The sequence below is a fragment of the Cylas formicarius genome, unplaced genomic scaffold, assembly GCF_029955315.1.
Source record: "Cylas formicarius isolate icCylForm1 unplaced genomic scaffold, icCylForm1.1 PGA_scaffold_3__17_contigs__length_32017465, whole genome shotgun sequence".
Lineage (NCBI taxonomy): Eukaryota > Metazoa > Arthropoda > Insecta > Coleoptera > Brentidae > Cylas > Cylas formicarius.
In genome coordinates this window covers 4,160,001-4,232,089 of record NW_026844326.1, presented here as the reverse complement: position 1 = coordinate 4,232,089, position 72,089 = coordinate 4,160,001, and the positions used below count along the sequence as shown (strand labels likewise).

The following is a 72,089-nucleotide window of genomic DNA, read 5'->3' as shown; positions in this document are numbered from 1 at the left end:
TGTAGGCGTCCGGGTGGGCACGGCGTATATGCTGCCGCAACCCAGCATATGTGGCGAAGGCCCGGCCACACTCCTCACATCCGCTAGAGCCCTCCTCAACACGGCCGCGACAGTATCTCCTCTGATGCTGGGCGAGGCTGGCCGCCGTCAGATAACCACGGCCGCACCCCTCGCAGGGGAAGCGACTCTGAGATGCCATGTGCCACGCACACGCACCACGCGCGCGCGAAAGACAAAGTAACACAAAAGTACGTGTCGGTCGACAGGGTCCCTTAGAATGTAGGGACCCAACTGGTTATGACTGGAAGCATCGACAAGACACTAAACACTAAACCGCGAACGGTAGGACAAAAGCGCTCTCTCAACGTCTGCGCCGCGACGGCCGCGTCGATGGTCGCACAAGCAAAAGGGGGGGCTCCCGTCAACTAGGGGGTGGTAGGGCTAGGCGCTTCTTCTAGCCAAGGTCATCACACAGAGCAAACCCGAATTGCCCGAAATGTCTCCCAGGACAGTCGCGAACACACACAATACAGAGGGACGACACACGCGACTGTTCCGGAACCGTTGGTTGGTACGGCACAGGGCAGGAGCCCGTAGAAAACCCCGATTATTTTATTCTAAAGTATCCGTAAGAGTAGGATTATTTTCTTCACTTACACAATGCAACAAAGAAATACCAGAATATAATTCGTCTATTTGATTACTACGTGATTGATTATTTTCCGCACTATTTATTCTTCTAGAACGCTTAGCCTATTTTTAAATTTCCTCATGAAATATCATAAAATCTTTTACAAATTCTTAACTAACAGGAGTCACAACTATAAGGAACAGTTTAGTAAACGCACTTACAATTATATGTTCCTAGTCTCGTTCCTGTATCAAATGGTCACGTCCAGTTGAGAAGCTGCACTTTCCCAAGAACGATGCCGTTTGTAGTGGACGCTGGCTCAGGCTAGTTCGTCCTACTGGCTATCGAAATGGCGTACCAATGATCGATGTTGCCAGGAGCCCCAAGTGCCCCGTGTAACGATGATGTTTTGAAATCTTTTTCTTAACTGTTGAAACAGAAGTGTGTCACGATCCCTTTTGCGATACACTGATGATCCAAACTGGCGTTTCAGTACACTAATCGCGAAGAAACTTTCGAGAAGTACAATGCACTGACAATCCAAAAACGGTAATCCAGCGCACTAATATCGAGTAAATTTTCGAAAACACACCGAAAAGGATCCTACCGACTGCGCCAATTTTATTTCTGTCCGTAAAACTTGTATTTTTAAAAACGATTTTTTATTCAATACGAGCGTTTACAGGCAGCGTTACGACAAGAAGCGACTTAAGAAACTGAATAAGCACATGCACAATACTTGTATTTATAGTATATAATAGCTGAATAAGCTTATCCTTATCGAATGCGTTCTTATTATTATATGGGTCATCATAAATAGATATATAACTCACCAATCGCAATAAAATCTGCTATGAGTCGAATCTCCTCTTTGTTTCGATAATAGCCGTGATAAACTACTAATTAATGCGAAATGAAAAACTGTCTCAAAATTGTTAATGTGATTAGAGAGATTATTGTTGTCGTCGTCGTCGTAATCATTGGTTATATCGGTGGGAAGCATCAATAAATTAACCGTTCTTAAATAAGAGAATTGACTTAAACACACCGGTACAATTTCCCGCTTTTCTAATGGGAAAACGTTTATGGAAATATTATTTATTTCTTCAAACTTTTTTATGTCTTTTAATTTGATGGGAAATTCAATGCCATCGTATTTTAAAACTTCACTGAGGATACGATTAGGTAATACGCGGATTTTGATTTGTACGACAAGGATGTAGCGCGGCAACGATAGACCAAAGAAAACAATATTCATCGTTATTTTGAATATTAAGAACAGCTTTTTTATTAATAATAAATTTTGGCATCGATACATAAGTTGAAAGACCGATATTTATCGGTGTATAATTATTAATGTTAACTTTTAATTGTAGAATCCGGTGAAGAGCCCAACCAGAATCCCTATCTTCAAAATCTTCTAATTTTGTTAATATATTATTTTTAATATAATTACTATAAAATTCTTTCTTTTGGTGGAAAAATGTTTTTCGTCGATTTCGCCCGTTTGCGGTTTTACAAAATCTGCAAGAAATATTACCTTAATTTTAATTAGGGACTCCCGAAGGGCTTTTTTTATTTGACAAGAGAATGATCTAAACGCCTTGCTAATAAATATTATAGGATCTTTAATATCTAAATTAACTATTGCTACCGTTTTAATACGATTTTTAAGGCAAGACTCGTTATCAACCCAAATTAATTTTGCATTATTTTTTTTAACTGTTTTATGATGTTTGAATTGTTCTTTGAAATTTTTTAAAAGACTTAAATTTGATTCTATTTTTGCAACCGCTTTTCTGTCTGTCGACGATGACGATGATACACTTTTTAAATATTTTTTCAAAATTAAAATGTTTCTGTTCAGAAATTTTATCCACTTGCAATATTCATGTTTTGTTTTAATTAACTCACCAACTTCTTTAATTTTCAGCAGCGTTTTTTCACTCAACTCACTGATTTCAGACATTTTTACGTATACGCAGCAGACTTTTTGGTCTATTCTAATAGACGCGTATGTGATAAATAATATCACTTTGTAGAATTTTACCGCTTTTATCGGATAGCGGGGTTACTGTCAAAACTATTATGTTTTGCCCAATTGATAAATATAACGTGATCGCTTTTAATATTATGAATACACTGTGTTATTATCGTGCTGACGAAGTGGAAATTCTAGGATAGATAATAATTAAAAAAATAAATGCATTTCATTCATTGGTGATGTTTATGGATGCGTTTGTCGGTGGTGTATTCCAGGATTTCAGCAGGTTGTAGAGCTGGATAACCTGCTGAAGTTGGTGTGCGGGGATGGGTTCGGGACTCGGGCTTGGGGCAGGCGGTGTGGAGGTGGCTCCGGCGTAGGACATCGGTCGGTTGGACTTCGGTGGCGTGGCAGCTGTTGCAGCCTTGGCGGGGGGTGGAATTTTGGGTGGCGGTCTTGACGGGCATATCCTCGCGTTCGCTGTGTGATCGCCTCGGCAGTTAGCGCAGCGGCCGGGGGTGTTTTTCGGTTTTTTACAGGTTTCTGTCCTGTGCCCTGCACCGCATTTTACACACTTCGGCGGCGCCGTGCATTTTCCCTGATTGTGCCCGAAGAGTTGGCAATTGTGGCATTGCGTCACCTCGTGTCGTTGCTTGAGTGCTTCGGGTTTGATTTTTAAACTGACGAAGTATTGTAGCTGGTAAATGTGTTTCTCCTCTCTCGGGAGAACCACCAGGACCATGCCCATTGGTACCCTTTTGTCGTGGGCCAACTTTGTCATTCTGCGTACCTTCGACGGGTGGTACCCCAGGGCCTTGAGTTCTTCGGCGACGGTCTCCGAGTCGAGGGATTCGGGGATGCCTTTCAGGACCACGTGGAGGTTTCTTTCTTCTTTTAGTTGAAAGGAGTGGTATGGTATGCGGTTTTCCTCCAGAAACCTCGTGGCGTTGCGGTAATCTGCGGTGCTGCCTGGCTGTATCCTTATGCCTTCCTCGGTGTTTCTGGCTGACGTGTAATGTATTTGTCTGGTTTTCAAGGCCGCCGAGACTTGGACCCAATTTGACTTGGACCTTATGATGATGGGGGGAACGCGGTCTTTGGTGTCCGGGGCTGGTGGCTGGTTTGGCGTCGGTTCGACTGGGCGAGTCGGGGGTTGTTCCTTGCTTGTCCCTGGCTGCGCCGGGGGGCTCGTAGTCTGACTGGGATTGGCGTGGAATGGCGGTTGTTTTTTGAACGGAGGGAATTCCACCGAATTCCTCCTTTTCTTTTGTGTGGCCGGTGCGGACGTGTCCATGGGCGTGTCGGGGGTTGGTGCGGGGGTGGTGTTTGGTTGTGGGGTTGGGGTGATGTCGGGTTTGCCTACCTTGGCGAGTACCTTGTCTAAGGTTTCCTGGAGCTTCCTGGTCATCTCCTCCTGGGTTTTCTGCGCCTCCCGCATTTCGCTGATGGTTCTCTGCAGATCGGAATTTTGTTGAATAACTTCGTTTATCCTCGAACGAAGGATCTTGTTTTCTGCAGCCAGTTTACTACTGTACTCTGCCAAATCATTGTAGGATGGTTTGGCGGGCTTTTTGTTTACGGGGCTGCGAGACCTTTTTCCGTCGTCCGAAGACGCCGGGCTATCCTCCGGGTCGGAAATCGGATCTTTACGATCCATCGTGCGGCCTGCCGGCCGGGGTTCTGCTCGGGCGGTCGTTTCTCGGAGCAGGTAGATTTCCACTGGGTTAATCCATTTAATGCACTCGTAATCACTAACTGTCGCGTACACGTCCTCTCTCTTCGGAGGTTCACTTTACTATACACGAGATACGTAGATATATCGAACTCTACGACAATGTACACAACGAAGATGGACACTCCGTCAACATTGATTTTTGAGTCAACCGATCCCGCCAGACTTTCCAAGAAAATGCTGGCGGTATTTTTAAAAAATTTATTCAGGTAAGTCTGTCACCTCCATTGCCTTGTTTTTCATAATTTACTAAAAATCTATCAAATTGTCATAGGTATGGGAGGAAAGAGGTGAAGATTGTGAACAAGAGAGTTCATTTGTATTTGAAATATTCACCGAAAAATCAAACGATTCAGGGAAAATTAAAAAATCTTCCCGTCCGATACCTGAGAGTGGCGGCCGATGACGAGGAAGAATTACAATTATTATTGAAGGGGATGCGTGAATTCTCGGACGTCAATTTTTATGCGGCTGCCATAGAACAGGACGCAGGCGGGGCAGCCGGGGTGTCGGGAGAAGACGCAGCGTAGGAGGGAGCGGACGACGCGGACGAGAAGAAGGACGGTCCAGTCCTGAATACGGTGTCGCTACTATCTGATGGCGGGGACAGTGATGGGGCGTCCCTTCGAGGCGGCGGGCTGACGAACTGGTCGTCGTTGATGGAACCCGATTCGAAGCGGATGGCCATCCTCCGGGTTCTGGTACCCCTACGGGGACGCGCCGGCGGCGAAGGCAGGCGCAATGGGCTAGCCTGTGAGGGCCGGTCAAAATGAGAGGGGAAGTGGGTTAGGTGGCCGGGAGCCTCCTTCTGCTCAGCCTCTAGCCGGGCGCGTAGAGAGCAGTATGCCTTTTGCTTGCGGAGGTTTTTGATGGCATCCACGGTACGGTGGAACTTCTCAGCCAGATGTTTGTTGACTGCGGTTCCACCGTACTCCAACTCTGCCAGGCATATAGCAGAGCGCTCCAACTCTGAGACAGGGTCTGCCTTCCGGCGATCGCCCAGCTCGACGCTTCTGTTGTAGGCGTCCGGGTGGGCACGGCGTATATGCTGCCGCAACCCAGCATATGTGGCGAAGGCCCGGCCACACTCCTCACATCCGCTAGAGCCCTCCTCAACACGGCCGCGACAGTATCTCCTCTGATGCTGGGCGAGGCTGGCCGCCGTCAGATAACCACGGCCGCACCCCTCGCAGGGGAAGCGACTCTGAGATGCCATGTGCCACGCACACGCACCACGCGCGCGCGAAAGACAAAGTAACACAAAAGTACGTGTCGGTCGACAGGGTCCCTTAGAATGTAGGGACCCAACTGGTTATGACTGGAAGCATCGACAAGACACTAAACACTAAACCGCGAACGGTAGGACAAAAGCGCTCTCTCAACGTCTGCGCCGCGACGGCCGCGTCGATGGTCGCACAAGCAAAAGGGGGGGCTCCCGTCAACTAGGGGGTGGTAGGGCTAGGCGCTTCTTCTAGCCAAGGTCATCACACAGAGCAAACCCGAATTGCCCGAAATGTCTCCCAGGACAGTCGCGAACACACACAATACAGAGGGACGACACACGCGACTGTTCCGGAACCGTTGGTTGGTACGGCACAGGGCAGGAGCCCGTAGAAAACCCCGATTATTTTATTCTAAAGTATCCGTAAGAGTAGGATTATTTTCTTCACTTACACAATGCAACAAAGAAATACCAGAATATAATTCGTCTATTTGATTACTACGTGATTGATTATTTTCCGCACTATTTATTCTTCTAGAACGCTTAGCCTATTTTTAAATTTCCTCATGAAATATCATAAAATCTTTTACAAATTCTTAACTAACAGGAGTCACAACTATAAGGAACAGTTTAGTAAACGCACTTACAATTATATGTTCCTAGTCTCGTTCCTGTATCAAATGGTCACGTCCAGTTGAGAAGCTGCACTTTCCCAAGAACGATGCCGTTTGTAGTGGACGCTGGCTCAGGCTAGTTCGTCCTACTGGCTATCGAAATGGCGTACCAATGATCGATGTTGCCAGGAGCCCCAAGTGCCCCGTGTAACGATGATGTTTTGAAATCTTTTTCTTAACTGTTGAAACAGAAGTGTGTCACGATCCCTTTTGCGATACACTGATGATCCAAACTGGCGTTTCAGTACACTAATCGCGAAGAAACTTTCGAGAAGTACAATGCACTGACAATCCAAAAACGGTAATCCAGCGCACTAATATCGAGTAAATTTTCGAAAACACACCGAAAAGGATCCTACCGACTGCGCCAATTTTATTTCTGTCCGTAAAACTTGTATTTTTAAAAACGATTTTTTATTCAATACGAGCGTTTACAGGCAGCGTTACGACAAGAAGCGACTTAAGAAACTGAATAAGCACATGCACAATACTTGTATTTATAGTATATAATAGCTGAATAAGCTTATCCTTATCGAATGCGTTCTTATTATTATATGGGTCATCATAAATAGATATATAACTCACCAATCGCAATAAAATCTGCTATGAGTCGAATCTCCTCTTTGTTTCGATAATAGCCGTGATAAACTACTAATTAATGCGAAATGAAAAACTGTCTCAAAATTGTTAATGTGATTAGAGAGATTATTGTTGTCGTCGTCGTCGTAATCATTGGTTATATCGGTGGGAAGCATCAATAAATTAACCGTTCTTAAATAAGAGAATTGACTTAAACACACCGGTACAATTTCCCGCTTTTCTAATGGGAAAACGTTTATGGAAATATTATTTATTTCTTCAAACTTTTTTATGTCTTTTAATTTGATGGGAAATTCAATGCCATCGTATTTTAAAACTTCACTGAGGATACGATTAGGTAATACGCGGATTTTGATTTGTACGACAAGGATGTAGCGCGGCAACGATAGACCAAAGAAAACAATATTCATCGTTATTTTGAATATTAAGAACAGCTTTTTTATTAATAATAAATTTTGGCATCGATACATAAGTTGAAAGACCGATATTTATCGGTGTATAATTATTAATGTTAACTTTTAATTGTAGAATCCGGTGAAGAGCCCAACCAGAATCCCTATCTTCAAAATCTTCTAATTTTGTTAATATATTATTTTTAATATAATTACTATAAAATTCTTTCTTTTGGTGGAAAAATGTTTTTCGTCGATTTCGCCCGTTTGCGGTTTTACAAAATCTGCAAGAAATATTACCTTAATTTTAATTAGGGACTCCCGAAGGGCTTTTTTTATTTGACAAGAGAATGATCTAAACGCCTTGCTAATAAATATTATAGGATCTTTAATATCTAAATTAACTATTGCTACCGTTTTAATACGATTTTTAAGGCAAGACTCGTTATCAACCCAAATTAATTTTGCATTATTTTTTTTAACTGTTTTATGATGTTTGAATTGTTCTTTGAAATTTTTTAAAAGACTTAAATTTGATTCTATTTTTGCAACCGCTTTTCTGTCTGTCGACGATGACGATGATACACTTTTTAAATATTTTTTCAAAATTAAAATGTTTCTGTTCAGAAATTTTATCCACTTGCAATATTCATGTTTTGTTTTAATTAACTCACCAACTTCTTTAATTTTCAGCAGCGTTTTTTCACTCAACTCACTGATTTCAGACATTTTTACGTATACGCAGCAGACTTTTTGGTCTATTCTAATAGACGCGTATGTGATAAATAATATCACTTTGTAGAATTTTACCGCTTTTATCGGATAGCGGGGTTACTGTCAAAACTATTATGTTTTGCCCAATTGATAAATATAACGTGATCGCTTTTAATATTATGAATACACTGTGTTATTATCGTGCTGACGAAGTGGAAATTCTAGGATAGATAATAATTAAAAAAATAAATGCATTTCATTCATTGGTGATGTTTATGGATGCGTTTGTCGGTGGTGTATTCCAGGATTTCAGCAGGTTGTAGAGCTGGATAACCTGCTGAAGTTGGTGTGCGGGGATGGGTTCGGGACTCGGGCTTGGGGCAGGCGGTGTGGAGGTGGCTCCGGCGTAGGACATCGGTCGGTTGGACTTCGGTGGCGTGGCAGCTGTTGCAGCCTTGGCGGGGGGTGGAATTTTGGGTGGCGGTCTTGACGGGCATATCCTCGCGTTCGCTGTGTGATCGCCTCGGCAGTTAGCGCAGCGGCCGGGGGTGTTTTTCGGTTTTTTACAGGTTTCTGTCCTGTGCCCTGCACCGCATTTTACACACTTCGGCGGCGCCGTGCATTTTCCCTGATTGTGCCCGAAGAGTTGGCAATTGTGGCATTGCGTCACCTCGTGTCGTTGCTTGAGTGCTTCGGGTTTGATTTTTAAACTGACGAAGTATTGTAGCTGGTAAATGTGTTTCTCCTCTCTCGGGAGAACCACCAGGACCATGCCCATTGGTACCCTTTTGTCGTGGGCCAACTTTGTCATTCTGCGTACCTTCGACGGGTGGTACCCCAGGGCCTTGAGTTCTTCGGCGACGGTCTCCGAGTCGAGGGATTCGGGGATGCCTTTCAGGACCACGTGGAGGTTTCTTTCTTCTTTTAGTTGAAAGGAGTGGTATGGTATGCGGTTTTCCTCCAGAAACCTCGTGGCGTTGCGGTAATCTGCGGTGCTGCCTGGCTGTATCCTTATGCCTTCCTCGGTGTTTCTGGCTGACGTGTAATGTATTTGTCTGGTTTTCAAGGCCGCCGAGACTTGGACCCAATTTGACTTGGACCTTATGATGATGGGGGGAACGCGGTCTTTGGTGTCCGGGGCTGGTGGCTGGTTTGGCGTCGGTTCGACTGGGCGAGTCGGGGGTTGTTCCTTGCTTGTCCCTGGCTGCGCCGGGGGGCTCGTAGTCTGACTGGGATTGGCGTGGAATGGCGGTTGTTTTTTGAACGGAGGGAATTCCACCGAATTCCTCCTTTTCTTTTGTGTGGCCGGTGCGGACGTGTCCATGGGCGTGTCGGGGGTTGGTGCGGGGGTGGTGTTTGGTTGTGGGGTTGGGGTGATGTCGGGTTTGCCTACCTTGGCGAGTACCTTGTCTAAGGTTTCCTGGAGCTTCCTGGTCATCTCCTCCTGGGTTTTCTGCGCCTCCCGCATTTCGCTGATGGTTCTCTGCAGATCGGAATTTTGTTGAATAACTTCGTTTATCCTCGAACGAAGGATCTTGTTTTCTGCAGCCAGTTTACTACTGTACTCTGCCAAATCATTGTAGGATGGTTTGGCGGGCTTTTTGTTTACGGGGCTGCGAGACCTTTTTCCGTCGTCCGAAGACGCCGGGCTATCCTCCGGGTCGGAAATCGGATCTTTACGATCCATCGTGCGGCCTGCCGGCCGGGGTTCTGCTCGGGCGGTCGTTTCTCGGAGCAGGTAGATTTCCACTGGGTTAATCCATTTAATGCACTCGTAATCACTAACTGTCGCGTACACGTCCTCTCTCTTCGGAGGTTCACTTTACTATACACGAGATACGTAGATATATCGAACTCTACGACAATGTACACAACGAAGATGGACACTCCGTCAACATTGATTTTTGAGTCAACCGATCCCGCCAGACTTTCCAAGAAAATGCTGGCGGTATTTTTAAAAAATTTATTCAGGTAAGTCTGTCACCTCCATTGCCTTGTTTTTCATAATTTACTAAAAATCTATCAAATTGTCATAGGTATGGGAGGAAAGAGGTGAAGATTGTGAACAAGAGAGTTCATTTGTATTTGAAATATTCACCGAAAAATCAAACGATTCAGGGAAAATTAAAAAATCTTCCCGTCCGATACCTGAGAGTGGCGGCCGATGACGAGGAAGAATTACAATTATTATTGAAGGGGATGCGTGAATTCTCGGACGTCAATTTTTATGCGGCTGCCATAGAACAGGACGAACCCGTACCGGCTAAAAATTCAAGCCGGCTTCGGAAGAAGAGAAAATAAAAATTCTGGAAAACAGAATTTTAAAATCAGCCACCACTACGACGACGACCACCACCACTCCCACTACCAGCAAAGTTGAAGATTTTTGCTTCATTTTAAACGATGACGCGGACGAGTTTGAAAGTCAAAAATTTAGTGTAGTTAGTAAATAAAAATAATAAAAAAATATTCGAGTTATAACTTGTTTAATTTTTCCATCACATGATAAAAATAATATTATGGTTAAAGTTAATAAAACAACAAGTTCATTTTTTAAGATAATTTTTATTAATATACCAATTTCTCAGCAATAGTACATTCTCTTTGGCACAATTAGAGGAATTATAAAAGTGATTACTACAATGAAAATTATACTGGTTATTTTCTTTTAAATTTTTTAAATTTGGACATCCAATGTCATGTAAATCGACAATATCATTGTAATAAAGCAGTGATTTTAACCGGTTTACCTTACAACTGCCTTTAACATAAATATAGTTATTTTGTACAACGTTTCCAATAAAACTAACTATACATTCTTGAGCTAGACAGGTCTCATCTTTTTTTTCATCAGGATAGTCCGTGGACACGATTCGTGGTCTTCAAAAGATGATTTCTAATTTCACCTGTGAACCAGTTATAAGGACAAGGTGTTTTCACCATTCTATGAAACACTTCTCCGCTGGACACGTTTATTATTGCGATTTCTTTAACGATATAACCGCTCTGTTTATACTGAAATACTTGAACGTCGAGGATAAACATTTTTTAGATGTTTTATGAGCACTACTAATTTGCAACTGAATCTTCCTCACACCTACGCAACATTATTTATATCTATCCAACTATTGTGTTTGTCATCAAACCCCAACCACTTTACAAACACTTTATCGCGTTTTCTTTTGAGAATTTTTTCAACTAGGTAAACGTCTGGAAACTTTACTTTTTGCAATTGTTCGTTGTAAAATCCACCGAGAATATTTTGATTATTTTCATCTTTTAATAAATACGTAGTGGGATTGGTTAGTTGAACTTTATCTACCGTAAAAATTTCCGTTGACCAATTTTGTATTAAGATTTGTCATTTTTATTCGATTAAACACCGTTTCCAATAGCTTTTTTTTCTTTGTAACATCGGCCGGTTTCATTTTAATTACGCTGTGATGTTTATTATTGTAGTTTCTAACAATTTCCGATAATATGTCGATCCATTTATAGTTTCCTCGTAGACTAAACTCTTTCCACATTATATTTTTTATGGTACGGTTCACTCTTTCCACTATAGCGGCCTTTTTCTCGCTAAATACATTATAATGATTGATATGATATTTTTTCATTAAATTTTGAAAGTCTTTGTTGAAAAATTCAGCTCCAGCGTCAGTTTGTAAATTTTTTGGTTTTTTGGTGGACTTTCAAATTGTTTTCATAGCTCTCGTCACTTCCGCTCCCGACTTATTTTTTACATTTAGCGCCCAAACAAATTTAGTAAAACAATTTATTACAATTAGTATGTATTTGTATCCATGATTTTGTTTTGCGTACGGAATCATTTCGATAAGGTCAGCTTGAAACAGATCATATAAAGATTTAATTATAGTTTTTCTACGTTTAAAGTTTATACGAGCAGGTTTATGAAGTTCCTCGACAACTTGTCGCTTGGCAACCGTAATAAATTTCGACGGCTTCATTCTATAATATCAGCTTCGCGCAATTCTTCAATTAGCGAATTTATCTCATTTAAGTGACCGTCCCAATAAATGTAATCTTTTTTATTGGGTGTCACTTCCATTGTTGTCATTAAACCCTTTCCCCCAGTTATTGTTGGTGCAATAATATTTTTATATTTTCCGTCAATTTGAGCATTGGATTTATAATGTCTTTTGTGAGCGTTCGTTTTGCATACAATTTGTTTATAATTTTCCCTGTCTTGTTCGTTAAATAAACTATTATTAGGATACTTTTTAAATAACAATTCGTATAAACCTTGAGTACCTCTGTACCGTTTACCTTGAACATAAATATCTGATCCTTGAATATCTAGTTGTGAGTTACCAATAAAAAATTTTTCAGTACTTTTATCTATTCTAACGCCATACTTGTGATCAAACTCTCTATTTTCGGTATCTTCGTAAATTTCTCGAATATATTTCCGTGGTAATGGAACGTATTGATCCAAATATTCAATAAAAGACACTTGTCGGATATCTTCAAATCGACTAGTAGATTCCTTGTCTACGTTTACTACGTTGTCTTCATAATCTGAATCAATTTCATCTATAGTTCATTGTTTCATTTCACTCGGTGAATCGTAATTACTAATAGGAGTCGAATTAAATGATAACCGTCTAGGCAATATTTTTCGTTTCTTTTGAATTACTGATAGTGGTAAAGTTTGTTCTTCTGCTGTGGCGGCGGCGGTGGCGGCGGGCTCCTCCACTTTTACGGGAGGATGATACTTTGGAGTAGTTTGTGTTACATCACTTACTAGAGTCGTCGTCGTCGTCGTTGCTGGCGTTGTTGTTGTTGAATTTTGCAAAGAAGACTCGATATTTTTTAATCGTTTTGTAATAGGCTTAAACATTGTCTCTTGCATCATTTCACCATGTTTTAATTCTTCAAATTTTTTTCTTTTATCCTTACGTTTAGAAATTAATCGTTTTTTCAAAACTTTATCATTTTGTTGACTGATCATAGCGCTCGATATCACCGTCTATAGCAAGTTACGTTCTGAATGTAGAACAACTAGTGAATAACCTTTATAGGAACAGCTCTCTCTGATCAGGTGTAAACAACTTTTGATCGGGGACCTAAACAGCTCCTGAACAGGTCTAAAACAGCTCTTGATCAGGTCTAAACAGCTTCTGAACAGGTCTAAACAGCTCCTGAACAGGTCGAAACAGCTTCGCCGCCGCGATAGGACGATTAGAAATGTATGAAGCGATCAAATGTTTTCCTATATCGACCTCCTTGGTTAATATCGCAGTCTTTAAATATAATTAGGAAACTAAACGCTTCGTTCCAGCATAAAGCACACATTTCTTTAAAACATTCAAAAGTCATATCGGTACCGATATGACCGTTGTATATGTGTTTCAAATTTAAATCGTCTTATAAGATGTTTAGGTATTTTAGCATACGTTTTATTTATGTCAAACGTATGCTAAAATACCTAAACATCTTATAAGACGATTTAAATTTGAAACACATATACAACGGTCATATCGGTACCGATATGACTTTTGAATGTTTTAAAGAAATGTGTGCTTTATGCTGGAACGAAGCGTTTAGTTTCCTAATTATATTTAAAGACTGCGATATTAACCAAGGAGGTCGATATAGGAAAACATTTGATCGCTTCATACATTTCTAATCGTCCTATCGCGGCGGCGAAGCTGTTTCGACCTGTTCAGGAGCTGTTTAGACCTGTTCAGAAGCTGTTTAGACCTGATCGAGAGCTGTTTTAGACCTGTTCAGGAGCTGTTTAGGTCCCCGATCAAAAGTTGTTTACACCTGATCAGAGAGAGCTGTTCCTATAAAGGTTATTCACTAGTGGTTCTACATTCAGAACGTAACTTGCTATAGACGGTGATATCGAGCGCTATGATCAGTCAACAAAATGATAAAGTTTTGAAAAAACGATTAATTTCTAAACGTAAGGATAAAAGAAAAAAATTTGAAGAATTAAAACATGGTGAAATGATGCAAGAGACAATGTTTAAGCCTATTACAAAACGATTAAAAAATATCGAGTCTTCTTTGCAAAATTCAACAACAACAACGCCAGCAACGACGACGACGACGACTCTAGTAAGTGATATATATATATATATATATATATATATATATATATATATATATATATATATATATATATATATATATATATATATATATATATATATATATATATATATATATATATATATATATATATATATATATATATATATTATACAAGGAACGTTTCCAAAGTTGCTGGAATTGTTCTATAATCAATAGATGAAAAGAATTTACAATTTTAACGATTCGAATCGACAATTTTCGGTAAAAAAGGAAAAACTGTATCTTTGTCAAGCCGTAAATACTAAAAAAACGACAGTTATTTTCTAATTTCTTAGGGATAAGGATGTATAATAATACAATATCTGCAGGTTAACCTACAGTTCTATGAATTATGTAAATAAAGACTCAATTGGTCAGAGTTTTTGATGTAGTAGCCGAGTACTGCGAGCATTGAATTGTGAAATATCAGCTCCCACTCAACGCATTAAACGAATCCGACAACTTTCTAATGCTTCTTAAATGTTATAAATAACCATTCATAATATCTTTGGTACTTTCTGTGTAAGTAGGTTTATCTTAAAAAAAGTAAAGTAAAAATAAAAAATAGTAAAGGTTGTTCACGGTTTGGTACACATATTTTTATACGATACCTCCCAAAGCTTTTTTTGTTGAGATTATGTGGTGAGTATAGGGTAATTAAAATTATAAACTCTCTTAATGTAAAGCGAGTTGACTACGTAACGTGATCTCATTAGATGTTCGACTGATATGGACGCCTTTTCGTAGGACTGTTTTTGTTACCAAGAAAGACGCAACAGCATCTCAAAAAGTACTAATTTTCTTTCTGTGGACAGAAATTGCGAAAAACATTGCTGACAGGTGAATGACCATTCGTCAAAGTACTGCGCGCTAAGGGATAGCTATTCAAGTTCGTGACATCTTGCATGATTGTTTGGGTTTAGACTTAGGGTGTCAAGGTGGCTGGAACCAGAACAGAAATTCAATACTTCTGATATGGTCTAACTTCCAGTAGCAATTTTGGTAACGAATAGTACCAACTGTAGAAAGTCAATGCAAAGAATGGCACACACCTGAAGATGGTCCTCTACTTAAGGCGCCTGCAGTTCCATCTGTCTGGAAAGGTAATGCCTACTGTATTCTGGGATGGCAAAGGGATTATTTTTACGGATTATCTGGTGAAAAAATACAACAAAACACGACCTTGTTGCAACAGGATAATGCAAGACCACACACTGCAAGAAAAATAAATTATGTTTTAAAAATTGGTTTTGTGGCTTGAAAAATTGGTTTTGAGGTTTAAAGAATTGATTTTGTGGCTTGAAAAATTGATTTTGGGGTTTAAAGAATTGATTTTGTGGCATTTGATGGGATTGTCCGAATGGTAAATTTTGCTGTCTAAAGGGTTGATTTGGCTGTCTAAAAGATTGATTTATCAGATTACTCGATATTTGATTATTATAATTTAATGGTTTCTGCATATTATGTCGTGTAGACGTACTATTTTGGAGATAAGTATTTTTAAAATGTGTTTGACTTGTTAATATTTCATAATTATTAATAGTATCTATAGCTTGATCCAAAGTCTGAGGATTGGGAACTATAAGTAACGTTCTCAATTCATTAGGAATGTTTGCTAAAAGATTTTGTGTAGCGGTTAATTCATTTTGAGAAATTAATATCGATCTAGCTTCAGCGTTTTCGATTTCTGAACATATCTTAGTATTAATTTTAGTGACTAAGGCTTTGAGTTTTTGAATGTAGTCATGAATAGAATCATTTTTCCTCGATGAAAATATTAATTGTTGTTGAACGTTAGTACGAGTGATCGGATCACTAAATTTCTGAATTAACGCTGATTTTATCTCGGGCCAGGTTCTAAGGTCTAGTCGAGTTAAAAGAAAATCTTCGGCTGTACCTATAATTTTTGATTTTATTGCCAAGATAACATATTCCTGCTGTGGTTGATCATTATTAAAATATCTTACATAGAAAGTATCAATTTGGTTAAGGAAAAATTCTAAACGTGACGGCGTACCATCGAAGTTTTTTAATAGAGAAACAGTTGATCTCAAAGCGTCGGCCATATTGTTAATTTCACTAATAGTTAAATCTAAGCTTGTTTCTAAAGTATCCGTAAGAGTAGGATTATTTTCTTCACTTACACAATGCAACAAAGAAATACCAGAACATAATTCGTCTATTTGATTACTACGTGATTGATTATTTTCCGCACTATTTATTCTTCTAGAATAAGTAATATCGCTTAGCCTATTTTTAAATTTCCTCATGAAATATCATAAAATCTTTTACAAATTCTTAGCTAACAGGAGTCACAACTATAAGGAACAGTTTAGTAAACGCACTTACAATTATATGTTCCTAGTCTCGTTCCTGTATCAAATGGTCACGTCCAGTTGAGAAGCTGCACTTTCCCAAGAACGATGCCGTTTGTAGTGGACGCTGGCTCAGGCTAGTTCGTCCTACTGGCTATCGAAATGGCGTACCAATGATTGATGTTGCCAGGAGCCCCAAGTGCCCCGTGTAACGATGATGTTTTGAAATCTTTTTCTTAACTGTTGAAACAGAAGTGTATCACGATCCCTTTTGCGATACACTGATGATCCAAACTGGCGTTTCAGCACATTAATCGCGAAGAAACTTTCGAGAAGTACAATGCACTGACAATCCAAAAACGGTAATCCAGCGCACTAATATCGAGTAAATTTTCGAAAACACACCGAAAAGGATCCTACCGACTGCGCCAATTTTATTTCTGTCCGTAAAACTTGTATTTTTAAAAACGATTTTTTATTCAATACGAGCGTTTACAGGCAGCGTTACGACAAGAAGCGACTTAAGAAACTGAATAAGCACATGCACAATACTTGTATTTATAGTATATAATAGCTGAATAAGCTTATCCTTATCGAATGCGTTCTTATTATTATATGGGTCATCATAAATAGATATATAACTCACCAATCGCAATAAAATCTGCTATGAGTCGAATCTCCTCTTTGTTTCGATAATAGCCGTGATAAACTACTAATTAATGCGAAATGAAAAACTGTCTCAAAATTGTTAATGTGATTAGAGAGATTATTGTTGTCGTCGTCGTCGTAATCATTGGTTATATCGGTGGGAAGCATCAATAAATTAACCGTTCTTAAATAAGAGAATTGACTTAAACACGCCGGTACAATTTCCCGCTTTTCTAATGAGAAAACGTTTATGGAAATATTATTTATTTCTTCAAACTTTTTTATGTCTTTTAATTTGATGGGAAATTCAATGCCATCGTATTTTAAAACTTCACTGAGGATACGAATAGGTAATACGCGGATTTTGATTTGTACGACAAGGATGTAGCGCGGCAACGATAGACCAAAGAAAACAATATTCATCGTTATTTTGAATATTAAGAACAGCTTTTTTATTAATAATAAATTTTGGCATCGATACATAAGTTGAAAGACCGATATTTATCGGTGTATAATTATTAATGTTAACTTTTAATTGTAGAATCCGGTGAAGAGCCCAACCAGAATCCCTATCTTCAAAATCTTCTAATTTTGTTAATATATTATTTTTAATATAATTACTATAAAATTCTTTCTTTTGGTGGAAAAATGTTTTTCGTCGATTTCGCCCGTTTGCGGTTTTACAAAATCTGCAAGAAATATTACGTTAATTTTAATTAGGGACTCCCGAAGGGCTTTTTTTATTTGACAAGAGAATGATCTAAACGCCTTGCTAATAAATATTATAGGATCTTTAATATCTAAATTAACTATTGCTCCCGTTTTAATACGATTTTTAAGGCAAGACTCGTTATCAACCCAAATTAATTTTGCATTATTTTTTTTAACTGTTTTATGATGTCTGAATTGTTCTTTGAAATTTTTTAAAAGACTTAAATTTGATTCTATTTTTGCAACCGCTTTTCTGTCTGTCGACGATGACGATGATACACTTTTTAAATATTTTTTCAAAATTAAAATGTTTCTGTTCAGAAATTTTATCCACTTGCAATATTCATGTTTTGTTTTAATTAACTCACCAACTTCTTTAATTTTCAGCAGCGTTTTTTCACTCAACTCACTGATTTCAGACATTTTTACGTATACGCAGCAGACTTTTTTGTCTATTCTAATAGACGCGTATGTGATAAATAATATCACTTTGTAGAATTTTACCGCTTTTATCGGATAGCGGGGTTACTGTCAAAACTATTATGTTTTGCCCAATTGATAAATATAACGTGATCGCTTTTAATATTATGAATACACTGTGTTATTATCGTGCTGACGAAGTGGAAATTTTAGGATAGATAATAATTAAAAAAATAAATGCATTTCATTCATTGGTGATGTTTATGGATGCGTTTGTCGGTGGTGTATTCCAGGATTTCAGCAGGTTGTAGAGCTGGATAACCTGCTGAAGTTGGTGTTGCGGGGATGGGTTCGGGACTCGGGCTTGGGGCAGGCGGTGTGGAGGTGGCTCCGGCGTAGGACATCGGTCGGTTGGACTTCGGTGGCGTGGCAGCTGTTGCAGCCTTGGCGGGGGGTGGAATTTTGGGTGGCGGTCTTGACGGGCATATCCTCGCGTTCGCTGTGTGATCGCCTCGGCAGTTAGCGCAGCGGCCGGGGGTGTTTTTCGGTTTTTTACAGGTTTCTGTCCTGTGCCCTGCACCGCATTTTACACACTTCGGCGGCGCCGTGCATTTTCCCTGATTGTGCCCGAAGAGTTGGCAATTGTGGCATTGCGTCACCTCGTGTCGTTGCTTGAGTGCTTCGGGTTTGATTTTTAAACTGACGAAGTATTGTAGCTGGTAAATGTGTTTCTCCTCTCTCGGGAGAACCACCAGGACCATGCCCATTGGTACCCTTTTGTCGTGGGCCAACTTTGTCATTCTGCGTACCTTCGACGGGTGGTACCCCAGGGCCTTGAGTTCTTCGGCGACGGTCTCCGAGTCGAGGGATTCGGGGATGCCTTTCAGGACCACGTGGAGGTTTCTTTCTTCTTTTAGTTGAAAGGAGTGGTATGGTATGCGGTTTTCCTCCAGAAACCTCGTGGCGTTGCGGTAATCTGCGGTGCTGCCTGGCTGTATCCTTATGCCTTCCTCGGTGTTTCTGGCTGACGTGTAATGTATTTGTCTGGTTTTCAAGGCCGCCGAGACTTGGACCCAATTTGACTTGGACCTTATGATGATGGGGGGAACGCGGTCTTTGGTGTCCGGGGCTGGTGGCTGGTTTGGCGTCGGTTCGACTGGGCGAGTCGTCGGGGGTTGTTCCTTGCTTGTCCCTGGCTGCGCCGGGGGAACCGCGCGCTTCGCCGGGGGGCTCGTAGTCTGACTGGGATTGGCGTGGAATGGCGGTTGTTTTTTGAGCGGAGGGAATTCCACCGAGTTCCTCCTTTTCTTTTGTGTGGCCGGTGCGGACGTGTCCATGGGCGTGTCGGGGGTTGGTGCGGGGGTGGTGTTTGGTTGTGGGGTTGGGGTGATGTCGGGTTTGCCTACCTTGGCGAGTACCTTGTCTAAGGTTTCCTGGAGCTTCCTGGTCATCTCCTCCTGGGTTTTCTGCGCCTCCCGCATTTCGCTGATGGTTCTCTGCAGATCGGAATTTTGTTGAATAACTTCGTTTATCCTCGAACGAAGGATCTTGTTTTCTGCAGCCAGTTTACTACTGTACTCTGCCAAATCATTGTAGGATGGTTTGGCGGGCTTTTTGTTTACGGGGCTGCGAGACCTTTTTCCGTCGTCCGAAGACGCCGGGCTATCCTCCGGGTCGGAAATCGGATCTTTACGATCCATCGTGCGGCCTGCCGGCCGGGGTTCTGCTCGGGCGGTCGTTTCTCGGAGCAGGTAGATTTCCACTGGGTTAATCCTTTTAATGCACTCGTAATCACTAACTGCCGCGTACACGTCCTCTCTCTTCGGAGGTTCACTTTACTATACACGAGATACGTAGATATATCGAATCAATAAGTGTATTTAAATTGTTTAAAGTCGAATTAATACTTAAAAGCGTTGACTTTGTTGCTTTTATACTATCTTGTAAATTAGTTAGATTAACATGATAGTAGACGTGATGGAAGTTCGTTATTATATAACTATCTCGTTCGTAGACTGGTAATAGAGGGTTTTCTATTTCTTCTATTTTATATCGCGTACTCACAAGCATTGGCAGTAGGAGTACAGTAGCCTTCATTCTTATACCTGAAATTACAAACGTCTTTTAACATCTTTAGGGTGTCTTTGATTTTTAAATTCTATCAACTTATATTTGGGTTGTAGTTTTTGAGCTAGTTTTTGAGGTGTACTTATTAATTGATTTGTACCTTCGGGTATTTCAGGGTCATTTTCACGTTTTTCGTTTAATTTAGCTAAGACGTTCGCTTTCTTGGCATTAACTTTCATATTTATTTTTTCATTAAGTTCGTCGAAAGTACTTGCGAGGTCATATATATAATCGGTTTGTAGTTGATTCAAGTTTTTCTCGAAATTTAGTTGGTAATTAAGATTTCCTTTTAGAATTTGGAAAGGAGTATATTCATGGGAAGAATGTACACTGTTATTATAATTTAGAATTGCAATATCCATTAGTTCTTGAATCGTTTTGGTACGGTGATCGTTTCTAAGGGCAACAAGACCTTCCTTAATAGTTGAATGTAGTCTTTCGGCTGGTGAATTCGAGTTTGGGTTATATGGTGTAGTAAAGTGTAATTCTATTTTATATGTTTTACACAAATCCTCTAGTAATTTACTTTTAAATGTCTGCGCGTTGTCAGTTGTGATTTTACTTGGCGTACCATGATGTGAAAAGAGTTTAATTAGGTTTTGGCATATGTCGAGAGATGTTTCGTTGATATGGTATGCCGCTGCAAATTTAGAAAAGTTGTCCAATATCGTAAGATATTTTTGTCCTGAAATTGAATATATGTCCATATATATGTGTTCTAAAGGTTTAGATCCAATTGGCGTTGGTTTATAAATGACCTTGTAAGGATGTCTATCATATTTAGTTTTGTGGCATACTTCGCATAAATTGACAAAGTTAATTACGTCTCTTTCAAGACTTGGCCAATAATAGTTTTGTTTAATATTTTTGATATTTTCCGTCATTCCTCGGTGAGATGTTTTTGTAGTATGATATCTGTTTACTATTTCATTTTGTTCGTCCTGTTCGGTTACGTCTTCAAGCAAGGTGTTAGAGATAACTAATTTAAATGCATTATTTTTAAATGTTTCCTGGAAGGTTCTTATAATTACCGGTTCTAATTCTTTATTCCAAAAGTATAAGCAGTAAGTATCTGGTGGTAAGTTGTCTCGTAATAATATTTGAATTCTTTCCATTATTGGGTTTTCATTTATGTACATCATTATTCTCTTCTTAGTTTCAAATAGTTTTCCTATTCGAACGTGGGGTTGTTTTTTGTCAGTCCATTTAAATATAATTTGATTTTTAAACGTATTTATTGCTTTATTAACGTATGGTGCTCCTATGATTGGGTTTTCCATAGATGAATGTATAGTTTCCGTATCAGAGTTGCTTTTTTCGTTTTGGGTTACTTGCTCACTTATTGATGGTTGAGGGTTGTTTTCTTCGTTCGGTTGTGATATCTGATATTTTATTTTATTCGGGGGTTTTATTTGGATATATGAGATTATGTTAATTTTGGGGTTCTTTACGATGTCGCTTTAATTTGGTAGCTGGCATACAAGAATTTCTATATTTTCATTCTTAAATATATAGTCGATCATTGCTTTTACTTTTTGCCAATCTAGTTGGTCTAATCCGCAACCTATTTTAGGGATCGCTATTTTTACTATATAATTTTCTTTAGCATGAGTTTTCATTTTATTTAGGGCTTTCCATAATGTGAAATAAGTAGGTTTTTTATTGGACTTTTCCTTAGTAATTAGGTAATAAATAAATCTATTATTTTTGTCATCAAATAGCGTAGCTATTCCTCCTGGTTTTGGATTTTGCTCTAGAAGATATTTTACATTTTTAAATTTATTTTTAAAGTCTACGGCGATGCCTTGTTCCATTCTAAGGTCAGCTGCAACACAATGTGCTAGCGAGTAGTTATTCTGTTCAAATAAATCACCTTTAACTTCCTTAATTATATTTGAATGTTTGATGGGTTTCCAATTGTCTTCGAATTTTCTAAATTGAGCAGATTCATTATCAGTCATTATTTTCTGTGGTTGTCCGAACAAATTTTCCTGTGATTCAAAAAAGTGTTTAATTTTTCCATGTCAAATGTATTGATCATCTTTTTCTTCATTTTTTTCGCATACGGCGGACATGTGTGTTAATGGTGGTTTTATTAGATCTACAGGGTGAATTTCCTTAGGAGGACGCGAAAGGGCATCTGCATTTGTATTCTGTTTACCTTTTTTATATTGAACAATATAGTCGAATTCCTGTAATTTTAATTTCCACCTGACTAATTTCGAGTTAGGTTCCTTAAGAGAGAAGAGCCATTGTAACGGCTTGTGATCCGTTATTATCGTAAATTTCTTACCCAGCAGATATGGTCGAAAATACTTAGTAGCCCACACGATAGCGAGAAGTTCTTTTTCTGTCGTAGAATAATGGCATTCTGCAGAGTTGAGTGTTCGGCTGGCGTATGCTATTGGTAGATTCGATCCGATAGGTCCTTGCGAAAGTATTGCACCAATTGCATAGTCTGAAGCATCCGTTGTTAAGACAAAAGTTTTATTAAAATCCGGGTATTGTAGTATAGGGTCATTGGTCAATATATTCTTACAAAGATTAAAAGCTGAGACGAATGCTTTATCGTGGGTTATTTTAACGTTTTTCTTTAGGCAATGTGTCAATGGTTTTGTAACTTTTGCGAAGTCTTTAATGAACTTCCTATAGTATCCAACGAGGCCCAAAAATGATTTAATTTCTTTTGGAGTGCTAGGGTTTTTAAAATTCTTAATAGCCTCAATTTTCTTCGGGTTTGGTTTAACTCCATCCGGGGTTACTACATGTCCTAAGAATTCTACTGTCTTCGTTAAAATTTTTTAAAAATTCTGATTTATCCAATTGTATCTTCATATGGAAGGACGAAAGTCGTTCAAAGACTAATTTTAATGAGTTTAGATGTTCCTGCAGACTAGTTGAAAATATTATTATATCGTCCATGTATGCAAGACATATTTTACCCAATTGTCCACGCAATGTATTATCCATCGCACGCTGGAATGTAGATGGTGTGTTCTTCAGTCCGAAGGGCATACGTGTGTATTCATAGTGTCCGTGTTCTACGTTAAACGCTGTTTTCGGAATACTTTCAAGATCCATTTCTATTTGATGGAATACGCTAGCAAGATCTATTGTTGTAAAATACTGGCATCTTCCTAGTTTATCAAGTATATCGGCGAAATTTGGTATTGGATATTTATCGTCTATTGTTTTTTCATTTAATTTCCTGTAGTCTATCACGAGTCTCCATTTCCTACATCCGGATGCGTCTACCTTTTTGGGTACTATCCAGACTGGTGAGCTCCAGGGAGAACTTGATGGTCGAATTATTCCTCCTTGTAGCATTTCTTCTATCTGTCTATTCACTTCTTGTTTATGCATATACGGATATCGATAGCTTTTCGCATGTACGGGAATTTCATCACTAGTTCTAATAATACGTTTAACTTGGTTTGTAAAGTTTAAAGTGTCTCCGGGTTTATGTAAAATTTGTTCGAATTTTTTAATAAGTCTAAAGAGCTGTTCCTTTTCTTCTAGATTTAGGTGTTCGTGCCGTATTAATTTTTTTATATCGATTTTCCCAGTAATTTCTTTTTATATATATATATATATATATATATATATATATATATATATATATATATATATATATATATATATATATATATATATATATATATATATATATATATATATATATATATATATATATATATATATATATATATATATATATATATATAAACTGTCTGTCTTCTGGGGCGGCCCCCGCGAAGACAGCACTGTAGTGCGCGCGGATTTCTTCCTCTGGAGGGACAACACCCACGGCGCCGGGGTCCACGCCGCGAACGATAAGATTCGCGAGTGCAGACCCGTCCTTATCATATAGCTCCTGGTATCGCTTAAACCGATGTGCGCGTCGCGAGCCCGGGCGCATAGGTGTCGTTGCCGCGATGTGTCTATCTCGGGCCGCAACAGGGCGGCCTTCGACGGGTGTCCATAAAGTAAGGTATAGCTCCTCCAACGCAGCGGTCGCATCGCCGACGCCATTGGTGATCCTGCCAACGATCTCCCCGACAGTGTCAGAGATACTCTCATGGGCCGCAAGCTCAGAGATGTATTCGCGGATGTCCTCGGTGCCACCTAGTGCGGCTTCGGTGGAGAGGAAGTCATTCGTCGTGATGGGGGCAGCAGGCGGGGCAGCCGGGGTGTCGGGAGAAGACGCAGCGTAGGAGGGAGCGGACGACGCGGACGACAAGGAGGACGGTCCAGTCCTGAATACGGTGTCGCTACTATCTGATGGCGGGGACAGTGATGGGGCGTCCCTTCGAGGCGGCGGGCTGACGAACTGGTCGTCGTTGATGGAACCCGATTCGAAGCGGATGGCCATCCTCCGGGTTCTGGTACCCCTACGGGGACGCGCCGGCGGCGAAGGCAGGCGCAATGGGCTAGCCTGTGAGGGCCGGTCAAAATGAGAGGGGAAGTGGGTTAGGTGGCCGGGAGCCTCCTTCTGCTCAGCCTCTAGCCGGGCGCGTAGAGAGCAGTATGCCTTTTGCTTGCGGAGGTTTTTGATGGCATCCACGGTACGGTGGAACTTCTCAGCCAGATGTTTGTTGACTGCGGTTCCACCGTACTCCAACTCTGCCAGGCATATAGCAGAGCGCTCCAACTCTGAGACAGGGTCTGCCTTCCGGCGATCGCCCAGCTCGACGCTTCTGTTGTAGGCGTCCGGGTGGGCACGGCGTATATGCTGCCGCAACCCAGCATATGTGGCGAAGGCCCGGCCACACTCCTCACATCCGCTAGAGCCCTCCTCAACACGGCCGCGACAGTATCTCCTCTGATGCTGGGCGAGGCTGGCCGCCGTCAGATAACCACGGCCGCACCCCTCGCAGGGGAAGCGACTCTGAGATGCCATGTGCCACGCACACGCACCACGCGCGCGCGAAAGACAAAGTAACACAAAAGTACGTGTCGGTCGACAGGGTCCCTTAGAATGTAGGGACCCAACTGGTTATGACTGGAAGCATCGACAAGACACTAAACACTAAACCGCGAACGGTAGGACAAAAGCGCTCTCTCAACGTCTGCGCCGCGACGGCCGCGTCGATGGTCGCACAAGCAAAAGGGGGGGCTCCCGTCAACTAGGGGGTGGTAGGGCTAGGCGCTTCTTCTAGCCAAGGTCATCACACAGAGCAAACCCGAATTGCCCGAAATGTCTCCCAGGACAGTCGCGAACACACACAATACAGAGGGACGACACACGCGACTGTTCCGGAACCGTTGGTTGGTACGGCACAGGGCAGGAGCCCGTAGAAAACCCCGATTATTTTATTCTAAAGTATCCGTAAGAGTAGGATTATTTTCTTCACTTACACAATGCAACAAAGAAATACCAGAATATAATTCGTCTATTTGATTACTACGTGATTGATTATTTTCCGCACTATTTATTCTTCTAGAACGCTTAGCCTATTTTTAAATTTCCTCATGAAATATCATAAAATCTTTTACAAATTCTTAACTAACAGGAGTCACAACTATAAGGAACAGTTTAGTAAACGCACTTACAATTATATGTTCCTAGTCTCGTTCCTGTATCAAATGGTCACGTCCAGTTGAGAAGCTGCACTTTCCCAAGAACGATGCCGTTTGTAGTGGACGCTGGCTCAGGCTAGTTCGTCCTACTGGCTATCGAAATGGCGTACCAATGATCGATGTTGCCAGGAGCCCCAAGTGCCCTGTGTAACGATGATGTTTTGAAATCTTTTTCTTAACTGTTGAAACAGAAGTGTGTCACGATCCCTTTTGCGATACACTGATGATCCAAACTGGCGTTTCAGCACACTAATCGCGAAGAAACTTTCGAGAAGTACAATGCACTGACAATCCAAAAACGGTAATCCAGCGCACTAATATCGAGTAAATTTTCGAAAACACACCGAAAAGGATCCTACCGACTGCGCCAATTTTATTTCTGTCCGTAAAACTTGTATTTTTAAAAACGATTTTTTATTCAATACGAGCGTTTACAGGCAGCGTTACGACAAGAAGCGACTTAAGAAACTGAATAAGCACATGCACAATACTTGTATTTATAGTATATAATAGCTGAATAAGCTTATCCTTATCGAATGCGTTCTTATTATTATATGGGTCATCATAAATAGATATATAACTCACCAATCGCAATAAAATCTGCTATGAGTCGAATCTCCTCTTTGTTTCGATAATAGCCGTGATAAACTACTAATTAATGCGAAATGAAAAACTGTCTCAAAATTGTTAATGTGATTAGAGAGATTATTGTTGTCGTCGTCGTCGAAATCATTGGTTATATCGGTGGGAAGCATCAATAAATTAACCGTTCTTAAATAAGAGAATTGACTTAAACACACCGGTACAATTTCCCGCTTTTCTAATGAGAAAACGTTTATGGAAATATTATTTATTTCTTCAAACTTTTTTATGTCTTTTAATTTGATGGGAAATTCAATGCCATCGTATTTTAAAACTTCACTGAGGATACGAATAGGTAATACGCGGATTTTGATTTGTACGACAAGGATGTAGCGCGGCAACGATAGACCAAAGAAAACAATATTCATCGTTATTTTGAATATTAAGAACAGCTTTTTTATTAATAATAAATTTTGGCATCGATACATAAGTTGAAAGACCGATATTTATCGGTGTATAATTATTAATGTTAACTTTTAATTGTAGAATCCGGTGAAGAGCCCAACCAGAATCCCTATCTTCAAAATCTTCTAATTTTGTTAATATATTATTTTTAATATAATTACTATAAAATTCTTTCTTTTGGTGGAAAAATGTTTTTCGTCGATTTCGCCCGTTTGCGGTTTTACAAAATCTGCAAGAAATATTACCTTAATTTTAATTAGGGACTCCCGAAGGGCTTTTTTTATTTGACAAGAGAATGATCTAAACGCCTTGCTAATAAATATTATAGGATCTTTAATATCTAAATTAACTATTGCTACCGTTTTAATACGATTTTTAAGGCAAGACTCGTTATCAACCCAAATTAATTTTGCATTATTTTTTTTAACTGTTTTATGATGTTTGAATTGTTCTTTGAAATTTTTTAAAAGACTTAAATTTGATTCTATTTTTGCAACCGCTTTTCTGTCTGTCGACGATGACGATGATACACTTTTTAAATATTTTTTCAAAATTAAAATGTTTCTGTTCAGAAATTTTATCCACTTGCAATATTCATGTTTTGTTTTAATTAACTCACCAACTTCTTTAATTTTCAGCAGCGTTTTTTCACTCAACTCACTGATTTCAGACATTTTTACGTATACGCAGCAGACTTTTTGGTCTATTCTAATAGACGCGTATGTGATAAATAATATCACTTTGTAGAATTTTACCGCTTTTATCGGATAGCGGGGTTACTGTCAAAACTATTATGTTTTGCCCAATTGATAAATATAACGTGATCGCTTTTAATATTATGAATACACTGTGTTATTATCGTGCTGACGAAGTGGAAATTCTAGGATAGATAATAATTAAAAAAATAAATGCATTTCATTCATTGGTGATGTTTATGGATGCGTTTGTCGGTGGTGTATTCCAGGATTTCAGCAGGTTGTAGAGCTGGATAACCTGCTGAAGTTGGTGTGCGGGGATGGGTTCGGGACTCGGGCTTGGGGCAGGCGGTGTGGAGGTGGCTCCGGCGTAGGACATCGGTCGGTTGGACTTCGGTGGCGTGGCAGCTGTTGCAGCCTTGGCGGGGGGTGGAATTTTGGGTGGCGGTCTTGACGGGCATATCCTCGCGTTCGCTGTGTGATCGCCTCGGCAGTTAGCGCAGCGGCCGGGGGTGTTTTTCGGTTTTTTACAGGTTTCTGTCCTGTGCCCTGCACCACATTTTACACACTTCGGCGGCGCCGTGCATTTTCCCTGATTGTGCCCGAAGAGTTGGCAATTGTGGCATTGCGTCACCTCGTGTCGTTGCTTGAGTGCTTCGGGTTTGATTTTTAAACTGACGAAGTATTGTAGCTGGTAAATGTGTTTCTCCTCTCTCGGGAGAACCACCAGGACCATGCCCATTGGTACCCTTTTGTCGTGGGCCAACTTTGTCATTCTGCGTACCTTCGACGGGTGGTACCCCAGGGCCTTGAGTTCTTCGGCGACGGTCTCCGAGTCGAGGGATTCGGGGATGCCTTTCAGGACCACGTGGAGGTTTCTTTCTTCTTTTAGCTGAAAGGAGTGGTATGGTATGCGGTTTTCCTCCAGAAACCTCGTGGCGTTGCGGTAATCTGCGGTGCTGCCTGGCTGTATCCTTATGCCTTCCTCGGTGTTTCTGGCTGACGTGTAATGTATTTGTCTGGTTTTCAAGGCCGCCGAGACTTGGACCCAATTTGACTTGGACCTTATGATGATTGGGGGAACGCGGTCTTTGGTGTCCGGGGCTGGTGGCTGGTTTGGCGTCGGTTCGACTGGGCGAGTCGTCGGGGGTTGTTCCTTGCTTGTCCCTGGCTGCGCCGGGGGAACCGCGCGCTTCGCCGGGGGGCTCGTAGTCTGACTGGGATTGGCGTGGAATGGCGGTTGTTTTTTGAGCGGAGGGAATTCCACCGAGTTCCTCCTTTTCTTTTGTGTGGCCGATGCGGACGTGTCCATGGGCGTGTCGGGGGTTGGTGCGGGGGTGGTGTTTGGTTGTGGGGTTGGGGTGATGTCGGGTTTGCCTACCTTGGCGAGTACCTTGTCTGAGGTTTCCTGGAGCTTCCTGGTCATCTCCTCCTGGGTTTTCTGCGCCTCCCGCATTTCGCTGATGGTTCTCTGCAGATCGGAATTTTGTTGAATAACTTCGTTTATCCTCGAACGAAGGATCTTGTTTTCTGCAGCCAGTTTACTACTGTACTCTGCCAAATCATTGTAGGATGGTTTGGCGGGCTTTTTGTTTACGGGGCTGCGAGACCTTTTTCCGTCGTCCGAAGACGCCGGGGTATCCTCCGGGTCGGAAATCGGATCTTTACGATCCATCGTGCGGCCTGCCGGCCGAGGTTCTGCTCGGGCGGTCGTTTCTCGGAGCAGGTAGATTTCCACTGGGTTAATCCTTTTAATGCACTCGTAATCACTAACTGTCGCGTACACGTCCTCTCTCTTCGGAGGTTCACTTTACTATACACGAGATACGTAGATATATCGAACTCTACGACAATGTACACAACGAAGATGGACACTCCGTCAACATTGATTTTTGAGTCAACCGATCCCGCCAGACTTTCCAAGAAAATGCTGGCGGTATTTTTAAAAAATTTATTCAGGTAAGTCTGTCACCTCCATTGCCTTGTTTTTCATAATTTACTAAAAATCTATCAAATTGTCATAGGTATGGGAGGAAAGAGGTGAAGATTGTGAACAAGAGAGTTCATTTGTATTTGAAATATTCACCGAAAAATCAAACGATTCAGGGAAAATTAAAAAATCTTCCCGTCCGATACCTGAGAGTGGCGGCCGATGACGAGGAAGAATTACAATTATTATTGAAGGGGATGCGTGAATTCTCGGACGTCAATTTTTATGCGGCTGCCATAGAACAGGACGAACCCGTACCGGCTAAAAAATTCAAGCCGGCTTCGGAAGAAGAGAAAATAAAAATTCTGGAAAACAGAATTTTAAAATCAGCCACCACTACGACGACGACCACCACCACTCCCACTACCAGCAAAGTTGAAGATTTTTGCTTCATTTTAAACGATGACGCGGACGAGTTTGAAAGTCAAAAATTTAGTGTAGTTAGTAAATAAAAATAATAAAAAAATATTCGAGTTATAACTTGTTTAATTTTTCCATCACATGATAAAAATAATATTATGGTTAAAGTTAATAAAACAACAAGTTCATTTTTTAAGATAATTTTTATTAATATACCAATTTCTCAGCAATAGTACATTCTCTTTGGCACAATTAGAGGAATTATAAAAGTGATTATTACAATGAAAATTATACTGGTTATTTTCTTTTAAATTTTTTAAATTTGGACATCCAATGTCATGTAAATCGACAATATCATTGTAATAAAGCAGTGATTTTAACCGGTTTACCTTACAACTGCCTTTAACATAAATATAGTTATTTTGTACAACGTTTCCAATAAAACTAACTATACATTCTTGAGCTAGACAGGTCTCATCTTTTTTTTCATCAGGATAGTCCGTGGACACGATTCGTGGTCTTCAAAAGATGATTTCTAATTTCACCTGTGAACCAGTTATAAGGACAAGGTGTTTTCACCATTCTATGAAACACTTCTCCGCTGGACACGTTTATTATTGCGATTTCTTTAACGATATAACCGCTCTGTTTATACTGAAATACTTGAACGTCGAGGATAAACATTTTTTAGATGTTTTATGAGCACTACTAATTTGCAACTGAATCTTCCTCACACCTACGCAACATTATTTATATCTATCCAACTATTGTGTTTGTCATCAAACCCCAACCACTTTACAAACACTATCGCGTTTTCTTTTGAGAATTTTTTCAACTAGGTAAACGTCTGGAAACTTTACTTTTTGCAATTGTTCGTTGTAAAATCCACCGAGAATATTTTGATTATTTTCATCTTTTAATAAATACGTAGTGGGATTGGTTAGTTGAACTTTATCTACCGTAAAAATTTCCGTTGACCAATTTTGTATTAAGATTTGTCATTTTTATTCGATTAAACACCGTTTCCAATAGCTTTTTTTTCGTGCTTCTTTGTAACATCGGCCGGTTTCATTTTAATTACGCTGTGATGTTTATTATTGTAGTTTCTAACAATTTCCGATAATATGTCGATCCATTTATAGTTTCCTCGTAGACTAAACTCTTTCCACATTATATTTTTTATGGTACGGTTCACTCTTTCCACTATAGCGGCCTTTTTCTCGCTAAATACATTATAATGATTGATATGATATTTTTTCATTAAATTTTGAAAGTCTTTGTTGAAAAATTCAGCTCCAGCGTCAGTTTGAAAATTTTTTGGTTTTTTGGTGGACTTTCAAATTGTTTTCATAGCTCTCGTCACTTCCGCTCCCGACTTATTTTTTACATTTAGCGCCCAAACAAATTTAGTAAAACAATTTATTACAATTAGTATGTATTTGTATCCATGATTTTGTTTTGCGTACGGAATCATTTCGATAAGGTCAGCTTGAAACAGATCATATAAAGATTTAATTATAGTTTTTCTACGTTTAAAGTTTATACGAGCAGGTTTATGAAGTTCCTCGACAACTTGTCGCTTGGCAACCGTAATAAATTTCGACGGCTTCATTCTATAATATCAGCTTCGCGCAATTCTTCAATTAGCGAATTTATCTCATTTAAGTGACCGTCCCAATAAATGTAATCTTTTTTATTGGGTGTCACTTCCATTGTTGTCATTAAACCCTTTCCCCCAGTTATTGTTGGTGCAATAATATTTTTATATTTTCCGTCAATTTGAGCATTGGATTTATAATGTCTTTTGTGAGCGTTCGTTTTGCATACAATTTGTTTATAATTTTCCCTGTCTTGTTCGTTAAATAAACTATTATTAGGATACTTTTTAAATAACAATTCGTATAAACCTTGAGTACCTCTGTACCGTTTACCTTGAACATAAATATCTGATCCTTGAATATCTAGTTGTGAGTTACCAATAAAAAATTTTTCAGTACTTTTATCTATTCTAACGCCATACTTGTGATCAAACTCTCTATTTTCGGTATCTTCGTAAATTTCTCGAATATATTTCCGTGGTAATGGAACGTATTGATCCAAATATTCAATAAAAGACACTTGTCGGATATCTTCAAATCGACTAGTAGATTCCTTGTCTACGTTTACTACGTTGTCTTCATAATCTGAATCAATTTCATCTATAGTTCATTGTTTCATTTCACTCGGTGAATCGTAATTACTAATAGGAGTCGAATTAAATGATAACCGTCTAGGCAATATTTTTCGTTTCTTTTGAATTACTGATAGTGGTAAAGTTTGTTCTTCTGCTGTGGCGGCGGCGGTGGCGGCGGGCTCCTCCACTTTTACGGGAGGATGATACTTTGGAGTAGTTTGTGTTACATCACTTACTAGAGTCGTCGTCATCGTCGTTGCTGGCGTTGTTGTTGTTGAATTTTGCAAAGAAGACTCGATATTTTTTAATCGTTTTGTAATAGGCTTAAACATTGTCTCTTGCATCATTTCACCATGTTTTAATTCTTCAAATTTTTTTCTTTTATCCTTACGTTTAGAAATTAATCGTTTTTTCAAAACTTTATCATTTTGTTGACTGATCATAGCGCTCGATATCACCGTCTATAGCAAGTTACGTTCTGAATGTAGAACAACTAGTGAATAACCTTTATAGGAACAGCTCTCTCTGATCAGGTGTAAACAACTTTTGATCGGGGACCTAAACAGCTCCTGAACAGGTCTAAAACAGCTCTTGATCAGGTCTAAACAGCTTCTGAACAGGTCTAAACAGCTCCTGAACAGGTCGAAACAGCTTCGCCGCCGCGATAGGACGATTAGAAATGTATGAAGCGATCAAATGTTTTCCTATATCGACCTCCTTGGTTAATATCGCAGTCTTTAAATATAATTAGGAAACTAAACGCTTCGTTCCAGCATAAAGCACACATTTCTTTAAAACATTCAAAAGTCATATCGGTACCGATATGACCGTTGTATATGTGTTTCAAATTTAAATCGTCTTATAAGATGTTTAGGTATTTTAGCATACGTTTTATTTATGTCAAACGTATGCTAAAATACCTAAACATCTTATAAGACGATTTAAATTTGAAACACATATACAACGGTCATATCGGTACCGATATGACTTTTGAATGTTTTAAAGAAATGTGTGCTTTATGCTGGAACGAAGCGTTTAGTTTCCTAATTATATTTAAAGACTGCGATATTAACCAAGGAGGTCGATATAGGAAAACATTTGATCGCTTCATACATTTCTAATCGTCCTATCGCGGCGGCGAAGCTGTTTCGACCTGTTCAGGAGCTGTTTAGACCTGTTCAGAAGCTGTTTAGACCTGATCGAGAGCTGTTTTAGACCTGTTCAGGAGCTGTTTAGGTCCCCGATCAAAAGTTGTTTACACCTGATCAGAGAGAGCTGTTCCTATAAAGGTTATTCACTAGTGGTTCTACATTCAGAACGTAACTTGCTATAGACAGTGATATCGAGCGCTATGATCAGTCAACAAAATGATAAAGTTTTGAAAAAACGATTAATTTCTAAACGTAAGGATAAAAGAAAAAAATTTGAAGAATTAAAACATGGTGAAATGATGCAAGAGACAATGTTTAAGCCTATTACAAAACGATTAAAAAATATCGAGTCTTCTTTGCAAAATTCAACAACAACAACGCCAGCAACGACGACGACGACGACTCTAGTAAGTGTATATATATATATATATATATATATATATATATATATATATATATATATATATATATATATATATATATATATATATATATATATATATATATATATATATATATATATATATATATATATATATATATATATATATATATATATATATATATTATACAAGGAACGTTTCCAAAGTTGCTGGAATTGTTCTATAATCAATAGATGAAAAGAATTTACAATTTTAACGATTCGAATCGACAATTTTCGGTAAAAAAGGAAAAACTGTATCTTTGTCAAGCCGTAAATACTAAAAAAACGACAGTTATTTTCTAATTTCTTAGGGATAAGGATGTATAATAATACAAAATCTGCAGGTTAACCTACAGTTCTATGAATTATGTAAATAAAGACTCAATTGGTCAGAGTTTTTGATGTAGTAGCCGAGTACTGCGAGCATTGAATTGTGAAATATCAGCTCCCACTCAACGCATTAAACGAATCCGACAACTTTCTAATGCTTCTTAAATGTTATAAATAACCATTCATAATATCTTTGGTACTTTCTGTGTAAGTAGGTTTATCTTAAAAAAAGTAAAGTAAAAATAAAAAATAGTAAAGGTTGTTCACGGTTTGGTACACATATTTTTATACGATACCTCCCAAAGCTTTTTTTGTTGAGATTATGTGGTGAGTATAGGGTAATTAAAATTATAAACTCTCTTAATGTAAAGCGAGTTGACTACGTAACGTGATCTCATTAGATGTTCGACTGATATGGACGCCTTTTCGTAGGACTGTTTTTGTTACCAAGAAAGACGCAACAGCATCTCAAAAAGTACTAATTTTCTTTCTGTGGACAGAAATTGCGAAAAACATTGCTGACAGGTGAATGACCATTCGTCAAAGTACTGCGCGCTAAGGGATAGCTATTCAAGTTCGTGACATCTTGCATGATTGTTTGGGTTTAGACTTAGGGTGTCAAGGTGGCTGGAACCAGAACAGAAATTCAATACTTCTGATATGGTCTAACTTCCAGTAGCAATTTTGGTAACGAATAGTACCAACTGTAGAAAGTCAATGCAAAGAATGGCACACACCTGAAGATGGTCCTCTACTTAAGGCGCCTGCAGTTCCATCTGTCTGGAAAGGTAATGCCTACTGTATTCTGGGATGGCAAAGGGATTATTTTTACGGATTATCAACAAAACACGACCTTGTTGCAACAGGATAATGCAAGACCACACACTGCAAGAAAAATAAATTATGTTTTAAAAATTGGTTTTGTGGCTTGAAAAATTGGTTTTGAGGTTTAAAGAATTGATTTTGTGGCTTGAAAAATTGATTTTGGGGTTTAAAGAATTGATTTTGTGGCATTTGATGGGATTGTCCGAATGGTAAATTTTGCTGTCTAAAGGGTTGATTTGGCTGTCTAAAAGATTGATTTATCAGATTACTCGATATTTGATTATTATAATTTAATGGTTTCTGCATATTATGTCGTGTAGACGTACTATTTTGGAGATAAGTATTTTTAAAATGTGTTTGACTTGTTAATATTTCATAATTATTAATAGTATCTATAGCTTGATCCAAAGTCTGAGGATTGGGAACTATAAGTAACGTTCTCAATTCATTAGGAATGTTTGCTAAAAGATTTTGTGTAGCGGTTAATTCATTTTGAGAAATTAATATCGATCTAGCTTCAGCGTTTTCGATTTCTGAACATATCTTAGTATTAATTTTAGTGACTAAGGCTTTGAGTTTTTGAATGTAGTCATGAATAGAATCATTTTTCCTCGATGAAAATATTAATTGTTGTTGAACGTTAGTACGAGTGATCGGATCACTAAATTTCTGAATTAAAGCTGATTTTATCTCGGGCCAGGTTCTAAGGTCTAGTCGAGTTAAAAGAAAATCTTCGGCTGTACCTATAATTTTTGATTTTATTGCCAAGATAACATATTCCTGCTGTGGTTGATCATTATTAAAATATCTTACATAGAAAGTATCAATTTGGTTAAGGAAAAATTCTAAACGTGACGGCGTACCATCGAAGTTTTTTAATAGAGAAACAGTTGATCTCAAAGCGTCGGCCATATTGTTAATTTCACTAATAGTTAAATCTAAGCTAGTTTCTAAAGTATCCGTAAGAGTAGGATTATTTTCTTCACTTACACAATGCAACAAAGAAATACCAGAATATAATTCGTCTATTTGATTACTACGTGATTGATTATTTTCCGCACTATTTATTCTTCTAGAATAAGTAATATCGCTTAGCCTATTTTTAAATTTCCTCATGAAATATCATAAAATCTTTTACAAATTCTTAACTAACAGGAGTCACAACTATAAGGAACAGTTTAGTAAACGCACTTACAATTATATGTTCCTAGTCTCGTTCCTGTATCAAATGGTCACGTCCAGTTGAGAAGCTGCACTTTCCCAAGAACGATGCCGTTTGTAGTGGACGCTGGCTCAGGCTAGTTCGTCCTACTGGCTATCGAAATGGCGTACCAATGATTGATGTTGCCAGGAGCCCCAAGTGCCCCGTGTAACGATGATGTTTTGAAATCTTTTTCTTAACTGTTGAAACAGAAGTGTATCACGATCCCTTTTGCGATACACTGATGATCCAAACTGGCGTTTCAGCACATTAATCGCGAAGAAACTTTCGAGAAGTACAATGCACTGACAATCCAAAAACGGTAATCCAGCGCACTAATATCGAGTAAATTTTCGAAAACACACCGAAAAGGATCCTACCGACTGCGCCAATTTTATTTCTGTCCGTAAAACTTGTATTTTTAAAAACGATTTTTTATTCAATACGAGCGTTTACAGGCAGCGTTACGACAAGAAGCGACTTAAGAAACTGAATAAGCACATGCACAATACTTGTATTTATAGTATATAATAGCTGAATAAGCTTATCCTTATCGAATGCGTTCTTATTATTATATGGGTCATCATAAATAGATATATAACTCACCAATCGCAATAAAATCTGCTATGAGTCGAATCTCCTCTTTGTTTCGATAATAGCCGTGATAAACTACTAATTAATGCGAAATGAAAAACTGTCTCAAAATTGTTAATGTGATTAGAGAGATTATTGTTGTCGTCGTCGTCGTAATCATTGGTTATATCGGTGGGAAGCATCAATAAATTAACCGTTCTTAAATAAGAGAATTGACTTAAACACGCCGGTACAATTTCCCGCTTTTCTAATGAGAAAACGTTTATGGAAATATTATTTATTTCTTCAAACTTTTTTATGTCTTTTAATTTGATGGGAAATTCAATGCCATCGTATTTTAAAACTTCACTGAGGATACGAATAGGTAATACGCGGATTTTGATTTGTACGACAAGGATGTAGCGCGGCAACGATAGACCAAAGAAAACAATATTCATCGTTATTTTGAATATTAAGAACAGCTTTTTTATTAATAATAAATTTTGGCATCGATACATAAGTTGAAAGACCGATATTTATCGGTGTATAATTATTAATGTTAACTTTTAATTGTAGAATCCGGTGAAGAGCCCAACCAGAATCCCTATCTTCAAAATCTTCTAATTTTGTTAATATATTATTTTTAATATAATTACTATAAAATTCTTTCTTTTGGTGGAAAAATGTTTTTCGTCGATTTCGCCCGTTTGCGGTTTTACAAAATCTGCAAGAAATATTACGTTAATTTTAATTAGGGACTCCCGAAGGGCTTTTTTTATTTGACAAGAGAATGATCTAAACGCCTTGCTAATAAATATTATAGGATCTTTAATATCTAAATTAACTATTGCTCCCGTTTTAATACGATTTTTAAGGCAAGACTCGTTATCAACCCAAATTAATTTTGCATTATTTTTTTTAACTGTTTTATGATGTTTGAATTGTTCTTTGAAATTTTTTAAAAGACTTAAATTTGATTCTATTTTTGCAACCGCTTTTCTGTCTGTCGACGATGACGATGATACACTTTTTAAATATTTTTTCAAAATTAAAATGTTTCTGTTCAGAAATTTTATCCACTTGCAATATTCATGTTTTGTTTTAATTAACTCGCCAACTTCTTTAATTTTCAGCAGCGTTTTTTCACTCAACTCACTGATTTCAGACATTTTTACGTATACGCAGCAGACTTTTTTGTCTATTCTAATAGACGCGTATGTGATAAATAATATCACTTTGTAGAATTTTACCGCTTTTATCGGATAGCGGGGTTACTGTCAAAACTATTATGTTTTGCCCAATTGATAAATATAACGTGATCGCTTTTAATATTATGAATACACTGTGTTATTATCGTGCTGACGAAGTGGAAATTTTAGGATAGATAATAATTAAAAAAATAAATGCATTTCATTCATTGGTGATGTTTATGGATGCGTTTGTCGGTGGTGTATTCCAGGATTTCAGCAGGTTGTAGAGCTGGATAACCTGCTGAAGTTGGTGTGCGGGGATGGGTTCGGGACTCGGGCTTGGGGCAGGCGGTGTGGAGGTGGCTCCGGCGTAGGACATCGGTCGGTTGGACTTCGGTGGCGTGGCAGCTGTTGCAGCCTTGGCGGGGGGTGGAATTTTGGGTGGCGGTCTTGACGGGCATATCCTCGCGTTCGCTGTGTGATCGCCTCGGCAGTTAGCGCAGCGGCCGGGGGTGTTTTTCGGTTTTTTACAGGTTTCTGTCCTGTGCCCTGCACCACATTTTACACACTTCGGCGGCGCCGTGCATTTTCCCTGATTGTGCCCGAAGAGTTGGCAATTGTGGCATTGCGTCACCTCGTGTCGTTGCTTGAGTGCTTCGGGTTTGATTTTTAAACTGACGAAGTATTGTAGCTGGTAAATGTGTTTCTCCTCTCTCGGGAGAACCACCAGGACCATGCCCATTGGTACCCTTTTGTCGTGGGCCAACTTTGTCATTCTACGTACCTTCGACGGGTGGTACCCCAGGGCCTTGAGTTCTTCGGCGACGGTCTCCGAGTCGAGGGATTCGGGGATGCCTTTCAGGACCACGTGGAGGTTTCTTTCTTCTTTTAGCTGAAAGGAGTGGTATGGTATGCGGTTTTCCTCCAGAAACCTCGTGGCGTTGCGGTAATCTGCGGTGCTGCCTGGCTGTATCCTTATGCCTTCCTCGGTGTTTCTGGCTGACGTGTAATGTATTTGTCTGGTTTTCAAGGCCGCCGAGACTTGGACCCAATTTGACTTGGACCTTATGATGATGGGGGGAACGCGGTCTTTGGTGTCCGGGGCTGGTGGCTGGTTTGGCGTCGGTTCGACTGGGCGAGTCGTCGGGGGTTGTTCCTTGCTTGTCCCTGGCTGCGCCGGGGGAACCGCGCGCTTCGCCGGGGGGCTCGTAGTCTGACTGGGATTGGCGTGGAATGGCGGTTGTTTTTTGAGCGGAGGGAATTCCACCGAGTTCCTCCTTTTCTTTTGTGTGGCCGGTGCGGACGTGTCCATGGGCGTGTCGGGGGTTGGTGCGGGGGTGGTGTTTGGTTGTGGGGTTGGGGTGATGTCGGGTTTGCCTACCTTGGCGAGTACCTTGTCTGAGGTTTCCTGGAGCTTCCTGGTCATCTCCTCCTGGGTTTTCTGCGCCTCCCGCATTTCGCTGATGGTTCTCTGCAGATCGGAATTTTGTTGAATAACTTCGTTTATCCTCGAACGAAGGATCTTGTTTTCTGCAGCCAGTTTACTACTGTACTCTGCCAAATCATTGTAGGATGGTTTGGCGGGCTTTTTGTTTACGGGGCTGCGAGACCTTTTTCCGTCGTCCGAAGACGCCGGGGTATCCTCCGGGTCGGAAATCGGATCTTTACGATCCATCGTGCGGCCTGCCGGCCGAGGTTCTGCTCGGGCGGTCGTTTCTCGGAGCAGGTAGATTTCCACTGGGTTAATCCTTTTAATGCACTCGTAATCACTAACTGTCGCGTACACGTCCTCTCTCTTCGGAGGTTCACTTTACTATACACGAGGGTTCGCGGTTCGCGGTGAGGACCCGCCACCTTTCCCGGTGCCCCTCCTGGGACACCGCCTCACCATGGCAGGTGTCATTCGGGTGAGCAGGGCGAAGCCCTAAGCCAGACCCTCCTGACTCTCTACCGTTTTTGAGTGTCTGCTGTCGAGGTACCTCGATGCTTCGCTCTACTCCGTATTCCTGCGGAATACGGGATGTATCTGTGGAGAAAGTGTTGGTTGGTTGCGAGAAAATGAAATTTATGTGTCTTTAATTTGATGCCGACTATCCCGTTCAGTAAGAAAATTTTTCTTCTGTTCGGGATGCTCGGGTAACTCAAGGCTACTTACCTGGTGTCTTCTGAGTTCGGGAATGTCTTCTTATCCGCGATCTTGCTGTCATCCTGGTTCAGTTAGTATTCTTCTAGGCCTTTTGGCTGGCCTTGCTCCTTCAAGATCGTAATCCACTGCTCTTCTTAGTCCTCTGGATTCGTGCATCTCCGCTTTTTCGAAAGCTTTTATCGCTTTGTCCTTAATGAACTCTAACAGAGTGTTGAGTTTCAGATCTCTTCTGATATTTTCGTTTCTTACGTAGTATGGAGCTCCTACTGCCCACCTGATGATTTTGCTTTCGCAAGCTCTGAGCCTTTCCATGTAGGTTTTTGCCGCAAAGCCCCATGCAGTAGATGCATAGGTCAGTGTCGGTCTTATAACCGCCTTTATCAGCGTGACCTTGTTATTTAGGTTCATCTCGCTGTGTTTCCCTAAGATAGGGTATAGTTGGGTCGCCACTGCCCTGGTTTTGGCTATATTGTCCTCTATGTGCTGTTTAAACGTTAATCTTTTGTCGATCTTCACCCCGAGATATTTTACGGAGTCCTTCCACTCGATGTCCTCTCCGTTGAGGTTGAGTGTCTCGCGGGGACTTGTTCTTTTCTTCGTGATCAGCACTGCCTCCGTTTTGTTGGCGTTTATTTTTATTTTCCATTTGGTGCTCCATTTTTCCAAATCGTCGAGTGCTCTTTGCATTTTTCTCGTTACGTAATCTACGTTTGGTGACCTGAATGATAAGGCTGTATCATCTGCGTACAGTCCAAGTTCGGTTCCTTGGAGCTTCGGTACGTCGTGGGTAAATATCGTGTAGAGATGGGGAGATAGCACCGTTCCTTGTGGGACGCCTGCTTCCAAGAACCTCGGTTGCGATTTTTCTTGCCCTACTTTCACCTGGATCCTCCTGTTCGTCAAGTAGGAATCCGTCAGTTTGCAGATCCAGTTGGGGTATCCTATGGTCTTCATTTTTCCCACGAGTCCTTGTTTCCAGACTCGGTCGAAGGCTCTCTCTATGTCTAGTAATACCAATCCTGTTGCTTGTTTTCTTTCGATGCCTTCTGCGGCTTGTTCGACGAGTCTTAGAAGTTGCATTTCGGTGGAGTGTCCTGCCCTGAACCCGAACTGTTCTTCAGGTAGTACCTGCATTGCCTCCGTGAAGGTCTTAATTCTTGTGAGGATGGCTCTTTCGATGATCTTGCTCATGCTGCTTACTAGACTGATAGGCCTATAATTTTGCGGAAAGGTTCTGTTCTTTTTTGGTTTGGGAATCATAGTCACCGTGGCTTCCTTCCAGGCGTCGGGGAAGTACCTCAGCCTGAGGATTGCGTTGCCTATATTGGTGACTGCCACGAAACCTTTTCTTGGTAAGTTCTTTAACATTATGTTAGTCACTTGGTCCGGTCCTGGAGCTCTTCTCGTTCTGGAGTTCTTTATATGCGCGACTATTTCTTTAGGGGTTATTGGATCAGCGACTTCCTCACTGTCATCCTGTTCTCTAACCTCCCTTGCTGCTCTGGCCATTTTGCGTTCTATTTCTTCGGTTTCTTCGTTTTCTTCAGTGTTTGTTCTGCATTCGCGCTCCAGGCAGTCCGCGAATGCTTCCGCTTTTTCTAAGCTGGTATATGCTAGACCATTTTCTCCGTGTATTGGTGGAATCGTGGTCCTGGGATTCCGCAATACCTTTTGCATTCTCCACATAGTGTTGTCTCCGGTTGTGAGTTCTTCGGTTTTTCTTTTCCATTGTCTGTTTCTGTGCTCGCGTAGCATCTCCTTCAGTTGGTTAGATGCTCGGTTCAGGGCTATTCTGTTTTGCTCAGTTCTATTTCTCCAATAGATTCTCCTGAGTCTTCTCCGATCTCTGATTTTCCTGTCGATATGTGGAGGGAGTGGTCCGCCTATTCTTTTGTCTTTTTTGCGTATTTCGGTGGTCGTCGAGTCCTCGTAGGCCTGCAGGATCGTGCCTTCCAGGGTGGCGATCTCTTCGTCCAGGTCTTGTCTCGTTACGAGTCTTCTTGCCAGGCTAATTCTTTGTGCGCATTTCTCCTTGAACGCTTTCCAGTCCGTCCTTCTTACCTTGTACTTGCTTTCCGTTATTTCTTCGTCGTTCCCTAGTGTCAGCATCACTGGCATGTGATCTGACTGTCCTTCGTTCATCGTTGCTATGGCGTAGGGCATTCGCAGGTTCTTAATTATGGCTATGTCAATCACATCAGGGCGATGGTTTATATTGTCGGGATAATGGGTCGGCTCGTCCGGTCCGATGGCCGTTCCCCCATTTCTTGCTACCTCGGCTTCCAATATTCTTCCATTTGGACAGTACTGCCTGCTGTTCCAGCTTCTGGCGTGACTGTTGAAATCTCCTATTATTATTTGGGATTCTCTTCCCATCATTAGGGTAGCTATGTCTTCTGCCGTGATGTTGACAGTATTTTGCCTGTATACAGTGGTGATCTTGAGCGTGGTTCCGTCCCTCATATTCACTCTTACGGTGATGGCGTCCAGTCCGGTGTCTTGAATTCCTAAGTATTCGTGGTCTAGTGATTCCTTCACTAGTATCGCGATTCCTGCGTTTGCTCGGGCGTTTCCGTTTGGGCTATCTTTTCTGTATATGACGTAGTTGTGGAATCTGATGTTCGTCCCGCCTCTTATAAGTGTTTCTTGTAGCCCTAGTATGTCTACGTCATATTCTGCCAGATATTCTTCGATATCGGCTTTGTTGGCCCGTATGCCCCGTATGTTCCACGTTGTCGCTCTCAAGGACGTGGGCTTGATTTGTATGGCCATTTACTGGGGGGCTAATCTCAGTAAAATGGCTTGTAGCGACGCCAGGATAGTTGTAATGTCCTGTTGCTGCAGAGCAGGAGCCTGCCTGGGTGGTTGTGGTTCTTGCCTCTTGGGGGGAGCTTGGTTCCTTTGGATTTCTCTCCTCTTTTGTGCGTCGGTTTTGGGGACGCTGGGGCAACCCCTGTAGCTTGCTACATGGGGGCCGCCGCAGTTTTGGGCTCCGATGGAACGGTGCATTCCCGAGTGGGGTGGTCCTTGCCGCACTTGACGCACCTGTGTTGGAAGGTGCATCTGCTTTGGCCGTGGCCAACCTTTTGGCACCTATGGCATTGCGGTACCTCACTGGTTTTGTGTGGCTCCTCGAGCGTGACCTTTACGGAGCAAACGTTGGTAATGTTTTTTATGTTTTCATTGCTAGTTGTTACAATGAAGAACTCGGAGACCAGTTTCTCTCCTTTGTCGTCCCTCTTTTTCTTCAATAGCCGTACTACTTTGGCATCTTCTATACCTTGTGCCTTAAGGTCTTCCTCGATCTCCGTGAGGGGAAGTTCTTTAAAGAGGCCCTTTATGACCATCTTAGTTTTCTTCTCTTCTTTTAATGCGTACGTCTAGTACTCCGCATTGTGTGCGTTTAGGAACTTGATTAGGTTCCTGTAATCTTCGGTGGTCTCTGGGAACACCTTGATGCCGTCCTTCACGGACCTGGCCTTGTTGTATTTTATCCTGGCGTTTTTAATGGCGCCGGAGATGGCTGTCCAGTTATGTTTGGCATTTATAGTCACCGGGGGTATGGCAGGCTCCTTCCTTTCCTCTAGGTGGTGGGTCAATGCTTTATTGTTATGCCGTGGCCAGTTTGGCGGAGGTGGGTTAGGTGTTATTTCGTTCGTTTTGGGGGCGGGTTCCTCTCTTCTGCCTCCCTGCGTCCTTTTTTTCTTTCGTTTTTGGGTTTCCCAGTCTCCGACAACTGGGAAATCGTCATCACTTGTGGTGATTACTTTCTTCATGGGTGTCTTGCTGGACGGCCGGGGTGGTGGGGGTGGTGGCATTAAGTCTTTCTGCGCTTCTTGGCGCATCGAGGCCATTATGGCTCTCTTTTCGGCCCGTTCGGCCGCCAATTCTTCGAGAAGTTGCCCAATCTTTTGGTTTAGGTTCTCGACGGTTGCCATCATTTTTTGATTCTGTTCTTTCAGCTCACGGAAGTTAGCTTCTGCTCGCTCGGCCCTTAATTTTAATCGTTCCATTTTATCTCTTGTCTTGCTCCTATTTCGGACTTCTCCGTCCGAGGAATCCTCCATCTTGGTATTGTGCTCCTTGTTCCGCTCTTTGTTTCGGATTGTCGCACTGTTTTCACTGTCACTCGCGCTTTTGTCAATTTTTGAGCGCTTTAATTTTTGACTTACCTTTAGACGTTCCAGCTCCGTGGAAAGTCTCTATTTTCCCTCACTTTAACGTTTAATGTCCTAAGAAGGACAAGCGAATTCTTTGTAGACAGTTTCAGCGCTAAAAAGCACTTCCACTGCCGTTGGAACCGTTTATGCGGTTTAAGACACGTTCGCGGGCGTACTCTGCGCGATCACTAACACTCGTCGACAGATAATCTGACGACAACGAAACGACCACGACGAAGCGACGACTGCGACTACTATACACGAGATACGTAGATATATCGAACTCTACGACAATGTACACAACGAAGATGGACACTCCGTCAACATTGATTTTTGAGTCAACCGATCCCGCCAGACTTTCCAAGAAAATGCTGGCGGTATTTTTAAAAAATTTATTCAGGTAAGTCTGTCACCTCCATTGCCTTGTTTTTCATAATTTACTAAAAATCTATCAAATTGTCATAGGTATGGGAGGAAAGAGGTGAAGATTGTGAACAAGAGAGTTCATTTGTATTTGAAATATTCACCGAAAAATCAAACGATTCAGGGAAAATTAAAAAATCTTCCCGTCCGATACCTGAGAGTGGCGGCCGATGACGAGGAAGAATTACAATTATTATTGAAGGGGATGCGTGAATTCTCGGACGTCAATTTTTATGCGGCTGCCATAGAACAGGACGAACCCGTACCGGCTAAAAAATTCAAGCCGGCTTCGGAAGAAGAGAAAATAAAAATTCTGGAAAACAGAATTTTAAAATCAGCCACCACTACGACGACGACCACCACCACTCCCACTACCAGCAAAGTTGAAGATTTTTGCTTCATTTTAAACGATGACGCGGACGAGTTTGAAAGTCAAACATTTAGTGTAGTTAGTAAATAAAAATAATAAAAAAATATTCGAGTTATAACTTGTTTAATTTTTCCATCACATGATAAAAATAATATTATGGTTAAAGTTAATAAAACAACAAGTTCATTTTTTAAGATAATTTTTATTAATATACCAATTTCTCAGCAATAGTACATTCTCTTTGGCACAATTAGAGGAATTATAAAAGTGATTATTACAATGAAAATTATACTGGTTATTTTCTTTTAAATTTTTTAAATTTGGACATCCAATGTCATGTAAATCGACAATATCATTGTAATAAAGCAGTGATTTTAACCGGTTTACCTTACAACTGCCTTTAACATAAATATAGTTATTTTGTACAACGTTTCCAATAAAACTAACTATACATTCTTGAGCTAGACAGGTCTCATCTTTTTTTTTCATCAGGATAGTCCGTGGACACGATTCGTGGTCTTCAAAAGATGATTTCTAATTTCACCTGTGAACCAGTTATAAGGACAAGGTGTTTTCACCATTCTATGAAACACTTCTCCGCTGGACACGTTTATTATTGCGATTTCTTTAACGATATAACCGCTCTGTTTATACTGAAATCCTTGAACGTCGAGGATAAACATTTTTTAGATGTTTTATGAGCACTACTAATTTGCAACTGAATCTTCCTCACACCTACGCAACATTATTTATATCTATCCAACTATTGTGTTTGTCATCAAACCCCAACCACTTTACAAACACTTTATCGCGTTTTCTTTTGAGAATTTTTTCAACTAGGTAAACGTCTGGAAACTTTACTTTTTGCAATTGTTCGTTGTAAAATCCACCGAGAATATTTTGATTATTTTCATCTTTTAATAAATACGTAGTGGGATTGGTTAGTTGAACTTTATCTACCGTAAAAATTTCCGTTGACCAATTTTGTATTAAGATTTGTCATTTTTATTCGATTAAACACCGTTTCCAATAGCTTTTTTTTCGTGCTTCTTTGTAACATCGGCCGGTTTCATTTTAATTACGCTGTGATGTTTATTATTGTAGTTTCTAACAATTTCCGATAATATTCCGATAATATGTCCGATAATATGTCGATGTTTATAGTTTCCTCGTAGACTAAACTCTTTCCACATTATATTTTTTATGGTACGGTTCACTCTTTCCACTATAGCGGCCTTTTTCTCGCTAAATACATTATAATGATTGATATGATATTTTTTCATTAAATTTTGAAAGTCTTTGTTGAAAAATTCAGCTCCAGCGTCAGTTTGTAAATTTTTTGGTTTTTTGGTGGACTTTCAAATTGTTTTCATAGCTCTCGTCACTTCCGCTCCCGACTTCTTTTTACATTTAGCGCCCAAACAAATTAGTATGTATTTGTATCCATGATTGTGTTTTGCGTACGGAATCATTTCGATAAGGTCAGCTTGAAACAGATCATATAAAGATTTAATTATAGTTTTTCTACGTTTAAAGTTTATACGAGCAGGTTTATGAAGTTCCTCTACAACTTGTCGCTTGGCAACCGTAATAAATTTCGACGGCTTCATTCTATAATATCAGCTTCGCGCAATTCTGCAATTAGCGAATTTATCTCATTTAAGTGACCGTCCCAATAAATGTAATCTTTTTTATTGGGTGTCACTTCTATTGTTGTCATTAAACCCTTTCCCCCAGTTATTGTTGGTGCAATAATATTTTTATATTTTCCGTCAATTTGAGCATTGGATTTATAATGTCTTTTGTGAGCGTTCGTTTTGTATACAATTTGTTTATAATTTTCCCTGTCTTGTTCGTTAAATAAACTATTACTAGGATACTTTTTAAATAACAATTCGTATAAACGTTGAGTACCTCTGTACCGTTTACCTTGAACATAAATATCTGATCCTTGAATATCTAGTTGTGAGTTACCAATAAAAAATTTTTCAGTACTTTTATCTATTCTAACGCCATACTTGTGATCAAACTCTCTATTTTCGGTATCTTCGTAAATTTCTCGAATATATTTCCGTGGTAATGGAACGTATTGATCCAAATATTCAATAAAAGACACTTGTCGGATATCTTCAAATCGACTAGTAGATTCCTTGTCTACGTTTACTACGTTGTCTTCATAATCTGAATCAATTTCATCTATAGTTCATTGTTTCATTTCACTCGGTGAATCGTAATTACTAATAGGAGTCGAATTAAATGATAACCGTCTAGGCAATCTTTTTCGTTTCTTTTGAATTACTGATAGTGGTAAAGTTTGTTCTTCTGCTGTGGTGGCGGCGGTGGCGGCGGGCTCCTCCACTTTTACGGGAGGATGATACTTTGGAGTAGTTTGTGTTACATCACTCACTAGAGTCGTCGTCGTCGTCGTTGCTGGCGTTGTTGTTGTTGAATTTTGCAAAGAAGACTCGATATTTTTTAATCGTTTTGTAATAGGCTTAAACATTGTCTCTTGCATCATTTCACCATGTTTTAATTCTTCAAATTTTTTTCTTTTATCCTTACGTTTAGAAATTAATCGTTTTTTCAAAACTTTATCATTTTGTTGACTGATCATAGCGCTCGATATCACCGTCTATAGCAAGTTACGTTCTGAATGTAGAACCACTAGTGAATAACCTTTATAGGAACAGCTCTCTCTGATCAGGTGTAAACAACTTTTGATCGGGGACCTAAACAGCTCCTGAACAGGTCTAAAACAGCTCTTGATCAGGTCTAAACAGCTTCTGAACAGGTCTAAACAGCTCCTGAACAGGTCGAAACAGCTTCGCCGCCGCGATAGGACGATTAGAAATGTATGAAGCGATCAAATGTTTTCCTATATCGACCTCCTTGGTTAATATCGCAGTCTTTAAATATAATTAGGAAACTAAACGCTTCGTTCCAGCATAAAGCACACATTTCTTTAAAACATTCAAAAGTCATATCGGTACCGATATGACCGTTGTATATGTGTTTCAAATTTAAATCGTCTTATAAGATGTTTAGGTATTTTAGCATACGTTTGACATAAATAAAACGAATCAATTTTATTATGTCGTCCCATACTAAAGTATTCGCGAGTTAAATAACACGACCGACGGAGTACGTTTTAAAAAAGGTTTATTTTCGAAAAACAGGGCTTTTCTTAAAACTAAAAACGAACGATTAATGTGAACAGCGAAGGGCTTTGAAACTACATTAATATTACACGGGAAACGGTGACAGTCGATTTTATATGGCTTAATCGTTGATTCAGTGTCTATTCAGCAGGATGCGTCCCGTCTAGGGATATTTCTCCTCCTCCCTTAGATTCTTCAACGTCCTCGTTGATGATTCTTTCTAGGGTTTTGACAGGGATGGCCTCTAGGAGTCTATGTTTTCTCCATTGGTAGAGCATGATGCTGGAACTAGTCAGGAGAACTATACACAAATGAGAAAATGAGAAAATTAAACAGTAATATGTTTGGTTTTGGTGAACCAATCTTTCGGTTTTCATCGGCAGTATCAGGTCGTCTTGAATAAGGGTCGGATCCTCTAAGTGTTCCATTTGTAGATTTATGGTGAGGTTGCTTGGTTGAAGATTTGTCGTTTCCGGATACTGAATGGATATATTATTTATACCCAAGGAATACTTCTGGTTGTCGATGATGACGTCGCATTGGCTCTGGATCAGTGAGCAACCTTGAAGAAGTTCTTTTTGGAACTGGAAGCAGTCTTCGTATACTAGTTCCGACGTCTTTGCACAGAACAGTAAAGAGTTTTTAAATGTTATAGTATGCACACGAAAGTTGTTTTGTACAGTAGCATACTGACAGTCAACTGGAAGATGACAACTATTTAACTGATTCGAACACAACCATCTTGAATTAACTATTTGGCAATGTTTGTACCACAGGTTATTACAATAATATTTACTAGGGCTAATTAACATTTTCGAATCGTTGTTGGGTATTGGATACACAATTTGTAAGTCGCAAACATTTCTTTCAAAAATAGGTATTTTAATTGCGAGAATTGCCATTTCACTCGTAATTACCAAACCGGTTTTACAAATTATAGTTATTTCGGAAATATGATTAATAGGCCATAGGGCATTTTTAGGGCAATGAACTTTCAGGTATTGCCAAATCTCGTTTATTTCGTCAGAGCTGAATATTTCGAGATCTAAGGTTTGTAAGTGCACAAATGAAAATACTCTTAGCAGCTTTTCTAAAAATTGATTAAGGTTATTTATTTGCACGTAATACGCATTGAATTTAGTTGATTTTGCTTAAGTATTTCTACATTTTGCATAATCGTATCCATATCATTATTATCGAGATTTCCGGTGATGAACTTAATACCGCTGCCAAGGAAGTTCATTAATCCTCTTTTCTTACGGTTATTCAAGTCATAAATGTTGAGCTTTGAATAAGTATTGTAAGTGAAATTTAATGCCCTATATACGTGATGGAACTGTTTCCTTGTACAATTATTATTTTGCTCGTTTACTAACTTCTCTAAAATTAATACATTATTAAGTAAATGGGATAATAAATGCTTAATATTAGTAATGTTAAATGGTACATATGTAGTATGATAATGATTTAAAACTAATGAGGTATAATATCCGTTAATCGGAAGTTTGTAGACCTGAAGTGCTTGGGCCTACAGGATCGGGATCAGGAGGCTGAAAAGAAAGAGGATTTTTTCTAAGCCTTTTAATTTTTCGTATATGCGTAGAGGTGGGGTTTTTTTAGAAATGCCAGTTATTTTATTTTTATCGACGTTCGTAATTTTTGTCGGTATGTACTGAGAATTCATTTTATTCCTTAGAGTCGTTTTCTTGTAGATTATTTGATCACTGTGTAAGTTTGGAGGTGTTTCAGGATTTTTATTTTGTTTTTCGGTGTTTTTAGATTGTTTTCGATAAGCGGTTTTATAAATGTGTTCAAAAAAATGGTAATAATTCCTTTTTTCGATTTTCGTTGTATTGTTCGAATAACGTCAAACATTGTTAATATTAGGTCCATTAAAGTAAGGGCCATAAAGTATAGAAAATGGAGAATATCCAGTTGTGGAGTGAATACTTTGATTATAAATGAGGACTGCGGAAATCATTAGATTCTGGGAAGTCACTTCCGAATTTTGCATTTTTAGTATTCTTAATTTTTCAAGTAAAGTAGAGTGAAGTCTTTCCACTGGGATATTTGAAGAAGAGTTACCGGGAGTTGTATAGTGAATTTCGATATTAAAAAGTTGACAAAATTCCCTGAAGAGGTTATTTTGAAATTCTTTTCCTTGGTCCGTAACGATTTTTTGCGGAACGTTGTGATGCGCAAAGAAATGTCTAAGTTTGCTGAGAATAGTTACGGAATTTTTATCAGAGACAAAATATGCTTGGGCGTATTTAGAGAAAGAATCGATTATAGTGAGGAATTGGGAGTTTGAAAATTGGAATATGTCCAAATGAATAGTTTTAAAAGGCTTTTCAGCGAGCAGAGGGCCTTCGTAAGCTGTTTTGTACGGATGTCTTTCATATTTATTCTGTAGACAAATTTCGCACTTATTTATAGATGCCGTAATTGCATCCCTGAGTTTTGGCCAATAATATTTTTGTTTGATATTATGATAGGTTTCCGTTATGCCATTATGATTGCTCTGGTGATAGTTAGAAATAATATCTTTTTGTTGCTCAGGGTTGGTTACGTCTGTCACGTAAGAGTTAGACATGAGAAGTTTTGCTGAAGCGTTTAAATTTGCGGAGACTATTCTTTCGAATTCGACTTTAAGTTCGTGATTGGGAATAAAAATAGTGAAAGCGACATCAGGTTTTATTATTTTTTGGATGTGCTCAATCCTGTCCTCTTTTAATATACGAACGAAGTGGTGATTTTTCTGAAAAGGCTTGGAGAATGTATGTTTATATTTTTGGCCATAGTAGATGACTAAGCGATTTGTAGCATAATTTAAGGGTAGTTCAGAGATTGGGAGATGTTTTCCTCGTGTGTCATTGTTTGAATGAACGGTGACGTCGGAGAAATTATCTATTACGTCACGTCTTGTTTGTTCTTCGGGTTGGGTAGTAGCATTGACGGTGTCGGTTGTTATATCATTATATTTTTCGTTAAGAACGAAATCGGCGAGATCGAAGATTGGCGACTGTATCGTCGACATTAGGGACATTGGATCGGGTGTCGGAGGCATCGTTGGTTTGATTGACGTTAAGTTCTATACGAGAAAGTGCGTCGGCTACGACGTTATCCTTGCCTTTTTTGTATTTAATTTCAAAGTTGAACTCTTCTAGTTTTAGTTTCCATCTTATTAACCTAGCATTAGGTTTCTTAATTTTCGATAACCATACCAAGGGATTATGATCGGTTTCTATCAGAAATTTTGAGCCATAGAGGTAGCAACGAAAATGTTTAGTGGATTCGACAATAGCGAGAAGTTCTTTTTCCGTGGTACTATAATTTTTCTCGGCGGAGTTTAGAGTACGAGAGTAATAAGCTATGGGACGGTCATTTTGGGATAAGACGCTGCCAATGGAGGGATCAGTCGTTAATTTGAAGGGTTTTGAAAAGTCCGGATACTGAAGAATAGGAGAGTTACTAATAAGTTCCTTGCATTTTAAAAATGCTTCTTCGTATTGTTGGTTTCCAATACAGTTTTCACTACCTTTGCGAAGACATTTAGTCATGGGAAATGTAATTTTGGAGAAGTTTTTAATGAAACGGCGGTAGTATCCCACCAATCCTAAAAATGCCTTAATTCCTTTTTGTGACTTTGGTATGGGGTATCTTTGGATTGCTTCAATTTTTGAAGCGTTAGGTTTTATACCTTCAGCAGTAATGATGTGTCCCAGAAATGCAACTTCTTTGTACAAAAATTCAGATTTGTCGGGTTGAATTTTCAGATTGACTTCTTTGAATTTTTTGAAGATTTTTCGGATGTGATCCATATGTTCGGAAAGAGATTTTGAAAATATGACAACATCGTCCATGTAGACGAAACAAAATTGGTACAGATAGTCACGTAATATCTCATCCATCATCCTTTGGAAAGTGGTAGGGGCATTAACTAGACCAAAAGGCATGCGAAGATACTCGTAGTGCCCATTGTTAACAGTAAAGGCAGTTTTTTCAATTGAGTTGGGATCCATTTCAATTTGGTGGAACCCTTGGGCAAGATCGAGGGTGGTAAAGTAAGTACATTTACCCAAGTTATCAAGGATCTCTTCGACGCGAGGTAAGGGATATTTTTCTTCTAAAGTAACACTATTGAGGCCACGATAATCTATGACCATACGATATTTGCGTTTCCCAGAAGCATCGAGTTTCTTCGGTGCAATCCAGACGGGCGCAGAATATGGCGAAATAGAGGGTCGAATGATTTTATTGTCGAGTAGTTTCTGGATTTGAAGTTGAATTTCAACGTTCATACTTGGTAGGTGTCTAAAGGATTTTACATAGACTGGCCGGTCGTCTTTCGTTCGAATGACGTGTTTAGTTTGACTCGTAAAAGTAAGATCACAATCCTCGTGATACATAATATCTTTATATTCGTGGCATAGGGGCAAGAGTTTTGATTTTTCTAAAGGCGATAGGTGATCAAGCCTTAGTTGACTTTCAGGGTTGAATTTCGAGGGGCGATCGAACGGGGGATTTAATAGCTCGAATTGATCCTCGGGAATAACCCTAACTCTTTGGTGGAAATTAATTGAAACGTTTGGTACTGGGTTTGGAATTTTTCAAAATCCGTCATTTACTTCGACTAATGAATCGGGAACTATATGTTCATTAATACGGAACGAAGGGAGGAGAGCAGTTCCATTTTCTAAATTAACTGGGATAAGTAAAGATTTACTATTAAAATTATTGATTGGCTGATGCAGTGGTGTGTTATAGGCAAGTGAAAATGGAATTTTAATATTTTGTAAAGTAAGTATTTTATTTTCGTAATCAATCAATGCATTTAATTTTTTCAGATCTTTGGTTCCTATAAGCGCGTCGAAATCATTATGCCAATTTAGTACACGAAGATTAAAATTTAAATTAATCCCTAGTTCTTGTAATAGTGGAATTTTTAAATTTTTATCCTCCTTGTATACTTGTTTACATGCCGTACTTCAAAGGGCTCAATAAATTGATTTAGTGGATATAAATTGGCTGTTTTTGGCGAAATTATTGAGTCGGAGGCGCCGGAATCAATGAGTACCGTGATTTGTTTTTCAGGAAGGTAAAAATAAGGAAGTTCGATTTGTTGGGCTATGTTGTTTAAGTTAATTCTAGATGGGAGGCTACGTCCTGAAAATTTTCGGGAATTTCCTCGTTATTTTCGACATTATTATCGAAATCTGAATTTGGGTCGGAAAGGTTGTAGTCGTGATGAACGGGTTCGCCGTTATAAATCTGGGAATGATCATAATGATCAGTATTTTGAAAGGGGTCCGAGGTTTGATAGGATGGAGTTTGGTCATAATCGGGGTGAATTTCGACATTGTGAAATTTTTGAGAAACAAAGTTTCTCGGTCCTGTCCTTTAGAAGAAATTAGTATAATTTGGAGGGGCTTGTCTCTGCGGATGTGTGCGAGAAGGTCCTATAGTGGAAGTCGACATTGGTACGGGTTCGTCTTGTCGGGTGGTTCTAGTTTGCATGGTTATAGGTTTGGCTTGTTTACCAAACACTTGGGCGTTCGTGGGAAAATGTCGTTGAACTGGTCGGGGTTGAATATTAATCGGTTGACTGGGAAAAGGTTTTGGCTGTGGGATGAAGGCAGGTTGTTGGTTAAAAAACGGTTTAAAATTATTGCTACTATTATTTTGCCTGGGTGACGACGCGTGCAGGTTTGAATTACTGTTTGTAAAGTTAACCTGAGACTCTATCATATTATAGTTTACCACGTGTGAAAAAGCGGCGTCAAGTGTAACATTAACAAGGTTTTTAACGTATGCGGAGAATTTGCTGTTAAAATAAGTACTGATGTGCTTTGTACTTGCGTAATTAAAATTAATTTTTAGTTTTGATCTTCTACTTCTACTTCGAATCTTTGAAATAATTCTTTGAATAAAAGTTTTTAACCTTTCTACGAAATGCAAAATGTTTTCGGCTTTGTTAATTTTAATATATTGCAATTGTTGCATTAATATTGGATAAGTTATAGGATCACCAAACTTTTGGCGTAATGCATCTTTAATAGAAGCCCAAGTAGTTAAATCGGGCCTGGCGAGAAGAAAACTTCTAGCATTGTCAACTAATTTCGATTTTACTGCGGCTAAAACTACTTTTCTTTGATCTTCGTTAGTGTTGAAATATAATGAATAAAATTCGTCGATACACAAAATAAAGCTCTCTAAATGATCTTGATTTCCGGAAAATGTGGGTAAAAGTGAAGTATGGAATCTAAGGTTTTCCATTTCGTTTGTGTTGCTAATACTTAAACTATCTAACAAATCTACTAAATCCTCTGGAATAGGTGTTAATGATTTATTCAAATCTTCAGAATCACTATCGGAGACATCCGATTCGTTTTTTAAACGAATGCTTAAACCTAAAGAAGCCCTATTGCGTGTCAAAATACTTTTCAAACGTTTGGAAGCGTCAGACATTAAATAATGGCAATTCAGCAATTACTTACAGTACAGTCAAGGCAAGATCCATAAAGCTTGTGCTGCAGAGGCTCACAACCAAAGGAAATCCTATAAAGGCGTGGCTGAAGGGCTTAACGTCGGGACGTTGATCTGTTTCGGGAGCTAGGAATTGCGTTGACTATATAGCTGCTGACAACACGGTAGCGAGCTATGGTCTTCAAATTCCTTCAGGATTTCTGAGCGGTCCCGTTGCGATCGTAGAGTCAGTCGGTTTCTTTTTGTTCGGATAATGCACTAAGATTTGACAATCACTTTCGCACAACGAAAAACCGATAGAGGGCGAAATTGCACTATCCTGTTCGCAGCGCCAGTTAAATAACACGATCGACGGAGTACGTTTCAAAAAAGGTTTATTTTCGAAAAACAGGGCTTTTCTTAAAACTAAAAACGAACAATTAATGTGAACAGCGAAGGGCTTTGACACTACATTAATGTTACACGGGAAACGGTGGCAGTCGATTTTATATTTCTGAATCGTTGATTCAGCGTCTATTCAGCAGGATGCGTCCGGTCTAGGGATATTTCTCGCGTATGACATCTTACGCTACATCGTCGAAAATGAAAATACTGTTCGGTTTAGCCTCCGATGGATGCATAATGCTTTCACCGGCGTTAAATGTAAAATATCGAATACCTTTTATTGATTTCAGTAGTTGATCCAGGTAAATATATTTTGGTAGGTTCAAAGATCGCGAATAAATGTATACGTTTTCAAATTTTACACCGTTCTCCTGTTCGATTAAATTAATCATCACGTTAGTTTTACCGCAATTCGAAGGACCCACGATAATATATCTTATTGTTGCGGGAAACAATTTACCATGCCTCTTGTAAGATTTTTCGTGAAACATTATTTTCAATATCTAATGTAGTACTTTGTTTAATAAGTTTCATAATGTGATTGTTTTCTAAAACACCGTACTATTCGTAATGATATAAAATAGATAGAATAGAAACTTTTTATATTAGTTAGTACTAACAAAACGAACACACACGATCGTCAGCATGAAGTGTTACGCATCAGGTAACGGTTTATTAAATACGGTAATCAACCAATTGCCTATTGAAATGCATATTCCGGGGTATAATTGGTGCGGCCCTGGTACAAAAGTTGAAAAACGTCTCGCTAAAAACGATTCCGGCATAAACGGTTTGGACGATGCATGCAAACAACACGATATCGCCTATTCAACGGAAAGTGATTTAAACAAACGTCACGAGGCAGATAAAGTATTAGCTTCCAAGGCTTTAGCTAGATTTAAAGCTAAAAATTCCGGGTGGAAGGAGAAAATTGCCGCTTTAGGAGTAACGCCGGCAATGAAAACAAAATTAAAACTCGGTATGGGCATTCAAAATACAGACCGCGGCGGTGGTGGTTACTATTACCGTTCCAGGAGATTAATTCAAACTTGTTTAAAAAAACTACGAAAAACTAAAAAAAGTTTATACGAAATTGAGGATTCTTTAGCCAAGATGATAAATCAGAAAGAGAAAAAGAATATTTGCAGCCAAAAGAAGAAAAAGAAGACACAGCAGCGAAAAGAAAACAGAAAATCGAAACAACAGACATATGAAGATAAGAAAGATTTTGATATCGCAGACGATTATCCATTAGATAGAATTCGATGTAAAAGCACTCTAAATGATGATGAAGATAATGAAATTTCAAAAAAGAAACCTCGTATCGAATTAGTTCATAATCGGAAAAGAAAAGCTGCCACTATTGATAGAAATGAAAAAAAAGGACAAAAAGATTAAACGTAGAAGATAATGAGAAAAACATAGAAATGGATGATTCTATCAAAAATACCGAATATTGATAATAGAAAATGAAAATTAAGTCTCGACAATGACGACGACGACAATTGCGTATACACACCACCTAAAAAACTTCAAATTATAAATAGTGAATAAACATGGAAAACACTTTCAGTACTAATTAGAAGTTGTAACCGGTACAATGGTCAAAAGAAAAAACACTAATCCAAAAAAAAAAAAACGTAAAACATGTGCGATACAACGACGACGACGGCGACGAGAGAAAATAATTGACTTTACAAATGCTACTAAACAAATTAAAAAACACGTTATTAAACAAAAACCTAGTACTTTTGGTGATGCAATTCGTGTCGCATTAAAGGCGGCTCAGAGTTTAAAAAATAAAATGAAACCAAATCCTATCGTACCGATACCAAAAACGGGTGGTGTTTTACCGCTCATTCCGATATTTGCTGGACTTTCGGCGCTCGGTGCTCTTTCCGGTGGAGCTGCGGGTATCGCGAAAGCTGTAAACGATGCGAAGTCGGCAACGAAACAATTGCAAGAATCGCAACGTCACAACAAAACCATGGAAGCGATAGCAATGGGTAAAGGCATATACTTAAAACAGTATAAAACAGGAATGGGACTTTTTCTTAAGCAATATAACCGTTAACAAAGAAATAGTAAGCTTAGTACCGGCGTCGCAATTGCAGTACAAATTAATAAAATGAATAAGAAGCAAATACCTAACGATTATTCGTTAACGAATATTCAGTTGGAAAAGTATGCTAAAAAGTTGTTGAAAATACCCTGGTTTAGGGGTGTTTTTATGAGAGATAATCTGCCCAGAAAAATAAGGAAAAATGAACGAGATATAATCAACTTGGACAGTAGAAGCGGAACCGGAACCCACTGGACATGTTACAAAAAGCAGGGACCTAATATCATCTATTTTGACAGTTATGGAAATCTACCTCCGCCACTGGAAGCATTGGCATATTTTAATTCGAATGGACCGTGCAATATACGATACAATTACGATGTTTATCAAAAATTTATTACCGTGAATTGTGGTCAGCTATGTTTACGTTTTCTTTCCGAATAAATTATTTATTATTAGCAAACTGTTATTCATTAATCCGATAACCTTTGACTGTTATTCATTAATCCGATAACCTTTGTACAGATCGGTCGGTATGTATACGTTTAAATTATCTGGTAAAGACTCGATACTTTCGGCTAAAATATATCCTCCCATCGTTTTGGACGATTCAAAAATTTATGCGGTCGGATTGATCGACTTTGTTACTTTCAATACAATTCCCAATGTAGACCATTCCAACAATAAATTTTATATCGGAAGTCAACTTATTGCCGTACCCGAAGGTAGTTATGAAATTAACGACATTGAAAGGTTTATAATGGAGAAGATTATGGAGAAAAACGAAACATTGAAAAAAGAAAAACAAAAGAAACAACAAAAAACAAATGTGGTTGAAAAGGAATTGTCGACGAATGACGAAATCGTTTTATTTATGAGGGCCAATCTTAATACACTAAAATACGAAATCAAATCCAACGAGACCATACACTTTGAAAAAGGTGATTCGATTGCAAAATTGTTGGGATTCTAAAATAGAAAACTGTCTGCCAATCAATTGCACATATCCGAATTTCCGATAAATATTTCGAAAGTAAATTCTGTTTGTGTAGAATGTAATTTGATAAAGAATTCTTATAATAATAATAACTCGGTACATATACTACACATGTTTTATCCTAGTGTGCCGAGCGGATTTCGTATAATCGAAAAAGTGTCAAATGTTATATATTTACCTATAAATTCTAATTATATTTACGAAATTATCCTTAAAATAGTGGATCAAGACGGTAATTTGATTAATTTTTAAGGAGAAACGATAACGGTAAGAATACATTTAAAGGAAGTGGTGTCATAAAAAAATGGTGCTCCTATATAACCTCAACATTCCAAATGGCGTTTTGACGTCGTCGAATATAAAAGAAAATACGGATCTACATAGAGTTAATTTAGAGTTAATCATAGTCGATCGTTGAAACCGTTAACAGTCGAAAATTCCGAATTTCTTCGCTATCTGGGATTAACATTGAAGGGAAAAAACAAAAAGAAAAACGGCGTGTAAATTCCTCCTAAATATAACATTAACAATCCGTTCGGGTATACGAAGACTTATTGTCTTTTGCAAGTGTTTTGGAAGTTACTACAACCAGAAAAAGAAGAAGAACAAAGAAGATGAGTTTTAAATATTCTGAACGTAGGTGAACAAGCATTTATGGACAATAATTAATTACGAGTTACATAGCTACACTCCCTATGCAAATACGATATTAAATAATTCGGATGAAATACGGATTCCTATACAGTCTCAAGACGTTTACACTTTACCGACCAATAGTTACATGTATTTCGAAGGACGAATTGTCGACAGTGAAAAAAAAGTAAGCACGACTCTTAAACCGATCAATAATTTTATAGCGTTTCTTTTCGATGAAATTCGTTATGAAATTGGAGGGATCGTTATAGACAGGGTTAAAAATCCTGGAATTACAACTACTCTCAAAGGATTGGCATCTTTCACAAGAAATGAATGTGATCGATACGAACATGCCGATTGGAATTACTTGCAAAATCCCGAAATAACTAACAAAGACGGATATTTCAATGCAAACGTTTTTTTTGAAGATTTCAAAAAAATTCTAATCATTATGAGACAAGAATTGGTTTTAATTCGAAGCTCCAACGATAATAACGCCGTCATATCTACGAAAGAAAACGAAAAACCCAAAATAGAATTATATAAAGCAATATGGAGAATACCGCACATACAAGTAGCAGATGTGGAAAAGCTACGACTTCTCAAGTATATAGAGAAAGGACGAGAATTAGAATTGGCTTTTAGAAGTTGGGAATTGCACGAATATCCATTGTTACAGGAAACGACTAAACACACGTGGAACGTTAAAGCCACAAATCAACTTGAAAAACTTCGATTTGTTTTAGTTGCTTTTCAAACTCTTCGAAAAAATAATGTTTCTAAAAATATGTCCCACTTTGACCATTGTAATTTAAGTAATATAAAATTGTATTTGAATTCAGAAACATATCCATATGATATCGTTAATTTAAATTTTACTAAAAATTATATCGCTGTTTTATATGAAATGTACGCACAATTTCAACAATTTTACTGTTATAAACAAATAAGCGAACCATGTTTAACATTTAAGGCGTTTTTACAGTTGGCGCCTTTCATTGTAATAGATTGTAGTAGACAAAATGAAAGTTTAAAATCTAGTTCGGTAGATATTCGGCTGGAATTTGAAACTTCTCAGAATATTTCCGCAAACCCAACCGCCTATTGTCTTATCATACATGATCGTTTAATAAAATACAATCCCATCTCTAGTACTGTCAGAATTATTTAATTTTGTACTAATTTTTTTGTATAGTTATTTGCAAATTAAAATAGTTTAACATAATGGTGATCTTGTATTTGCGCATGCTCTTATTAAATATTATTCATTGTGTAGTTTATTGTTAATCTGTCAAGTTTAAACAAAAAACATGTTTCAAACAAAAATAATTTCTAGTCTGATTGTGACTTTGAATTTCATCGATTTTGTCGTCGTGCATACTTCAATCAAAGCAAACTCAATTTTGGAAAAAGTCTACGTTGAAAATTACACTTTTCCGATTGAACGAGGAACATTCTACCTAAGTAGTTATTATTCGTTACTTCACCATCCCCCGTCCCCCGGGGGAGATTTTGTGATTGAAAATGTACAGATCCCCCAGCAACCGAAAAAAAAAACAAAAAAAAATTGACCATTCTACGAGAGATGTCGCCGCCCATTAAGAGCTCAGGTTTCGATCGCCAGATGTCACCCTTAATGGGGGATATGGGGTAGTTTTCGCGTTAGTGCCTTTTTGGCAATTTCGCCCCCGGTAAAAAAAAGGGGGTTCGTAGAAAAAAGAAATTTCGTAGTGCCTTTTCGGCACTCCGGGGTGGGGGATGCGAGAAATAAATGTGACGTATTTTTGCGCCAGGCGAAAAAAGCGACCGGTGTGTCGCGCGCGGTCGGGAGATTCGAACCTCGAACCTTCGGGTGTAAGCGCCGCCGACGTGCTGTTCCTATAGCCTAACTCGACCGACACAGGGGATGTGCGTCGTTTATGCCCGGTGACCCGTTTCGCGCGCTACGTTAGTCGAGCCAAGTCGAGCCTAGCCGACGACGATTTCGCGGGCCGACACGGGGGATGTGCGTCGTTTATGCCCGGTGACCCGTTTCGCGCGCTACGTTAGTCGAGCTTAGCCGAGCCTAGCCGACGACGATTTCGCGGCGGCGGCGACGATAAGAGAATTCAACTAATAAAAGGTCGTCGAGGTCGCGTAAAATATAATAATATATTGACAACATTTACGAAGTGACATCCGATATGTTTAAATTTGCTAATCAGGGAAATATTAGAAATGCGAAATTCAATAAACACATTTTTATTAACTTACAATGTATCTAATAACGATAAAAAAACATTATACGTAAATAAAGCATTGATATTCCATATTTGCTAATGTGATGAAATTTTGTTTAAATTCATCAAGTGTGACCCCGAGGTTAGCTACTTTGTGCGAAATTGTATTGTTCTGGTTCCGCATAAATATAATAAAAGGTCGTCGAGGTCGCGTAAAATATAATTAAATTAAATAAATGCGCACCGATAAAATTTATGATGTAACATTTTTATGAAATATCGCTAACAAATGGCAAGTTGAGTTAGCCAGATCCCTTTTTTGACTTAAAGTAAGTTGGTGGTGTATGTTGTTTTGCGGTCAGACAGCAACAAATTATAGACCAGTATGTGTGTATGGAATTAAATGAAAAATGAAATAAACCAAATACGTGTTACTAATAAAATTATTTATTGATTATATATATTTACATCTCGGTAATGTATATTTACATCTCGGTATAAATTCATAGCTTTAAAAAGACTGTGCCTTTTTGACATAATTTTTTCAATATCTTCTCTTTCGAGAAAAATTTGCGACCGTCCATTTTTTAATAGCCTCAAATCACAAAGCTCTTCTTCGTTCCAATACATCACTTCGATGTCGTCACCGATGTGTGCTGAAACGTCGTTCCACTTTAGATGTTCTCCTACTTCTTCGTTTAGAAAATTGAGAAAATCCAAGAACTCTTCTAGTTGAAAATCTATATGTTCGTCCCTGCTGGTGAAACGAACGCCAGTGTTGTAAATTTCAAACAGCATATTTTCGTAAATCCTAACATCAGTGGCCATTTTATTCCGCGGGAAGCTCATCGACGTTGCTTATGGGGCGATTCATCACTTAACACTTGAGAATTAATTTTGATTTGCTCACTTTGCGTTAGTCTGTTCTATATGATGCCGCTCAAAATAAAATTGCAAATTTTGAAAGCACATCTTTTTATTGTCATTTTCATATAGGAATTTTAGCATATAACCAATTGAATAATAATAAAGACTTTCGTAAGGCACACACATCATATGAAAGATGCACTGAGGTCGATCCAATTCAAATTTGAGCGGTATCAGCCAACTGTCGTCGAATTTTTCGATATTAACAATCAAAGGAAGGTGTAGCTGTAGTTGTTGGATCTTCGAAGTCAAAAAATCAATTTTCGGTTGCCCTCTGAGGTATATAATGTCCGCGGTTTCAACCAAACGCCTAACCAATTCGTCGATAAAGTTATAGTCTATAAGACCTGTACTATATTTTAATCCATGGTGAAAACGCTCGAGCCAACGTACGCGTCGCTTATCAGCATGAGTCAACGTTAAAAAATCTCTCGGCGGCTTCATTATGTAGTGGGCCATTTGATTTCCGTCGTAAATTGCAATTTCTTTAGCGACGAAACCTTCACCGTCCTTCAGATTAAACCGTTGTATATCTAGTGCCACGATCCGCATGATGACAACTGTCAAAAATGTACTGTTTCGCCTGATATTTATGGCAAATTTTTTGAACATCTGCGAATCGGGTTTTTAAAATCCGTTACATTTGTTTTACTATTTTAGTTAGCAGATTGTAACTAAATACTTTGTCATGTAAAATGAGACAATAAACCGATGTATCCTTCTTGATATTAGCGCTAGTTTCAAATTCAATTCGCATTACCACGGAACCAGTTTGTAGAGACTCTCTTTGATGAGAACAATCGATGTGTGTAATGGGACATTTTTCTTTGAAATGCTGCGGTGTGAAAATTGGCTCATTGGACGTCCCGTAATAAGAGTGTCTAAAATTAGCAAACATATCGTACAGAGTCGAATACTTGTTTTCTTTAAAATTTAGGTTTAAATCATGGTACGGATATCGTTCCGAATTTAAAAATACTTTTATATTAGTTAAATCGACGTCATCAAATTGACTCATATCCTTTTCTACTCGACCTTTCCTATTTTCGTGGAAGGCGATAGTGATATGACGCGGAGTTTCTAATTTATTTGTTGTTTTCACGGGCCACGTGCGAGTTGTGGTTGCAGGATGAATATTCAATAATTTCCCAAGATCTGAAACCGATTGTTATCTCTTTATTAGACTCCATGATTTTCGTTAAAACAAGTTCTTCTGCAATATTTGTCATTATTTTTGGGATTTTCCAATATATCTTTTTAAGCGAAACTTTAGGTATTTCGGGAGTTGTGGTTTTTGGTTCGTTGTCGTCTAAAAAAAGGACCGCATCTAAATCGTTGCTGGCTCGTATTAAAACTAACTCTTGCTTCATATTCAATACAATTTTTTGATAATCTTCGAAGAATCCTGATAGCATTTTCAACGGAATAGAGATGTTAAGTTTTCCGTGATCGTCGACCATAATTCTGTCACTTGCATTTCGATTGGGAAACCGTCCTGCATTTTGTAGTTTTATACTTTCGTTAGTATTATAGGAAAGATATGCTTTTAATGTTGATGCCAAACCAACGTTCCTGACTGCGTCCAAGGTGACGCCATTAAGTTCGTACCGGATCTCTCTAAAGAGAAAAACAATTCCATTGTTAATAAACCTTAATTTTCCAGTGTACTTGTCATCTTCATTAGTAAGGACCCCCTCGATGTACAACACACTTTCACAGGGTAAAGTGAAGGAATCTAGTTCCTGAATTGGTATGCGTATTTCGTCGTTATAGTCGAATTTTGAAGACACGAATGGTTGATAAGTATGAAACTCTGAACTTACGATGGAGTTGTCGATATAGAGTTTTTCGTTAACATCTAAAATTGTCTTTTTAAGAGCACTTGGAATCCCAATGATTTCAAAAAGGTGCGGTTTGTACGTGTTAAACGTTGGCCGTTTCTAATGTCACTGGATTTGCAAACGATATTTCTCTTTTTTTAGTTTTTTTGTGATTGTACTGTAACCACTGATGGTTCTCTTATAAAAGTCCTGTTATATCTGGTAACCGTTATTGCTTTTTAAATGCAACCTCACTGTTATCGTTTCGTTTCTAAAATTAATAAGATCTCCGTCTTGGTCGATGATTTTTATAGTGATATTATTAATTGTCTTAACACTGATTTTAAAATAAAGTATAGGTAGGGGCGACTCGACTATTTTATACCCAGGAGCTACAGCCGGAAAAAACTGATGTATTATGTGAACCGGTTTACCATTACTGTATGAGCCAACACATATATTACAATCAACGCAAATAGCATTGACTTTATTAATATAATAATATCCTGAACCTTTCGCCCTGTTTCGATGTACAATCATGAGAGTGTTAGGAAATACTGTTTAAATATTTAGGAATTATGCTATAAATACTTTTGCAGGTTCTTGTTAATGTCTCAGTTAAGCAAGCCTTTTATTTACCCGAAAAAAACCACGACGCAAGCTTAGTCCGCGAATTTCAAAAGCACGGCGATCTCTTTGGAGGCAGTTGCAAGAGGGCACTAATTGTAGGACCCTCAAATTCGGGTAAAACCAACGTCATGTTATCATTGCTCGAACATCCTAATGGAATTAGATTTGAAAACGTTTACTTATGTTCCAAATCCCTGCAACAGCCAAAATACGTGTATTTGAGAGAACTGCTAAAGCCTTTACAAGAGATTGGCTTTTTTGAGTTTGAGGTCGATGAGAATATCGTTTCTCCTCAGGAAATTAAACCCAATTCTGTTATAATATTTGATGATATTCCTTGTCACGACCAAAGTGTCATTAGAGATTATTTCACTCACAGTACGCATAAAAACACCGATTGTTTCTTTATTTTTCAAGGATATTCTTCTATACTCAAGCGACTTATCAGGGAAAACGCCAACCTTCTGATTTTATTCAAGCAAGACATGATGAGTTTAAAGCATATATATAACGATCACTGTATGTTGGACATGTAATTTGAAGAGTTTAGAAATATCTGTGTGTACTGCTGGAACGAACCTTATAATTTTCTTGTGATTGACAAAGATTGTGAGTTAGATAAGGGCAGATATAGGAAAAACTTCGATTCCTTCATTTATATATAATATTGCAAAATGGATAAACGCCTAGCGACGGAGCTAATAAAATCAAGAAACGCAGTTAGAGAAAAATTTCAAAGGCTATAACAAGCCGTAAGTGAATCCCAGACGCAACTCGAACAAACCTATAAACCGATAACTCAGCCTCTGCAGCAATTAATTTCATCAATAAATAAAACGGATATCAAACAAGAGCCGTTTGAAGAAAAAGAAAATATTAAACATGAAGTGTTAACCTCGACGCCTACCAAAATAAAGGAGAAAAGAACCGGAAAAACCCCAATCTTACCTTCAGAATTGCCCTCATTTTTTGATACCTCCTTTCCGTCGATCCAACAACAGCAGAAAGTACGGGTCTTTCGGACAGCGATACTACGTTGGGAAATCTGTCAGATATTTTAGAACAAACTAAGCAAGCGATACAAGATTACGTCGACACTCCCGCTTACGAGCAATGGTTGAATGACTTTGATAAATTACCACGAACATACATTGATGACAGCGTAAAAGATACCCAACATATATTTGACCATAATTATGGTATCGTTCATGACATAGAAAACGATAATTTTTTTCTGGGGTTAACCCAAAAAGCTGTGGAAATTGTCGGTAAATATGTGAAGGTACAAGGTATTACATACCCTGGGACTGTGGGTTTGTATGAGTTACTTTTCAAGAAGGTGTCGGTCGGTTTCAAATCGCAAGATCTAGATAATTATATGGATATACTGAAAAGAACAAACGCGTATCGGAGAAACCATGATCCTAATGAACAAGTGCAAGGAAATGCATCATATAAATATATAAATATAATTGGACCTTATTTACAGGAGCGAGGAATAACAAAAACAAAAAACCCGGTGAAACGACTAGCTGACGCATTTTCTAAAGTGCCTCCGCCTTATAGGACAACCAAAACTAGGACGGGATTAACTTTAAAATCAAATAAAGAAAATACAGATTATAAAACTCTTTGCCGAGATCAGTTTGCAGATTTTGTGGCCGGCGTCTTTCTTTGAGAATTTGGGTAAACGCTTTGGTAACTTCAACACCGGTTTTTGTTTTTAACGGTCGACACCACACGTATTTTGAAAAGCAGTCGATCACGACTAGTATGAATTTCAAGTTTTTATTTTGTTTCGCATATCGGTCTAGCTGAGCCAAATCCGCTTGCCTCAAATCATCCAGCCCTCGTATTATAGTTCTGCGTCGCGCATAATTCCTGCGTGCCGGCTTGTGCAGCTCTCGGACGAGTTGTGCTTTCTCACTGCTCATTACTTTGTCGATTGCCCGTCAATTTGAAATGACGGGTAGGTTTGACATAAATCACTACAGTACATATAGCAACGTGAAAGCTGCCGTAACCGAGAGAGTTATACGTACTCTCAAGGAAAAATTATTTAGATATTTTTCGTTAAACGGCACCTACAAATGGATAGATGTTTTATCCTCTGTGGTCGAAAAATATAACAGTAGCGTGCACGGGACGACCGGAATGAAACCTAAAGAAGTGAACAAAGATAACGCGCCTAGTTTGCTGAAATTAGCGTACAGTCACTTGAAAATTGTAGGACCATCTAAAACTGGACGACGTTGTAAGAATCAGCAAGACCAAGCACGCGTTTAGCAAAGGTTATACTCCCAACTGGACCACGGAATTTGTTAAAATCTTAAAAGTGCAGATTACAAATCCGGTAACTTATCTGTTAGAAGATATGAGGGGTAAGCCTGTAATGGGCGCTTTTTACCAAGAAGAATTGCAGAAAACAGTTAACCCTGACGTCTATCTCGTCGAAAAGGTGTTGCGCAAACGAGGAAATAAGGTTCTCGTGCGCTGGTTGGCTTGGACAAGTCACATGACTCATGGATCGACACCGCGAATATCCTATAAATTTCTTCTATTATTTTTGATTTTGTGAGCGTTCGAGACAGACATGGAACAAATTGTGTTGCCGGATAATTTTTTAAATTTATTGCAAGAGAATGATTTGATGGGTCCACCGCCTTCGCAGCCACCAACAGATATTCCAAAACGTATGCGTACTGCTACAAATTCAAGAGTTAAGAAAGGAAAAATTGAATCTCTACCGCAAGCACAAGGCGAATGGTTCGAGGCGTTCAAAGATGACAACGAAGAAAGGGTAGTTTGTGAGGCGTTCAATTTGAAAAACAATTTGGAAAATCAGCTGATGCAATGTGAAGAAGGTATCCAGCAGCTCGAAACTCAGATAGCAGTTGTTCAGGCCGATCTCCAAATACTGCGCCTACGTGCGGAAGAATACAAAGCAAAAATCGGATATTTCCAAAATTTGGCTCCAGGACATATTGTATAAAAATGAAAAAATATTCAGTAACTGTATTTTGATATAAAAATAAAATCGCGTTAAAATATTTTCATTTTATTTCAAATGTTAGCCAGGACGCTTTTAGTCAGATTTAAATTAGGTCTAAAATATCTATGGAACAGCTCTCGAACAGGTTTAGGACAGCCTTAAACAGGCCCAAAACCTCTACGGAACAGGTTTCGACAGGTCCGACACAGATATGGACCATTTTGCTTCTTTAAACAGGAATGTTTATTTCGCATTGCGATCGAACAATTATTTTTGGTGACGCAAAGTATAACATACTGACAAAATGAAATTACGGAGTGTCTATATATATATATATATATATATATATATATATATATATATATATATATATATATATATATATATATATATATATATATATATATATATATATATATATATATGTATATATATATATATATATATATACAGCGAGGGATGTGGTTGAAGTAATGCGGGGTGATGACGCACTCTACCTCATCGAACATTTAGATTAGATTTAGATTTTTTTGGGTTTTTGTTCACGTCGAAGGAAATGCGACGATAAACTCGATGTCGAAGGAAACGCATGCGGTAAGAATATCAAACGTTTCGGTTAAACCATTACTTGTGTCGCAAGAAAACAACACGTATGCCGTTCCTAAGCGATCTAATATGAAAGTCTCGTTTAAAACATTTTTTTTTTTGCGGCGAAGGCAGGCGACGCGATGATCTCACCCGCCAAAGTTTCGTTTAAACATTTCGCGAGGCACGGGGATTGTCGCGCAGCAGTACAAATTTGTGACGTTTGCGGCGGGATATACAAATCCGAGCGGGCTCTCCGACGCCATAAACGCGAGAAGCATGAGGTTCAAAAGGCGAAAAGACCCGCCGCCGCCCCTATTGCTGCAGACGAACCCAAGCGCCCGAGACTTACCGGAAGGTAAGGATTTTTGCTTTTAAATCCCAAACAATTCTCATATTGTATTTTATAGCTTCGACATCATAATCATCACCATCATCCACGCTCCATTGTACGCAGTGTAACTTGACCATTCCTGCCATGAGATGGCAAGGACACTTGCGTACTTTGGCTCACCGCCAAAAATGCAGCGTGGTGCAGGAGCCAGGAGTAGACATGATACAGACCTCCATCCGTAACCGCATAGCTACATACCGTCTGGCGTCCACCGTTAACCCTACCGACGTTAAGGGCTTCTTGGACCACCTTAGGTCCAAAATCCTTAAAAGTCGGTATGGAGCTATTCGGAAACTTCCTCTTGCAGACGAAGGAACAAGAGGAGGTCAAGTCCTTCAATACCAAATATCGGCTGGTGAGCGGAAACACCGATCTGGAGGAGCTGTACGTCCAGTTCGTCGACATCTTGGCTACCAAAGCGTCCGAGTTTCAGGAAAGGGACAGCGGTATGATTCATTAAAATGTATATTTCCGAATTAATTTCTTTCTCTTTTTTACAGGCTGGGCGTTGCAGGAACTCCTCCATTTAGAAATAGGGATTAACAAGTACAATCCCCTAAGGGCGTCGTCCTATGTTAGCCTGCCCAAGGAAATCGAAGCCAAAAAAGCTGTTTTGAACTTGCAAAATACGGACGAAAAATGCTTTATGTGGTCGATCTTGGCTGCTCTTCACCCAATTCACTGGACAAATAACGCTAACAGGGTCAGTAACTATGTAGAGTTTCAGAACGAGCTGGAAAGACATATCCACTTTTGAATGACTTAATGAAATTTCGGTCAATGTCTGTGGCCTCGAGAGAGTCTATAAGAAAGTTCGTAATGATGTTGAGGTCGTTGGTCCTTTGCATTTTACTGAATCTCGTAAAGAGAGACATGTAAACCTCTTATTAATTAGTAATGACTGTGGAGAAAATCATTATTGTTTAATAAGAAGTATGTCTCGGTTGGTTTCAAAACAATTAACTAAAAGGTCCACTACAAAGTTTTTATGCGATGGGTGTTTGGTTTATTTTTATAACGAAGAAAAACTAAAGCGTCATAAAGAACACGACTGCACTCACATTTCCATCAAACTTTCGACCACCGAATTGCGCAAGGATAAATACGGTAAAGATGTTCCCGCGAATAAGCTGAAATTTGAAGAATTTGAAAAGAAATTAAAAGTGCCTTTTGTTGTGTACGCGGACTTTGAAACAGTCATGACTCCTTTACAGGTGGAAGGCGAACCGAATCCCGACAAATCGTTTACCGTCAAAACTCATATTCACGAGCCTTACTCTTTCGCCTACTATGTCAAATGTGACTTTGACGATTCCCAGTCTACTTTTAAACAGTACAGAGGTCGGGGCGCACAGAAAATTTTCATTGAATGGTTGGAGAGCGACTGCAAAGCGCTCTACAACAAGTTCATGAAAACTTCCGTGCCCATGACCACTCTATCGTTTGAACAAGAGACCGGCTTTCGAGACGCTGCGGCTTGTCACATTTGCGAGAAGCCATTTAATGCAGAGGACGAAAAAGTAAGGGATCATTGTCATATGACGGGCGAATTTCGAGGTGCGGCTCACTGCACTTGCAACTTGAATTTCCGCGGCACATCCCTGTCTTTTTTCACCATTTAGGTTTCGACAGTCATCTATTTGTAAAATTTATGGCTGAAGAAGGGGAAAAGATCGATGTCATCGCCCAAAACAGGGAACGTTACATTTCCTTTACGAAACATGTCCTAGTCGATAACATTGAGTCGGAGAAAGGAGGCAAAGGGAAAAGCGTATTTTTAAAACTCCGATTTTTAGATTCATTTCGATTTATGGCATCCAGTTTGGACAGATTGAGTCGAAATTTGAACGATAGCCAGTGTCGGGAAGTCAAATTTTTTTTTAAAAATGAACAAGAATTTCAACTTATTCGACAGAAGGGCGTTTTTCCATATACGTATCTAGATTCTTTTTCAAAATTAGACGAAACCAAACTGCCATCGCACGAGGACTTTTATGACTCCATGCGAAAGAGCAACATAACCAGGGAGGATTACAAGCGTGCCTGGACTGTGTGGAATTTGTTCAAATGTAAAACTTTAGGCGAATATTCAGATATTTATTTAAAATCCGATGTTTTACTTTTAGCCGATATTTTTGAAAACTTCAGAGAGGTGTGTCTGAAAACGTACGGTCTGGACCCGAGTCAGTTTTATACGACACCGGGTCTATCATGGACGAGCGCCCTTAAGGCGACAAAGATCGAACTGGACCTGTTGACCGACGTCGACATGATACACTTCTTGAAGCACGGTATCCGCGGAGGAGTCAGTCAGTGTAGTGTGAGAAAGGCCGCGGCTAATAATACATTTTTACTTAATTACGACCCTTCCAAACCTACCTCTTACGTCATGTACTTGGACGCTACCAATTTATACGGGGCGGCCATGTCACAATACCTCCCAACGGGAAACTTCGAGTGGATGGAGGAGGGCAGAATTCAAAATTTAGATATTACGCGTATTCCCAACGATTCACCTAGGGGCTATATTTTCAAAGTAGATTTGGACTATCCGGAAGTGCTGCATGACGCACACAACGAACTGCCTTTTTGCCCGGAATCCATCGTTTCGCCAATCGCGAAAACCAAAATGAAAAAACTTATTCCAAATTTAAACAATAAACGTAATTATGTATTGCATTATAGGAATCTGCAACAGGCTTTAAGCAACGGCTTAAAGCTTGTTCGCATCCGTCGCGTTCTTGCTTTCGATCAATCTCCCTGGCTAAAACAATACATAGACTTGAATACGGCGATGCGTAATACAGCTAAAAATAAGTTTGAAAAAGATTTTTTCAAACTTATGAATAACGCTGTGTTTGGAAAAACGATGGAAAATGTAGACAAAAGGGTGGACGTGCGGCTCGTTTCCCATTGGGAAAGTATTGGGAAAAGGTTGGGGGCAGAATCGTTAATCGCGAGACCTAATTTTAAAAATGTCGCCATATTTATTTAGTGAAAATCTAGTCGCTCTCCAGATGGAAAGGACTAAAGTCGTATATGATAAGCCTATTTACGCCGGATTTTGCATTTTGGACATATCCAAAACTCTCACATACGACTTTTTTTACGGCTGTCTAAAGGCTAAGTACGGCGACAAAGCCGTCTTACTCTACACCGATACCGACAGCCTCGTTGTCCAAATTTTTTGCGAAAATTTCTACGAAGATATGAAAGAAAATTTGGACAAATTTGATACGTCTAATTACTCAGAGAACAACCAACACGGCATTCCTGTAAACAAGTCCGTTCTTGGTAAAATGAAGGACGAGTACGCAGGACGGCCGTTGTGGGAATTCTTGGGTACGGGAGGGAAAGCTTATTGCGTAAATGTGGACGGCAACGAGTTGACCAAAAAGGCCAAGGGCGTTGCTGACTCGGTCAGCCAGCGCGAACTTAATCTCGACGACTATAAGTGCGCTGTCGACGAGGAAGGCACGCTAATCTTGCGCCAAATGTCTTCGTTTCGCTCACATTCACATGATATGTACGTCGAACTGAAAAATAAGGTGGCGTTGTCTTACGCGGATGACAAACGACATCTTATACCCGGCTCAGAGTACACGCTAGCTTGGGGCCATCGAAATTTGGTTGGTTCACAGGACAGCGGAAAAATCACTGACTGATCGACCACATACGGAGTAGATATTTCTTTTGGCAAACTAATATGTTACGATTCCTTTAGATGATGGTAGTTTATATTTGTGTTTAATTTATGTATCTATTTATGTCCATATATGCTATTTATATATGCATATCGTTCGAATATATTTATTAATATGTGTCTATCCTGATGGGGTTTTGTATATGATTAATAAAACAATTTGTTCGATATTAGTGTCATTAAACG

General features: G+C 39.0%; 2 protein-coding genes across 2 annotated transcripts; both read left to right on the top strand.

The window, feature by feature from the left end:
• The first annotated feature begins 28,979 nt into the window (after positions 1–28,979).
• Positions 28,980–36,374, top strand: LOC132699576 (uncharacterized). Its single transcript, XM_060666370.1, has 3 exons — positions 28,980–29,553; positions 29,619–30,021; positions 36,315–36,374. The coding sequence occupies exons 1-3, from the start codon at positions 29,447–29,449 to the stop codon at positions 36,372–36,374; spliced, it is 570 nt and encodes a 189-aa protein (XP_060522353.1). The 5' UTR covers positions 28,980–29,446.
• Positions 36,375–44,385: 8,011 nt separating this feature from the next.
• On the top strand, positions 44,386–45,016 carry LOC132699984 (uncharacterized). Its single transcript, XM_060667008.1, has 2 exons — positions 44,386–44,517; positions 44,583–45,016. Exons 1-2 carry the CDS (start codon positions 44,411–44,413, stop codon positions 44,998–45,000), a joined length of 525 nt encoding a protein of 174 aa, XP_060522991.1. The 5' UTR covers positions 44,386–44,410; the 3' UTR covers positions 45,001–45,016.
• Positions 45,017–72,089: the final 27,073 nt, after the last annotated feature.

Bases quoted from the DNA above. Each gene is read 5' to 3' on its own strand.
- LOC132699576 (XM_060666370.1), top strand. From the start codon at position 29,447: ATGTACACAACGAAGATGGACACTCCGTCAACATTGATTTTTGAGTCA. The intron at 29,554-29,618 runs GTAAGTCTGTCA...AAATTGTCATAG, and splicing joins TTTTTAAAAAATTTATTCAG to GTATGGGAGGAAAGAGGTGA. The intron at 30,022-36,314 runs GTAGTTAGTAAA...CTGGCGTTTCAG, and splicing joins TTGAAAGTCAAAAATTTAGT to CACATTAATCGCGAAGAAAC.
- LOC132699984 (XM_060667008.1), top strand. From the start codon at position 44,411: ATGTACACAACGAAGATGGACACTCCGTCAACATTGATTTTTGAGTCA. The intron at 44,518-44,582 runs GTAAGTCTGTCA...AAATTGTCATAG, and splicing joins TTTTTAAAAAATTTATTCAG to GTATGGGAGGAAAGAGGTGA.